A 72089-nucleotide genomic window follows, 5' to 3' on the forward strand; every position below is an offset into this window, starting at 1 on the left:
TTTTTTGGAATTTTTCAAATTTTTTTCAAAAAGAAGAAGGAGTTCGTTTTCAATTATAGCATATTATCGTGGCATCTACTCTATACCCCCAAACCTAAACTAAACATTGTCCTCAATGTTTCAAAACATGGAAAGAATTATAAAACAACATATGGAAAGGGACATGCTGAGTAGAGTAAAAGGAGAGAGAATACCCGATTTCGGCGAAAGCAGAATTAAAACTCCGTTATTCAAGGCAAACAATCCAACATATTTCAGCCGAGATCATATTGGATTAGCAAAGTATATACAAATGGAAAAAAAAAAAAGTTTTTTTAAGAGATTTTATCTACTGGATTATATACAAAAAATTCACCATACACCAAAAGTCTAAAGAGTTGGGGATCAACCCAAAAGACAAAGTGTAGAGGTTTCAACAGCTTCAAATAATAATAGGAAAGAAACGCAAGTGAAACTGTGAAACAAAATGAGCTACCCCCAAACCTGGATTTTACAGAAGATATAATTTTGAAAACAAAATCGCGCAGTTTCGGGGGTTCATCATGCAAAAGGTCTAGCTCGAAGTGAACTGTGCTAGGGACGGGCAAACATGCTAATTCCAACTGTGGTTCCTCAAATGTATTATACTTAGAAGCAAAATAGTCCAAGAGGACTTGGGAAGCACACAGTTCCAAACCTAGATTAGGCATTCTCAGAAAAATTGGTTTTACAATATTGGTACAAACCAAATCTAGGTTGGGTGGAAGGCCATCAGATTGTGACTCATGTAGGAGAATAGGCACGTCATTATCAATCAAATCAAAATCTCCTAAATCATCTACACATGTCACATCATGCTCACAATCATCAATCAAATTAGCAAGTCCACAATCAGAATCATCAACATCATCAACAGATTTGTCCTCATGCATCGGCAATTCAATGGAAACATCATATGGAATACTAGAAGAGATATCATTCATTAAGGTCTGGGCAGAGAAGCCTAATGTATTTGAACCCAAAGGTTCCATGACATCATCAGTATAGACATGTTCTTCTAATATAATATCATAATTATTATCATCCTCAACAAAACAAGAGTGTCCTTCCCTAAAAACTATAGTGTTTCTATTCCACTCATTTACCTCTAGATTAGGTTCATGTTCAATATGACTATCATGAGTAGGGTTAAAAACACTATTTTGATAATTAATTTCATTAGGGATAAAAATGCTGCTATGATCATTCAATGTATGCATTTCTAAACTAGCAGTGTTTTGTTTGAGGAGATTGATGTTTTCCATTATAGATTGCATACAAGGGCTCATGTGAAATTGTTCGTCCTCCCCTTGTGGTGATTGATACATGGGTGCATGGTCGTTAGGGTCTATAAATGGTTGATCGCAACCTTGAAAAGGTTGATTATGGTCCCAATAACCACCATCATAATAATCTGTAGGTTCTACAAACCTTGGAATTTCTCCAGTCCGCCTAAATTCATGGAAAATATAGCAATTCGCAATAGTGTGGTCTAAGCCATCACATGCGGGACATGCATAGATTTCAGGTTGTCTAAGAAAATTAGATGTGACAGATTCCTCATGTGATTGCATTTCTAAAGCTGCGATTCGAGTTTCTAATTGATCGATCAGAGATGATTGTGTGGGTGAGGCACTAGCAAAATGTTCATTTTCACGTTGTGGCAAACGATGCATGTGCGAATAGTCAGTAGGGTTCATGTATTGAAGCTCGGGACTTTGAAAATGTCCATAATAATTCCTATGACTATTGACATCATGGTCTATGGGAGGTTCATAACGTGAAGTATGTCCACGCGCAAGTTCTCTAAGGGATTCGTTGTATTCCCCAACTGTAGAAAAAGATCTATACATGATTGGGCTCAAAGGCTAAGTAAAGAGTTTACAAAGCTCAAAATTTGGTTTTTAAGGGATTTGGATTTTTGGGAAAAATTTGGTTTTTATGGGAATGAAAAACATTTGGTTTTTGATGGGAAACATTTGGTTTTTATGGGGATAAGCCCACTGTTTTGGTTGTGCTTTGGTGAGGCAATGGGTTTGGAGAACTGTTGTGAAACAGAGCCCAACTTTCGGCCTAGAGTTTGGATACACGGCCCACTAACGACTTTAGTAAGCCCAGAAACTAATGAAGCCCAGCTGAGTTGGTAGGTTCAGTTAACCTTGTTTAGGTTGTTTGTTGGGTTTTTGAAACCCAAAATTTTGATAGGGACAATCACACAGTTAAGCTCAAATACAAACCCAAAAGTTAACTTAAATTACAAGCCCAACAAAAAAAATGGAAAAAATTATTACAAGCCCACAAATTAAAAATGGAAGCCCACAGGTTGGGTTCTCTTAATGGGTTTAGGCTTACCTTTGAAGCACAGCCCAGCTGCTCAGTTTGGTTGCAAAAGCCCAGTTGGGCTTTAGATCATCCTAAGCTTTGGCTTCAACACTCAAGGCCCAGTTGGGCTTGGTTCAATTTCTTCTCCTTCTGCAGCTTACAGCCCAGTTGGGCTTGGTTCAATTTCTTCTCCTTCTGCAGCTTACAGCCCAGTTGGGATTTATCTTACACCAGCTTCAGCAGGCAGCAGCAGCAGGGAATAGCAACAGGAGCACAGCAGCAATAGCAGCAGCAGGATCAGGAGCAGCAGCAGGATCAGGAGAAGCAGCTCAGCTCTATTTGGGCTTCACAACAGCATATCAGCACCAGAGGTTTGTTCTCAGCCTCACAACTACCTGGTAATTTCAGATGAGAGAATTAGTTCTCACAACAACAAATTTCAGGCATTCAAGATGACACTGCTAACTCAGTACACAACTCAGGCATTCACAGCAGCAAATTTCAGAGTTCAGTTGGTACAAAACCAAGATGACAATGACCCAATGACCAATATGCAGTAGCAGTTAAGATGATGTAGTAGCAGATAAACAAAAGAAATATGCAGCTAACTACAGACAGACAACTGCAGCTAACACAGGGTGCTAAGTTGCAATTACAGAGGTGCAGAAAATTGAAAATATGCAGTGATGCAGGACAAGATGCAGAGATGCTAATGCAAGTTACACTAAAATGCAAGAATGCAATGCATGATGAATATGCTAGAATGAAACAATATGCAAAAGAGTATGCAGTGATGCAAATGAACTAACATGCAAAAACATCCAAGAAAAATTCAACACAACACAACCAAGTCCCCGGCAGCGGCGCCAAAAACTTGGTGTGGTTGGAAAACACACAAAAACTCTTGCAAGTATACAAGGCCAAGTTTTAGTATAGAAAGTAAGCAAGGGATCATTCCACAGAGACTTGGGGTGAATTGAAGTTTCCTAGATAGTCTGAGCTAGTGACAGGCGGTGAACTAAAGAACCAAAGAAAAATTCAGTGGCAGTGAGCCAAAGGCAGTGGCAAAGAAAAAGAAAAACTAAGAACAACTTAACCAAATCAGAACATGGAAAAGAAATTGTGGATGGGAAGTGTAAGGAGATGGATGAGAATTCCCTTCACCTAGCTAGTTCATCTAGGTTAAGTTTTTGTCATATGTCTAGTTAACTAACCTTACAGCCTTAGCTAACCCCTAGTATTGGCTGTCTGTTTAAGGCACAACCAATCACAGACTAACTAGGCAGTGGCTTACTAACTAATGTAGCTGATTAACTCCTTAGAGCCACCACTGACCCCTAGCATTATTGGTCTTCTTACAGCACCACTAATCACAAATCAGTTGGGCTTTTAGGAATCTAACTAGCCTAAGCTATTTTGAGTTTACAAAAACCATCCTAATAGCTAACCATCATGGTTCAGTTGTCTTCTCTGAGATTTAAACAGGAAATTACAGGATCATGTGAAGAGACATTACAAACATGCTAATTAACACAAACATAACATGACAGATGGATACAAAACATCACAGGAACAAACATCACACACAGAACACAACAGGATATTACACTAAACATGAACACAACATGAACAGCACAAAAATGATCATTAACAGAACTTGGTTCTAGACACACTGGCTAATCCAGGCATAAAGTTTTACAACAACACCCACAAGGCTATTTATACCCACAGACCCCATTTCCCCAAAATACAAAATTAGGGTTCTTCACCCAAATAATCCCCAAATTGAAAACATTAAAATAATTGGGATTTCTCACCTAATTCACCTAATTCGGCCATACCCATATCATCTCTGTTCTTCTCCATGCCTTTTCAATTGAAAATTGGGGGCAATTTCCCAAATACCTAATTTGGCAGAGAAATTAGGGTTTGAAATTAAACTCACCTAACATGTGATTTGACGAGTCTTCTTTCGACCCATTCTTCCCCTTGCTGTTCTGCTCCTCTCCATGCTTTCTAATTGAATTTCCAACTCGTCCTATTTTATTGATTTCTTCCCTAGGTTTTTAGAGAGAAATTAGGGGAGAAAACTATATAATAGGAGGCTAGAACAAGGGGTAATGATGGAGAAAGATAGGGGTGATGATGGTGGAGGTGTGGTGGTGGCAGTGGAGTTGAAGAAGGTGGTGGCGTACATGGTGGTTGCAGAGCTCTCTGCACATGGTAAGGTGGAGAGGAAGAAGTCGATGGTTTGGGAGAAGGGTGTGTTTGGGTAGCTGGTATAGGGTTTGGTGTTCCAGTGTGTGGCGGGTTCATCGATTTTTGATGTTCAGCAAGACTAAGCCGTGAGATGTGGAGCTGGTAGGTAGATCGGACGGTGATGCGGAGGCAAGCGAGGAGCGACCGTCGGATGAAGTGATACAACGAAACGAACGGTGCTAGATTAGGTTAGGTGCTGTAGTGTAAGGCGGAGATATCAAACTTTGATGAACAGCAAGGGAGCAACCGTTGGATTCAACTACCATCTAATCTGAAGGCTTGGAATTTCAGCGCTGTGGTGCTTGGCAGAGACTTCAGATTTTGATGCTCTATGAAGGAGCGACCATCGGATGCTTCTGAGAACTGATCTGATGGCTGAGAACGGAGGCGTTTTTGTGTGTAGAAAATGAGGTTGTGCGCACCATTCTTCGCGGCTTCCTTGCGTGATTTCTCCCGGCTTTTCACTACTTTTCTGCTCTTTTTGCTCCGCAAGTCATCCAGACTTTATTTATTACCTAAAAATGCAAAATTAAGTAAGAAAAATATTTATTCTTGAAAACAATGAAAATACAGAATATGGGATAAAATGTAGAATTAATGCACAAAAGATGAGTTAAATGCCAACAAAAAGGGATAAATATATACATTATTTGGCACTCATCAGGAGAGTTTTGGAGAAGACAAATGCGATAATCAGAACCACCAGAAATATTTTTATGCTGCTTCTCATCTGAAGAACACGAAGAACAGACCATCCAAGACAGTCGTTTTTCAACAGTGGAAACGACACACAGCCGTGGGTCGTAGAGCTACAGAACTAGCGACAGTACTGCTCTATCGTTCTTTTCAGTTTGTAACAAATAAAACTGTTACAAACCCGGTTTTATCATTTTTTCTCCCATTTCATCCTTGTAAACACCTTTTGAGCAATAAAAATGAATTTTGAGCGTGTTTCCATGATAATGAGCTAATTCTCGTGCAACCAAGGCAATGGATGAAGCTATATATGCATGAATGATTGGTAATAATTTTATTTTCTCTAATTTACAATTTATAATTCATTCAATCACCGCTTTTTCGGAGTTCTAAATGTTCACATAATTTTCTTAATTACTTGTGATTCAATTTGATAGATTATACTTTGTTTAATCGATTGATAGTATATTCCTAGGGAATACAATTAATATTTGGGAATATGTTTGATTATGTGTGAATTAAGAAATAAAGGACTTAAAGGATAGTTAGAGTTTTGAAACATATTTGGTATCGTTCATTCATGTGTAATAGTGGAATCCAGTGTCTTGGTTACTTTTAATATCTTGAAATCAACTTTGCAATAAATTTTCTATTTTTAAGTTTTATAAGTCTAAAATCTTTTGCTTTCACAAGTCTCAACGAACTTATTACTACAACTAAATTGAAAATCATATCAATTTTTGGCGCCGCCGACGCGGATTTGTCTTTCGGCTAGAGTTTTTAGATTTATTTTTTTGTTATACTTTACGTTTTTGGGTTTCTGTCTTTTTACTACAGATTCTGGAATTTGGAGCGAAAGAAAAATTTTCCAAAGCTTTTGGTGAATACTTAAAGATTTGGAGTTAAAGACAAAGCGAAAAGAGCGAAAGAAAAAAAAAGAGAGAGAGACATTTTTTATTTTTTTTAGAATTTTTTTTTTTAGATTATCTTTTTCTTTTGCACTATATTTTTGGACTGTGGACTGTGGATTTTGTGACTTTATTTTTTTAAAATCCTACAGAAGGGTAGTTTAAATATAAACTGTTTGCAGAGAAGGACGACGATTACGATATCGCCTCGGCCCCTCGGGTTCGTACACGACATAGGATTCGTGGCCCGAGTCGACTACAACGGTTCCTCCCCCGTATGGTACGGGAGGTAAGTTTGTCGAAACACTCGCGAATCCCCTGTCAGCGAGTTACTGTGTTCCTTCGTTTGCATATATGTTGAGGATTTGAAAACGGCTGCTTTAATTTCCTAGTAAAGGGAAAGGACTGTCCATACAAGATAAGGGTTCGGATTTCATCACCGTTCTCTTCTTGCCCGCCTTAGGAAAACGAAACCGAACGCGAACCTAATCCTAAAATTTGACTAGAACGAGACCTATATGGTAACGATCTTAATAGGAAAGTCATTCGAAAAATATTGGTTACTCTTTTAAGCATGCTTCAAAGTTCATGATGGTTTCTGTGAGTTGAATACGCCGCCTTGTAAAGCCGGTGAGGCCTTGGGTATCAAACCTCCACTGAGCTTCCCTCGTCTCGATTCAACTTACTTTAAATCAGATTGATTCCAGAGGGGTTTGCTTAAATTGTAATGAATTCCCTTTCGAAGGATTAGAAGTTGGTCTAGAAATAATCTAAGTGGAGCCATCATGCTTTTTGTTTGCTAGAAATCAGTAGGTTTGCTGTGGTGGAGTCATCCTTGTTTGTGTTTGCATAGAACTTCCCTTCCTTTTAGGATTTCTTTCTTTTTCTTTTGTTTTTCTAGTGTATGCCCGAGGTTATTAGAGAGCGGTCTTGGAAAAGAAATACTCTAGGTCGTTTGATTAGTGATAAACCTAGTAGTTCTTCTTGTGAAGGCGGGGAGCTCGAAGACTCTTCTTTTGAGAGCCCTGTCTTTGGAAATTTCAGCTTTGAAAACTTGACAATTAGTGAAGAAAGTACTCCTAGTCCTTTGGTAGTGCTAGAAATGGCAACTTTGAAAGCTTTATTACACCCAACTAGGACCTCACGTCCGTATTGTATCAAGTTAGCTGAAACCGAGGCAAATTATGAACTCAAACCTAGGACTTTACAAATGCTCCCAATCTTTTTAGGAAAAGATAATGAGAACCCCTATTTTCATGTTAGGGAATTCGAGGAAGTTTGTAGTACTCTGAAAACTAAAAACCTTAGTGATGATGCGTTGAAACTTAGGTTATTCCCCTTTTCCTTAAAAGATAAAGCCAAATCTTTGTTGTATAGTTTGGATTCTGAGTCAATTGAAACCTATGACCAACTTACATCTACCTTTATACAGAAGTTTTTACCAAGGCACAAAACAAGTCCATTAGGACACAAATCTGTACTTTTGCTCAACAAGAGGGAGAATCTTTATATAGGTATTTAGAAAGGTTCAATGACTTAATATCTCAATGTCCTCGTCATGGTTTAGAGATGGTTAGGTTAGTTCATATCCTTTACGAGGGTTTAGATTATTCAACAACAACCATGGTTGAGTCCTTATGCACAGGTGGGTTTGAGAATAAAACTGTTGATAAGGCGATGACATTTTTGAATGAAATCGCCGATAAGACCCAACAATGGGAAAATAGTAGGGAACCACAGAAAACAATTCTCCCAAGTAGAGGAAATGTCAATAGGGTAGAAGGATCTTATGAATCAGATGCTAAAATAGCAGCCATATCCAAAAGGTTAGAAGCCTTTGAATTAGGTCATTCTAGTGGTAATAGTGGTAGAATAGAGCCTTTTTGGGAAGGCCATATTGTTGAGGAGCAAGCCAATGCTCTCTATAACAACACTAGATTCGATAACCGTCAGAGGCTTGACCCATATTCAGAAACCTATAACCCTGGCTGGATAAACCATCCCAACCTTTCTTGGTCTAAGGGCCAGAATCAAGGTCAGTCTAGTAACTCTCATGTTCCCCCAGGTTTTGGATATACTAAGAATCCTTCAGCTCCGGCACAGTTTCAGAACCCTTCGGATAAGAAGATTATGAGTTTAGAAGAGTCTCTTGATTTGTTAACTTGTAACACCGTGCAGTTTTAGCAATCTGTTGCTCAAGGTTTAGAAGAAAATAAGAGAATAGGTCAGGCTAACTCTCAGGCTATTTCCGAGTTGAAAACCCAGGTTAGTCAGATAAACGAGTCTTTAAGAGAAAGAGGTAAGTTTCCTAGTCAAACTCAACCCAACCCTAGAGGAATTAATGAAATAGGTGAAAGACCATCCGATTATGTAAATGCTATTAAAACCCTTAGGAGTGGTAGAGTGATAGACAACAAGGTTTCCATGCCTGATAGTGAACATGTTGTAGTTCACCCTTCTGAACCAGAAACTGAGGAGACTGATAGAGTCTCTAAAGAGACCAATGAGGGTCATATTGAGCCCGTTTTTGTTCCTAGAGACCCATTCCCACAGCTGCTAGTTCCAACTAAGAGGGAGTCCACCTTTAATGATATATTGGAGGTTTTTAAGAAGGTAACCATTAACCTTCCATTATTAGATGCAATTAAGCAGATTCCCGCTTATGTCAAGTTCCTTAAGGATATGTGTACGCGAAAGATAAAGCTTAGTGTCCAGAAGAAAGCCTTTCTAGCTAGTCACGTGAGTTCCATTATTCAGAATACCACTACTCCTAAGTATAAAGACCCAGGTTCCCCTACCATTTCTTGCACAATAGGTAAGTACCGTGTTGAGAAAGCTTTGCTTGACTTAGGAGCCAGTGTGAACTTACTTCCATACCATGTGTACCTTAAGCTAGGACTTGGTGAGATGAAACCTACCCAGATGACACTTCAGTTAGCTGATAGGTCCGTTAAAATTCCTCGTGATGTGATCGAGGATGTTCTTTTTGAGGTCGACCAGTTTATTTATCCAGTGGATTTTGTTATCCTAGATACCCAACCTGTCCCCGACCCAGAGAACCAAATACCAGTGATTTTAGGTCGCCCATTTTTAGCTATATCCAATGCGATCATTAACTGTCGAAATGGTATTATGAATTTGTCTTTTGGTAATATGACTATTGGGATGAACATTTTTAATATTAGTAAGCTACCTTCTGAACTAGATGACTCGAACATAGAAGAGGTGAACATGATGAGAACACTAGTCCAGGAGTCATTACCAAACACTTTGTTAGAAGATCCATTAGAGAAATTCCTAGCTCACTTTGGGATTGATTTTGTTGATGATAACGTGATTGATGAGATGAATGCTTTGTTAGACTCAACCCCTTTGTTAGAAACTTATAATGGATGGAAACCTAAGTTCGAACCATTACCAGTTTCTAAGTCTACTATAGTTCCTTCGTTAGAAGAGCCTCCTAAGTTGTACCTAAAACCATTGCCAGATACCCTAAAGTATGTGTTTTTAGGCCCATCTGAAACTTTACCTGTGATTATGGCATCCGACTTGGATAGTGATAAGTAAAGTAGGCTAGTAACCGTCCTTTAGAACAACAAGGAAGTTTTAGGGTGGACCATAGCAGACATTAAGGGTATAAGTCCCACTGTTTGTATGCATCATATCTATTTAGAGAGTGATACCAAACTATCTAGGGAGATGCAACGTCGACTGAACCCTAATATGAAAGAAGTAGTTCGAACCGAGGTTCTTAAGCTGTTAGATGCATGCATTATCTACCCCATTTCAGACAGTAAGTGGGTCAACCCCGTTCAGGTTGTTCCCAAGAAATCCGGTATCACTGTAGTCCAGAATGAGAATAATGAGTTAATCCCAACCCGGGTGACCACGGGTTGGCGTGTCTGTATTGACTATAGAAAATTGAACAAGGTCACTAGGAAGGACCACTTTCCCCTTCCCTTCATCGACCAAATGCTAGAGAGATTAGCTGGACGTAGCCATTAGTGCTTTTTAGATGGATATTGCGGTTATAATCAGGTTTTTATTGCCCCAGAAGACCAAGAGAAAACCACTTTTACCTGTCCCTTTGATACCTTTGCGTATAGACGCATGCCTTTCGGGCTATGTAATGCCCCTGCGACCTTTCAGCGTTGTATGTTGAGCATATTTTCTGACATGGAAGAACGGTTCTTAGAGGTCTTTATGGATGATTTTTCAGTGTTTGGTTCGTCTTTCGATGATTGCTTGCATCATTTGTCATTAGTTTTGACTAGGTGTAAGGAAAATAATTTAGTGCTTAATTGGGAGAAATGTCACTTCATGGTTTGTTCAGGAATTGTTCTAGGGCATATCGTATCTTCGAAGGGTATAGAGTAGATAGAGCCAAAGTTGACCTCATTAAAACTTTACAGGTCCCAAAAACCGTAAGAGATATTAGGTCATTCTTAGGGCATGCAGGTCTTTATCGTCGATTCATTAAGGATTTTAGCTTGATTTCTAGACCTCTTTGCAATTTGCTTGCAAAAGACGTTAAGTTTGTCTTTGATGATGCTTGTTTAGAGACTTTGAGAAGCTTAAGAATTTACTCACTACCGCCCCTATAGTCCAGGCACCCAAATGGAACTTACCCTTTGAGATCATGTGTGATGCTTCAGATTATGCTATTGGTGTTGTGCTAGGTCAGCGAGAAAACAAATTACTTCATGTGATTTACTATGCTAGCAAAACTATGAATGATTCCCAGTTGAACTATACCACTACCGAGAAGGAACTGTTAGCCATTGTGTTTTCCTTAGACAAGTTTAGACCCTATCTCTTAGGTTCTAAGATCGTGATATATACTGATCATGCTGCTTTGAAATAACTTCTGTCTAAAAAGGATACGAAACCTAGATCGATTAGGTGGATCCTTTTGTTGCAAGAGTTTTCTCCAGACATTAGAGACAAAAAGGGTGCCGAAAATGTTGTAGCAGACCACTTGTCTAGGCTAGTTTTTAGTTCCCCTGATGATTCCCTTCCTATAAGGGATAACTTTTCTGATGAATAAATGTTTTTGTTACCCAATTACCTTGGTATGCAAATATAGTGAACTATCTTGTTAATGGTCGAATGCCCCAACATTGGGGTAAACAAGATCGTTCTAGGTTTTTAGCCGAGGTTAAGCACTTCTTCTGGGATGATCCTTATTTTTTTAAGTATTGTCCAGACCAGATTATTAGGAGATGTATACCTGAGAGTGACCAGTCTAGTATTATTTCCTTTTGTCATGATCATGCTTGTGGGGGTCACTTTAGTGCTAGGAAAACTGTTGCTAAGATATTGCAGTGTGGATTCTATTGGCCTTCGTTGTTTAAAGACTCCCACAGTTACTGTGTGACTTGTGAACGTTTCCAGAAATTAGGAACCATTTCCCTTAGTAATATGATGCCCTTGAACCCTATTTTAATTATTGAGGTCTTTGATGTGTGGGTATTGACTTTATGAGTCCGTTTCCTAATTATTTTGGTAAATTATACATCCTTGTCGGTGTAGACTATGTCTCTAAGTGGATTGAGGCGGTTGCGTGTAAGACTAACGACCATAGGGTTGTGATTGAGTTATTGAAAGATAATATACTTACACGTTTTGGTACACCGCAAGCTATAATTAGTGATGGAGGGTCGCACTTTTGTAATGGACCTTTTAGGCTTTTGATGAAGAAATATGGTATTACACATAAGGTAACTGCCCCATATCATCGGAAAGCGTATATTAGAGAAAACAGTTAATCCTAATCGGAAAGACTGGTCGTCTAGGCTTACTGATGCCTTATGGGCTTACCGTACTGCGTTTAAGACCCCCATTGGAATGTCACCTTATCGACTTGTGTATGGAAAGGCATTTCACTTACCTGTTGAGTTAGAACATAAAGTATATTGGGCTGTTAAGCAGCTAATTTTTTCACTAGACAAGGCAGGAGCCCATAGGAAACTCCATCTCAATGAGTTGGAAGAGATTCGTAGAGATGCATACGATAGTTCTAAGGAGTGTAAGAATAAAATGAAACTTGTGCATGATAAGAATATTTTAAGAAAGTCATTTTCTCCAGGTCAAAAAGTTCTTCTGTATGATACCCGCTTGCATCTTTTCCCTGGGAAGTTACGTTATCGGTGGACGGGTCCTTTTATTGTTCGCACTGTCTTTCCTCATGGAGCTGTTGAGATCGAGACACCGGATGGTAGTAGTTCTTCGAAGGTTAACGGTCAGAGATTGAAACCCTTTTTAGAGCCCTTTCCTACAGGTGATGTTGAGGAGGTCCCTCTGGAGGATCCTGTTTACCATTGATTGACCATCGAGGCGATTGTATGTTGTATATTAGTTTTTTATTTCTTTCTTCACCCAAGTATTATCTTTCCGACTTCTCTCTTTACTGATTCCTCATGTTACTTTACTTTTTGGTATTGCTCTTTCATTAGAAACATTGAGGACAATGTTAAATTTAAATTTGGGGGTGGGGAAGAAACTTTTTGTTAGCTTTTAGTTGCAATAAATAAACTCCAGAGCCTAGAAATTTATGCTTATTAAAGTTGGCACTAACCAATCTAAGTGGATGGGAACATCTTGGTTATAGGAGTTTAGGAACCAATCTGATTAGATGGAAACATCTAAAGAGTCTATTCATAAAAGAACAAAGCTCAGGTTTTAGAATAAAAAAAAAAAGAAATGGTAGTTTCGTCATTTCTCGTTGAATCCTAATCCTTCTATTTTTATTTTTTAAGTGACTTGGTGAGGCACACAATTCAAGTTGTTACCATTGCTAGGGTGAAATAGGGTGATTGAGATACCAAAAATAAAATAAAAATAAAATAAAAAAATAAATAAATTGAGAATTGAGATCAGACCATCAGACGAACCGAAATAAATTTAAATAAAGTCGACCACTGGTGCCCTTGTATATGCCAGTTGTGTTGACCTAGAGTTAGGTTTATCGACCACTGATCCTCTTGTATATGCCAGTTGTTTTGATATTAGTCAGACCGGTATCTCAGTCCATTAGAATAGGTTTATCTTGGCAGAGGCCTTCAGACAGATATGGGAAACACCGTTCACTTTAAACCATCTACTTTTCTCTTTATCCATCTTCTTAATCTTTCCATGTGATTGGTTGACTCGGGTTATGATAACCAGAAACTATCTGAGTAAAGCTCTGTCACTTATATATGAATTTTAGTATGTTGAGTGCAAACTCGTGTACAACAATTGGAATTTCGTATCAGGGTACTTCCTCCTATAGTCAATGTTTGTATACCAACCAAGGAGATTCTTTAGTGCCTTCCAAGGTTCTGCGTTGATAGCTAGGGTCTGGAGTAAAGGTTTTGTGGGTACACCTCCGGTAAACCCTCCGGAGACAACACTCCACCGCTAGGGCCACCTAGCGGTTTAACGGCTTGTTGCACGTGCTAAGTGTAGTCATTTTATTTTCTATATTAGATTTGCTCGAGGACTAGCAAATAATAAGTTTGGGGGTATTTGATAGACACATTTTTGTGTCTATGCTGTCCTCAATTTTCTGTATTGTTGGTACTCGATTTCGTACTTATTATGGTGTTTTTTGTATTTGTAGGTATTTTTGGGAAATAAACATTTTTGAAAAATTCGGCTCGAAAAGTTGCTCGGGGCACCCCGGAGGACATTTGCTATACGGACCCCAGATTTGGCTAAGGAGCACCCATGGCTGCCTACAACCTAAATTCATTCTCAGCACCCATGGCTATTCGCACCCCAGAACATGATATGGGGCACTCCATCTTCACCTTCGTTTGAAAATTTTTTTGGCGGGAAAGCATTGTATTCTTCTGGCAGAATTTCCAATCGAAACTTTGACGTGTTTGAAGTGGACTCAATGACTGAGTTTGTTTGAGATCACTATACTGGATGAAACAAGCCTGGTATGGGCCTTAGAATCGTACATATTTGGCCGGGTAATTGGTTAGAAGAAAACAGAGAAATATGATTTTTCACGGGCTTCTTTTTATCTTCCCTGTTTTATGTGTTTGCTCTTGGAAATTGGCGTGTGTATTCAGAGTGTAGGAGATCATCTAGCACGTTTAATCTTTGAGTTTGGAAAGTTTCAACACAATCGGCAGCGTGAAAAGAAATAAAAATGAAATATTCTCGTGAAATAATATTTTCTTTACTGTGAGAATTTGGAGGAGTTATTACGAGATATTTTGAAGCAGTTGTGTATATAAAGCGTGTTCTGGCATCTTAGTGAGAGGACGTAGAGTTTGGGAGAGTTTTTGAGAAGACAGAGGCGATAATCAGAACCACCAGAAATATTTTTCTGCTGCTGCTCATCTGAAGAACAAGAAGAACAGACTATCCAAGACAGTCGTTTTTGAACAGTGGAAAAGACACACATGCATGGGTCGTAAAGCTACAGAATCAGCGACAGTACTGTTCTATCGTTCTTTTCAGTTTGTAACAAATAAAACTGTTACAAACCCGATTTTATCATTGTTTCTCCCATTTTATCCTTGTAAACACCCTTTGAGCAATAAAAATGAATTTTGAGCGTGTTTCCATGATAATGAGCTAATTCTCGTGCAACCAAGGCAATGGATGTAGCTATCTATGCATGAATGATTCGTAACAATTTTATTTTCTCTAATTTACAATTTGTAATTCATTCAATCACCGCTTTTGCGGAGTTCTAAATGTTCACATAATTTTCTTAATCGCTTGTGATTCAATTTGATAGATTATACTTTGTTTAATCGATTGATAGTCTATTCACAGGGTATGCAATTAATATTTGGGAATATGTTTGATTATGTGTGAATTAAGAAATAAAGGACTTGAAGGATAGTTAGAGTTTTGAAACATATTTGGTATCGTTTATTCATGTGTAATAGTGGAATCTAGTGTCTTGGTTACTTTTAATATCTTGAAATCAACTTTGCAAAAAAATTTCTATTTTTAAGTTTTATAAGTCTAAAATCTTTTGCTTTCACAAGTCTCAACGAACTTATTACTACAACTAAATTGAAAATCATATCAACTTTGTCAATAGATCCATCATGATAATATCCCTCAAACAGATTAAGAAGTAATCTAGTGAGATTTCATACCTTTGAGCTTTGACCTCGTTTCCTCGAGCGATTTTTTTAGAAGGACTTTTATTTTTTCCTATAAATTGTTTTTCATCATCTAAGATTTCCAATGTTCTAGATAAAGAGAGATTATCTTGAGAGACGAGAGGTCTTCTAAACAATAAACTCTGAACAATCTTTAAGGACTTCTGGCGTGCGGTACAGATTCCCAGAATAAGTTCCCAAAGTAATTTCCCATAAGAAAAAACTTGAAGGATCAGTCAAACACAAACTTATTAGGTTTATCGCGTTTGCCTACTCTGATACCAATTAAAAAGTGGAGGTCTAACAGCTACACCCAATATTTCATTTCGGTAATATGTATGGACTAACTACAATATACTTTCAAGAGAATCAACTAGACAGTCAGACTCAATCTTTAGAAAAGTATATCAAAGAGTTATATCTCAGTTTCTTAATGAATCAACAAATCGAACATATTGAAATCCATGAGCCCTATTACTATAAGAGACAACTTGGACAGTATCAAAAACCACTATCCAAGTGTCAATAAATTCAATCAACAACTCAAAGGCCGGATTCAAGAACTGATTGAACTTATGCACAACATGTGATGTTTCAATTATATAGAAAATATAATGCGAAAAAGAAATAACACAGACACCAGAATTTTTTTAACGAGGAAACCGCAAATGCAGAAAAACCCCGGGACCTAGTCCATCTTTGAACACCACACTGTATTAATCCGCTACAGACACTATCCTACTACCAATGAACTTCAGACTGTAATGTAATTGATACCTAACCAATCACATACTGATCAAGGTACAATTGCACTCCTTACGTATTTGAATCCCACCAGGACACTACGCACTTGATTCCCTTAGCTGATCTCACCCACAACTAAGAGTTGCTACGACCTAAAGTCGAAGACTTGATAAACAAATCTGTCTCACACAGAAAAGTCTATTGAGATAGATAAATCTGTCTCCCACAAAAATCCCTATGAGTTTTGTTCCTTCTTTTGATAAATCAAGGTGCACATGAACCAATTGATATACCGGACTTATATTCTAGAAGAACAACCTAGAAATATCGATCATCTCACAATAACCTTAATTGTATGGAAGCGAAACAAGATATTGTGGAATCACAAATGATGAGACGAAGATGTTTGTGACTTATTTTTATCTTACCTATCGGGGATAAATGTCGAGCAAATCTTAAATAAGATAGTACTCAATACGATAGTATACAATAAAATCGGAACACGCAATTACAGAGAAAATAGTTGGGTCTGGATTCATAACCCCAATGAAGTCTTCAAGTCGTTAACCTATTAGGGTTTTAGGAAAAACCTAGGTTAAAGGAGAATCGACTCTAGTCACAACTAGTTTCACAGGAGGCGTGGGGATTAGGTTTCCCAGTTGCTAGTGTTCTCCCTTGTATAGTCTTCAAATCAGGGTTTGATAGCTTGCAAACAAAGTAATCAATATTCAACGTTAGATGAACTCCTGATTAGATTCAAGATAATATCTTTCAACCGTTAGATCGAACTTAACTTGTTACACACAAATGAAATGTACCTTCATTTAGATTTGGATAACCGTAACTAAACGTGTACACTTAGTTGGCTCAACAATAGTCAATCGAAGTTAGCCATATGAACACTTTCATATCAACCTTATTCATATAAATCACAACTTGTTCAAATGACTCAAATGAAACTAGCTATAGAGTTGTTCCATTATTTATATTATCATCGAAGTATACAAGATACAATTGAAGCAAAATCGGTTTGACTTCATCTAATCAATTCATGAATATTATAGCCATGGTTTGCAAAAGATTGCATTCCTTATTGTATAAAAGTATTAGTTCATGACATAACCGATTCTAGAACATAACCCACTCAAGTATGCAAACTGGTAGGCATACCTAAGTAGCCGGACTTGGACTGTTTTCGCCAGTTTGCAAACGGGTACGCATACTATTGTTCACATCCGAACTCAGTTGAATATAGTGCGCGTAATGGTACGCATCCTAAAGTTCCCCGGACTTCAACTGACTTCGCCAGTACGCATACGGGTACGCATACTATTGCTCCCGGACTTTAACTGACTAACCAGTATGCATACAGATATGCATACTAGATTCCCGGTCTTGCACTACACATATGCAAGTATGCATACTGTGCTTATAATCCAATCATGGTTAATCTTTGTAAACTCCTATTTCAATCATTGAGACATTCTTAGAAGACGGAAATAACCGTCTTACACAAACTATTAGCTTCGAAGCAATTTTCAAGTGATCGAGTGATCAATACGAAACATTCCGAGTCTACATCAAATGATTGTCTCACACAAATCATATAAGATGTTACCAGGCGATTTTCACATGATCATCTTTTGACTTTCGTCAAAATATAAGATGAACTTGGGTAAAGCGAAAGCTTACCAACACATATTTCGAGAAATATGTAAGCGAGTTAAACTCAGCTCAAAATATCAAATGTGTATTAATTAAAGTCTATATAGCTATACGACTTTTGTCTCAATAGGAGATAGAGTAGAAATAGACTTCTGAGTGATAGATGACTTGCAATCTCTATATACCTTTTGTTGATGATGTCCCACAAGCTCCTCTTAGTAGTTCCCCGTATTCAATCGATGAACTTCATAAAGTCTAAAGCTCAACTACACATTCTATGCTAGTCCGAAACATAACTAAGTAGACTAGAAATCAAAACTTATAGTTTTGATCACTTAACTTGACAAACAAGCTTGAGATAGCAACGATTGAAAGTTTGACCGAGCAGTTCTCTAACACTATCAATCAATGTTCCATTTAATGAAGTCTGACCCTGTCCCTAGATAGATTCCTTCAAGAATATAAATTAAAGCACATACCTCAGCAATTTCTGTCCATACCCAAATAACCAAATCCCATCTCCCTCCTTGTTGAAGTTTAAGAGCACAACTCTTGACACAGTCCAGTTGAGCCTACAACATACAATTCAGGGAAAGAAATGCAGAAATCCTCCCGATCAAGATTGCAACACCTAATGAGCCCTCAATGCGCTTAAATGTAATCTTATTTTCTCCTGAAGACATAGTTGACTATCATGGAAGCCATTGATGAACAATACGTCGCAAACATTCTTCTTCAATCCACCAGGTCGAGGGTGAAAAAAATTTATTCGATCACATAAAGATCTTGATTTTTGTTAAAGGAAACTGATCCGAGGAGAGCGAGAATCATAGTTGACTCACTAAACAGGACCTATCCAATATATTTTCCTAACTCCACCCAAACTACACCTATTAAACATTTACACATATTTTCCGCACAACCCCACCGTCAGCGTCTGTTCCAACAGCAGCACCGTTCTTTTTGTGTTAAAGAATTTTGAAGAAATACCAATTAGATCTCTTCTAGCATCTGAACCAAAAAATGAAGAGAGTTGTACATTAAGTGTAAACAATAAAAAGAAGAAAAAGTAAGTCTCCCATTTTCTAGTTCATATTTGACGTTTAAGAAGAAAAATCAATAGCAAAGATCGGGATTTACCATAGCTTCACAAGCTTGTGAATTCTCGTAATGGATATACTATTCAATTCAACCGAAAGTGTGTCATTTGTCCAAATATTTTTAAAACATGGTTCAAACGGACGAGTAAAAATTATTATGGGTGAAATGGACAAAAAAAATAACAAGAATGAAACTGGATTCATCCTGGCTTAAACTTAAAAAAGAGCGAGGATGAAACTGGATGCATCCTGATGTAAATTAAAAATAAGAAAAAGTATTTGAAAATGGGTAGGATGAAACTGTCTACATCCTGACTATTTTTACATTCTTGATCATTTAAACAATATCAAATTTTACATGTCTTTTTCACCCAAAAATTGTTGATTTTGATCTTTTTAACCAATTTTGTGTTCAATTTATTGGCTACTGCATCCAATTTGTATTTGATTGCTAAAAAATACATTTCTCGGCTACAAGAAACAAAAGATTAATTACAAAGTAGAAATTTAGAGGTGTTTCACAAGTTTCGTCTTATGTGGTTTTTTTGTTTTTTTTTCTCTTGATGGCGTTCGTAAGCTAACAGACGGACAAAGTGACGATGGTGGTGCTTACTAGGGTTCGGAACTTTGGAGGGGTAATGGGTGGGATTTGTTTATTTATTGGGTGGAAGTAGTAAGGGTAATTTTGGTCCGAGTTATATAATTTTTTTTGGATAGGTTCTGTTTACCGACTCAAGTACGATTTTTTCGCTCTTCGAATCACTTTTTGCTCTCCCTTTGAGAGAATAGTAGAACTCTAAATTGAGCAGATGTATGGAAATCAAAAATGAACTTATTTTTGAAATATCAGTTCAAAAAATAGTGTTGTATTACCACCATATCTTGCACTTGAATATTGGAGATGCAGATTCTACATCAAAATGATCAAAGTCCCCCGATAAGTGTAAGCATGGGAACATAAATTCCACCACCGGTCCACCACCACCAACTTCTCCTGCATTTCCATATGCTGCTCTTAAGACCCCTATAATAATTGAACCAACAACCGTCCACCAAATTCCATGCCATACAAAAAGAACCAAAACATAAAGAAATCTTAAGACCAAAAATAAAATTTAGCGAGAAAAAGAACAAATAGCGAAGCAATCGAAAAATGTCAGACAATTTAACATACTAAGTAACGGGATTTCAAGTAAACATGCCAAACATATTAAAAGCCGATCGATTCGATCTCCAAATTTAAGCAAACAACAGAGATTGTCAATAGTAGTGTATCGGTATTTTTAGTGCGAGACCTTACATCCTGGCTCCAAGAGAAGGAAACGAAACTTTATCACCTTAGATATTAGAAATACCCTTATAATCCATGAATGCAAAAGATTAGCTCGAAATTTTAACTTGAGTTGGAACGTTAGTGACGACAGATCGATTTTATGCACATAATGATTAAAACGTCGTGTGAGAGTATCAATGGAGCAGTGGTAGTGGTAGTATAGTAGCATAGCATAGCATTTTCGTCGATGCAATTTTCCTTAGCATGCATGCAACACACATGCACATAAGTAATAACGATAAACACAATGTCGTAACTTTTTTGTTTCTCCAGTAAAATTGACAATCATATTAAGAAATCAAATGTCGATTACAAGCTCAAATAATACTGGTAAATCTGATTGCTGTCTTAACTCAGTTCTTTATAGTTTATACCCTCTTCTTTTTGTTGCTAAGTTTCTTTTTCCTTTTTCTTCGATTTGTAGTTGTTTTTCTGACCTGAAAAATCGACAAGTCTGTGCTTCTGAAAGAGACTACCCCAATATGTGTTGCGAACCATTTCAACAAACAACGGTAATTGCAACCATGCAAACAGGGCCAAAGGACAACAACAAAACAATACTATTGGAATTGAAGCCTGCACAAACTTGTTTCCAACCACGATGAATAGTGATGCGCCAAAAGCTACTATTATAGCCACCATAGAGATAAATAAAGTTGCAAGACAATACAAGAAAAGGGGTGTATTGCAACATGTCCCAAATGTGGTAACAACTCATATTTAGTGTGGCTATATCTTTTTGCCACATAAAAATATTTTGCCACACCGGTGGTAACAGTTGGGTGGCAAGAAATAGTTGCCACCCCTCTAACGCACAGTGACAAAAGCTGGACTTCTTGTCACACCAAATAGTGAGGCAATAGCATGAAGCAATAGGGATTTATATTTTCCTTTTTTCTTTATTTTAAATTTTAATTATTTATTTTAAAGTTTTTGCCACATCAATTGGTGAGGCAATAACGTGAGGCAAAAACATTTATTATTATTTAATATAAAGTTATTTTGAATTACATTTTAAAATTATTTTGCCACACCATTAAAATTATTTTGCCACACCATTGTCGTGACTATGAGTGCGGCAAGGCAAACCCTGATGCCATAGCTCGTATGTAGCTAAAACTCATATACTAATTTACTTGGCATTTTTATATTATGTTTTAAATTATACAGGGTAACAAAAAACAGTAAAACATTAAAAAAAAGTGAATCCAAATAAAGAATTTAAGTTCCACTAAATAAAGGTAGTTGTCACAAGGCATAGAGAATCCCACTTACCCATAAGGAAACAAAAAAAATTATTACACAATCAAAACTAAAGAAACCTAATAATTCAAACTTGGCCTAGTCCATGTTAAATCAACTCTCAAACGGACTAGATATCCAATCCCAGACGTCTGTTCATGTTCCCTGCGAACCTGCTAAACAAACCAAAACAAAGACCACCGAGTAAAAAGAATATCAACAAATGTAATCATGTCTAATGGAACATCAACAAATACCTTTATTATCAAGGAAGAGAGACTTACAATCATTTTGAGGTCTGTTGAGATGGTCCCTGGATATGTAAAGCGGCTCAGCAGGTCCAAAGAGTAGCTCCTCAGTTCTGCCAGGCTACTCCCCAGGCCTTTGGCGCTGCTCCAATGGTATGAAAGTCGTCGCCCCGTGTCTGTTGGGATTCTCCCCAGGCATGTAAAGCGGCTCTGCATGTCCAAAAGGTTGCTCCTCTGGTCTGCCAGGATGCTCCACAGCTCTTTGGCGCTGCTCCAAAGGTATGAAATGCGTCGGCCCGTCTCTGCTGGGCTGCTCCCCAGACCTGTAACGCGGAGAAGGTCCAAAATGTTGCTCCTCTGGTATGCCAGGCTGCTCTCCAAGTCTTCGGCGCTTCTCCAATGGTATGAAAGGCGCCATCCCATGTATAGATAGTTGCTCCCAAGGTCTGTGATGATGCTCCCCAGTTCTGAAGAGGTGATCTGAAGGTCCTGAGAGTTGCCCCGATCTCGTAAATAGGTCTGGCCTGCACAATTTGACATACTCCATCATTTGGTTCTGACGCATGTTATACTGCTCATTTTGCGCTTCCATTCGCCTCTCCCATTCTGCATCTCATTCTTTCATTTTCCTACAAAAAAAATATTAAAAAACATATTAGAACATCGAAAACCCAAATTAAAGAAAACCCCTTTTTGAATTGAAATTCAGAGCGGATGTGTGAAAATGACCTGAATGAGCCTCTGGAGAGTGAAAAACCCAAATCAATCCGAAGAACTGTGTAGATCTGTTAATAAAAAAGAATAACTTATTATAATCGATTGGAAGTTATTTAACTATTGAAATAAGCATAAAAATGATATACCTTGATGTTTTTGATCTCGGAACTGATAATCCCCCAGAAAAGGAGTATCTCTTAACATCCCTGGACTGATTTTTGGGTTCAATTTATAGATACTCCAAAACACCAAGCGCGAATAATCTCGCCCAAAAGGATTTTCTTTTGATTTCATCCCTCCCAGAATGAAAATATTAGGGTTCAAATCGAAAAAGAATTGACCGAGATTATTCCCGCTAGATGTTCTTCTCAACATATTCTTGTTTTCATCAGATTTTCATCCTACGGCGATGCAAAAATATTTCCGAAATTCCAGACTAAATCTTCTATGAATAACCCCTAATTCCCCTTTTCCTCTAACAAAATTTCCCTAACTTGAAGCGAAAATACCTCACAAAATTTATCCTCGTTATCTCCGGTTCTCTCCGCAACTTTGTTTTGGGAAGGCAAAAGAAAAAGAAGAAAGAAAGAAAATTGAGACTCTGTATTAGTTAGTTCAGGCCAGGTGTAAACAAGGAACAAAAAAAAAAAGTGAACATTTTTAATCCTAATTTTTAATGACGGACCCTTCTATGCCTTTGTTACGTGTGGCTTCCACTTCTATAACTTTGTTAGTGGTTTCTTTGTTAGTACGTGGCTCATCAGATCATTGTCACTTGAGTGATTATTCTCTCTATGACTAATTAATTTATGTATCTATTTCCATTTAATTTAATCAAATTTATGTATCTATTTCCATTTAATTCAATCAAATATTTCTAATTAATTCAATCAAAATATCCCCAATTCTCTCGGAGGATTACTCTACCAAACCAGATATGACTGATTATCATCTAATTTAATCCAGTTGTGTCTAGTTTTACATAATTTAATAAAAAATCATTAAATCATAGTCATTATGAGTGATTATACTCGATGTGACTAATTTATGTATGTATTTTCATTTAACTAAATCAAAATATCCATAATTTTTCCAGAAGATTACTCGACCATATTTTCAATGACAGATGATCACATAATTTAATTCAACTGTGCTCAATCTTGCATAATTTTATTGAAATTACTGGATCATAGTCAGCATGAGTGATTATAATCACGATGACTTATGTTGACAGATTCTTTCAACGAAATTGAAAATTAATCGAAGAATTGAAAGCTAGCTAGTTACTCTTTTCCAAAAACTAAAAGTACATGTCCAATTGATATTGAGTGTGTCCTGAACCATAGTGAAAAAACCTCATCTGAACTATTTTCGAATGATCTCTCGGAGAATTTTAGGCTACTAATTCATTTGAATTTGGAAAATCGAAAGTAACTCTACTTATGAATCCGAATAATGAAATCTAAATCGTCTTCATCGGAAACTGAAAGTTAATCGAAGAATTGAAAGCTAGCTAGTTAACTTTCATCACACACAAAAAAATATATCCAATTGATATCGAATCCATAACCGTAGTGTATAAATCTCGTCTGAACTATTTTTGAATGATCTCTCGGAGAATTTTAGGCTACTAATTCATTTGAATTTGGAAAATCGAAAGTAACTCTACTTATGAATCCGAATAATGAAATCTAAATCGTCTTCATCGGAAACTAAAAGTTAATCGAAGAATTGCAAGCTAGCTAGTTAACTTTCATCACACAAAAAAAAATACATCCAATTGATATCGAATCCATAACCGTAGTGTATAAATCTCGTCTGAACTATTTTCGAATGATCTCTCGGAGAATTTTAGGCTACTAATTCATTTGAATTTGGAAAATCGAAAGTAACTCTACTTATGAATCCGAATAATGAAATCTAAATCATCTTCATCGGAAACTGAAAGTTAATCGAAGAATTGAAAGCTAGCTAGTTAACTTTCATTACAAAAATAAAAATACATCCAATTGATATCGAATCCATAACCGTAGTGTATAAATCTCGTCTGAACTATTTTCGAATGATCTCTCGGAGAATTTTAGGCTACTAATTCATTTGAATTTGGAAAATCGAAAGTAACTCTACTTATAAATCCGAAATTCAACTAACGATTATTATGAGTACTTTCTTATAATACATTCAGTTGTTACCAATCTGCCTAAGTTTTATGCATCCCAAAAATGGTTCAAATCGTCACAACCCACTATTAATAAAAATTAAAAAACTAAACTCAGGTTTCAAATTATCTCAATCTATCAGATTGACATCAAAAAATTACCAAACAAACATGGAGTTTTAAGAGTTGATAATACCTGATATTGGGAGCCCTCGAGATTCCCTTTCTCCTCAACTAAGAACACAAAACATGTCGAGATGATTTTATCTGTGGATATGGGAAAAAAAAAATCAAGTTCTAGGGTTAAGTTGCACAGGAAAAAAAAGATTGCACAGGGGAAGAAAGATGGGATATTGGCTATTCGACACTACCAAGAATACGTATCTAGGGATTTCCCAAAAACGAAAAAAAAAAGCACGTGAATCACGTGATTTCTTTTCTTTTCTAATTAACCGGATATTATTGTTATTATTTTAATAATTTAATCGATAAAATTATTTAAAAAAGAAAAAGAATATTTAATAAACGTCTTTATCCTACTATTTTACATTATTTAAACCTGTTGCCACGTCTATGTGGCTAGAAATTAAGGTATTGCGTCTTCAAAGAATAACATGAGGCAAAAACGTATTTTTTGCCTCATCTGTTTACATGCGTAGCAAAAACTCTTACTTAGTGCCACACCTGTTATGGCGTGAGGCAAAACCCCTCCCTATTGCCGCATTATTTATAGATGTATGGCAACATAGTGATGCAATAGACCCACTTTCTTGTAGTGAGACCGAATATTAGTTTTTGTGGTAAAGACTTTAGAAAATCAATTTCTGCATATCTGGAAGTGTATATAGCTAAGAACATCAGTACCGATGTGATTGACGAGAATAGAGCTAAGGCATCTGCTATCGCAAACAGCGTAAATGAGGAATTTCCCAAGAAAACTGGGGTGCCATTCAGAGCGCTATTACTGTCACTTATATTACCTCCTGGAACAGTAAAAGCAGCTGCAAATGCTACAGTAGCAATTAGAGCAGCGACAATCATGCACGATCCAGATGTATCCTTTAACCAATCTTCTCCTTCTTTGAGCAAGTCTTTGTGTTCTTCCGAAAATACAAATTGAGCTGGATCTCCATTTTTGTTCCTTATCAACCTATCGCTTTCCCGTAAAATACTTTGCACCCCCTGCATGAAATTAAAAGAAACTATGCGCACTAGTACGGTTGATAACAGTTGGCTGATCAGTAAGAAACAAACATAAATAAAAAGGATGCATGCAACACTTCGCTGTCATGAAAACTGTAGTGTTCTACTTTTTTTCTTTTCCAAAATTTTTGTACCAAAATAAAAGAAGACTACATATCTATCCACGTAGTTATTAAGCGAACATGTTGCGCTGTGTTAGATGTGGGATGAAACTGTGGCCCTTACCTTGAACCACTGCATTTCTCGTTGCATTTGAAGTGCTGCCCTAGAGATCAAATTGAGCTGAGCAGAAGACGCTCTCTTGGCAGCATAATGCAAAATGGTGTTGCCGTCATCAAGATCTACTCTAGAAAGTAAAGTGATTGTCTCATCAAATTTGTCACTAGTTTCCAATATATTCGCTATCATCTCTTTCCGTTCTATGATAGCCGTTTCTAACATTGTTTCTCCCGATATTCTAGGCCAAATGAGAGAATCAAACTTCTCGAGACACTCGGCCACAAACTCTGTGATTCCATTCTTTATAGCTGTCTTCATGATGTTGGGATTTTTGTCAAAAAACTTCATTAATGTTTGAGCGTTAGTTTCCTTTTTGAGATCCACGAACATTTGTTTAATCAATGCACTTGCTTGTTGGTTCATTAGGTTTTGGTTATACTGTCGTTCAATACCGATCACTGAAATAAGAATCGAACCAAGTAAACGTCAAAAAGTTCTCTTTGATGGTAAGAGAGTAATATCTTTGATCAATTAAGCACTTAATTATAAAGTTACAGTCGAGGTAATATCTCAAGAAATTACCTTTTGTTATGTAAGGCATTACATGTCGTTTATAAGTACTTGATGAGGTGGAGAATTTCGAGCTTTCTTCTGCTTTGGTGCAATTTAAGACTTCTGGAAGTGGGTTCTCTTCGTCCCTAATGGGGCATTCTGATTGACACTTATTTGGTTTAACTGGTTGGAAATATGTAGAATTCATGTCCACTTGAATCACTGCGCATTTGTACTTAGATTAATCTATGAAAAAACTGTATGTATTTTTATATACATTATAATAACAAAAGATTCTAAATTAAATATATATAAGTTAACAAACATACTAACATGAATAGATCAGGTTTTGCCCCCATGTCAGTTTAGTACCACTTTGAAATGCAAAGGGCCTCCGGACCATCATCTCCAACGCGCTCATACTTAATCTGCTAATGCCATAATTATGTGAAATCTCCAGAGCAAACTCTGGAATCTGTTTGATAAGGCAGAGTGCCATATCTACAAACCAAAACATAAAGAATCAGAATTATTATTGAAATAAATTTGGTGAATGATACGAATAGTCTGCTAGCCTACCGCAGAAATTGGCTTCAATCAAGCAGCGTAAGAAAAAAGAACCTCTACCATTCGTGAGCATAGCTGGGTCCACTGCTTTAGCTACATGGAAAAGATATTCAATCACCTCCTTTTGTCCATTTGTAATGTTAACAAGAGCTACTTGAATTGGTGTTAATCCATTCTTATCATGTATAAGGAGCAACCTCGGATTCCTATTTACCAATAATTTGACGGTTCCGAGGTTTCCATGCCTAGCAGCTAAATGAAGGGCTGTGGATTCATATTCACCAGCTTTATGTTCAAGTAATTTTGGTGCCATGAGTTTCACAATCTCCTCAATAAGCACCATCTCTCGCTTCCTGAATATAGCTACATGCAACACTGTGTATGAGTCATGTGTTACCCCTTGCTTAAGAGCTTCTGGGTTGTTTCTAAGAAACTTGATCGTTTTATCGCAGTCACCTTCATATAATAGGTCGTTTCTATCCGGATTATACTCCCCGACCGGAATTACCCCCTCTTCTTAACACGACATGCAGAAACCAATAAACTTTTTAACAATAATCTATTAGAGATTCAAATTTAATATATATCATTTGATAGAAGAAAGGTATATGTAAATTATGTATAGGTTACCATCTTTAGATGGCTGCTTTTCATCAGATGTCTTTGTGATCTCTTGTGAATCTACACTATTACTGTTAGCACTGTTATTGTTGTCAATATTATCTCCTGCGCGGTGTCGACAACATTGTTCCAATAAATTTAAAACTGAATTACGACTACACATTGAAATTATAATATCATATTCAGAGAATTAAACACCATGCATTATTCCAAATCATATGTACAACTGAAGTTCATTTATCATTTGGATCTCTAAATTTCAGATCAATATTTTGATAGTTTTCGAGTATGAAATCACAAAACGACTGTAAGATTTTATACCTTTGGGTTTATTACCAGCGCTGCTAATGCTTCTTAGGACCTCTAGCATTTGATTTTGAATATTTTCTTGCTTCGCTTGAGATTCAACTAGTAATTTAAGTAACTCTTAATCTCTGTGATTTCTTCGTGAGGTCGATTGTTATCATGACGATTACTTAATTCTTTAACAGACATTGCAATGGAGAAATTTTCTGAAGATAGAGTGATAGAGGGAAATTTTGATAGATGGAGCGATTATTGAGTACCCTTTCGATAGTGAGGGTTTTGAAATTCTGAAAGTCAATAACACTCTCCCAAGCAGCAAGAAGGAACTGTAGTTGTCAAATCCAGTGTATAGATCACAGTTCTTTTTTTTTTCCTCTTCTTGAAGCATGTATAGATCACAGTTGTATTGTTCTCTATTAATATATTTCAAATCTTTTTTTATTTGTTTGTTTCAGACAAAGAAGATAAGATCCTATAAGACAACCATGAATATGCCAATGGATTGGTGGTGGGTAGAAAAATAAAAATTATGAACTTAATTTATTCCTTATCGTTGATATTTGCGACTTAATCAAACACTGAGAGTACTGACTGGCGTCTGCTTTATCCAATAGGATAGGCGCTGGTCTCCGAAACCAGAGATTCTAGTTCGATCCCCAATGAAGTCGTGTTTTTCTCCTTTGATTTTTTTGGGTTAATTAGGATGTTCTTGTGAAAGGAACTGATTACGCAGAAACATCAGTGGTCTTCAATATTTTCAAGTGAATCTTCTCCAAAGAAACTCCCGTATCAATTTAGATGAACAAAGTCTCTTAGTTCTTCTTTTTCTTATTGTCATAATCTTCATCTCCATTAACTTTTTCTTTGTGGTCATTGTAACCTTCTTCAGCATCCATATATACTCTTTCCGACAAGGGTTTTAGTACTTTTTCACATTTCCTCTCAAGAGAGCTTGAGACAGACAGAGAGAACACGACGAGATAGAGATAGCGAGGTTTTGGAGGTTGGGCCCACCCAATTGGATTTCCTCAAGAGCAGGTCCAGCCCACAATACGTTGAACCTAAATAATTGGATTTACATGAGCAGACCCACTCCATTAGCCCATTATAGCAGAACACCTCTCCCGAGGGATGATCATGGTCCGGATTGTAAAGAAGGCCCGACTAACCTTTTTCGAGAGGTAAGGAGAGTTTGGTGATTCTCGTGTTCGGCGGCGGCCTTGCATAGATTCTACTTGTGGTGTAGACCATGAGGTGGTGAGATGAAGATCGTCGGCTTAGTCTGGTCATGCATCGTCTTGGCTGGGTTAGGGAACATTGAGACGCTGGCTTGGCGAGTTGTTGGTGTTGGTGTGGTTTGGAAGGGAGCTGTTAACGCAGACTTGGCGCGGATGTTGGCACGGCGTGACTTGGGCGTCGGCATGGCGTGGCTTGGGCGTTTGCGTGGCGTGTTAATACCGTGAAGCTTGTCATTGTGTGCCTGGTTGCCTCTTTCCACACGTAGTTCGAATAAGAAATCCTTTCCTTATTCAAATGCCAAAGTATCACACCCTCATGTCTCCATTGTTTGGCTTTCATTAGGGTTTTGGTGAGGGGTTTCGTTCGAGGCTGATTTCCCGGCCGTGATGCAATCACGTTATGTTTACTCAGCCTCTGTTTCTCTTTATTCCTTTAGGGTTTTCACGGTATTTATGCCGGAGAAGCGGCGTCGTCTTCCCCGTTTTACAACAGAGATTTCCTCTTGTTGAGTCTATATCTCTTCATCATGTCAATCAGAAGTGAATCATCCTCGAGACAGCTAGATCCTTTAGTCAAACGCGTGAGGTCTGACTCTTGCAACAATTACCCCATCCGGGTCACTCGAGTCAAGAAGATTATACCGGTATGTTTTCGTCGACCGACAGATGTTTCATTGTTTGCTGATGAATGACAAAAGTTTTTTCTTCTGTGTAGAGATATCTTGTCGGAGCATGCGTCACTATCATTGATGAGGATGATTTAGTTACCCCTTTTCCTTAGAGCCCGCTCCCACCAACCGCTGCAATCTGGAGAACGTCGACTTAGGGATTTCTTGTCATGAGTATCCCAATGCAGGTTTGTCGTTCGGAACCCGCATGAGGTGTCTCTCCTCTAATTACCGAAACGTCGGTGGGTTTCTGGTGCGGAAAGAATTCGTGACTCTTTACACAAAGATATGGAGGATATATGGTCACATCGCCACCAGGAGTGTGGTGCAATATTGTTCATCTGCTTTAGTTTCCACAGTGAATTGTCTCTTTCCAATGGTCACCGAAATGGAAAGTATGTCTATACGTGCCGTCGCGGAACCAACTATTCAAAAGTGGGAGAACATGGTGTCTACCTGTGAATCCCTGAAGTTCAATATTAGCTGCTTGCGGCATCGTCTTAATATTGTGAAGGTCGACAGAGCCGGTATTCTTGATGGCGTGGTTCCTGCTACGCAAGATATTCTGGAAGAGAAGAAAGCTCTGGCCATGGAGTCACAGAAGGTGGAAGAGTCAATCCGTAACTTGAAGAGTAGGACTGAAAGGTATCAAAACCTGTTAAAGATGATGCTTTGGAGGGATTACAATCTGTTGGATGGGCTTTTCTGTGTTATTTAGTTGCGAGATGTTTGGTTTCTTTCTAAGTATTGAGCATGTTTTTGCCCCCCTTTTTTTTTGCATCGGTTTTTTTTTTTTTAAAGAATAAGAGAATTTTATTGATTTGCTTCAATCAAACAATGGAAAATAACTTTATAATTGATATGTGGAAGAAAAGTGGAAAGATTCCTGGCTATCCGTGTTTGTGATATGGCGGGGCGCGAGGTAGTGGTCAGGCGTAGTATGCCTTAAGCCACTTTCCGTTGATGACTGCTTCCAATTTTCCTCCATCTTCTTTAATGACCTTGTAATACCCACTGTTGTACGCCTTCGTGACTATATAAGGCCCTTCCCACTTTGCGGAGAATTTTGGTGCGGACGCGTCTTGTTGGATGTGCTTGGCAGTCATTAGTTCAAATCTGCCACTTGAAAAACCCGAGGCTTCACTGTTTTGTTATATGCTCTGGAAACCCTATTTTTGTATACTCGTGCGTGCTCTTCTGCCTTGGATCTTCTTGAATATATAGTGTCTAATTCTGCTACTGTGGCGCTCAATGCTTCAGCTTCATCCCATCGAACTCCACTTGCTTCGGCAATCCTAGCTGATGGGATTTTAACTTCTGCTGGTAGGATAATGTATGCGCCGTAAACGAGGGAGTAGGGAGAGGCACCAATGGAACTTCTTGGTGATGTCCGATACTCCCAGAGTGCCATTGGAAGTTGCTCGTGCCATGTCCGAGGATTATCGTGCACTGTCCGACCGAGGATTCAGATCAGAATTTTGTCCGTTCCCTTGAGGGTAGTACACGATGGAGAATACTTGCCTAATTCCATGTTCTTCGAGTAATTCCCGTACTTGCTTGTTTGCGAAAGGAGTGCCGTTGCCGGTGATGATGTGTTTAGGCACGCCAAATCGGAAGATAATGTACTCCTTAATGAATGTCGCGATTGTAGATCCATTAGTACCTCGTAAAGTTATGGCTTCGACCCATTTGGTGAAATATTCGGTTTGCTGTTATTATGTACTCGTGATGCTTTGAGGACGGTGGCTTGATCTTTCCAATGATGTCGAGTACCCAGCTGAAAAGGGCCACGAACTGCTTATTGAATGGAGGGGAGTTGATGTACATGGATAAGGTTTCCGTGAATTTGGCATTTTTTGCACCTATGGACGAAAGAAGCTGCACCATCCTCCATAGTTGGCCAGTAGTATTTATCGTGTATATGAAGGAATAATTTCCGTTTTCCTTGATGTTCGCCTTCGTGCATCTCTTTCAGCATGATTGGGATTTCTGCTTCGTTCAAACATCGTAGAAAACTTCCTCCAAAGCTTTTACGATATAAGATTCCTTCGTGGAATATGAATCTCTCGGACCTTTGTTTTATCTTGACTGCCTCATTCTTATTGGTGGGGAGCATACCGTCACGAAGGTAACGGATGTATGGCTCCTGCCAGTCCCCAGCGTGACCAATATTGAAAACTTCTAATTGATGCGGCGGCGCTTGACAGTTAGAACAGGTTCTTTGAAGTAACCGATATTGAGCCTCCATTTCTGGACAGTAGTAGCCAAGGCGTTGCAAACGGCGATAGAGTGTTACCACTAATGTTTTCCCGCAGACTTCAACATGGACGCGGTTGAGTTGTTGTTGTGTTTCTCCCTCTCCGAGGCATCTTGACAAGGAACCGTCTGGGTTTCGATGGTACAACACCCCTCGGAGCATGAAGAAATTTTGTAAGGTTTTGAGACTGGCCTTTCCATGGGAAAGCGAGCTGTTAAGCTCTTGGATAATTGGTGTTCTCCAGTCGCCGGTTTCATCCTCTTCGGGTTGTGAAAGCCATGTTGAAGCCACGGTTCGTCTCTTCACTGTCAGGGTTTCCTCAAAACCTTCAAATTGAAGTTTCGATGCTAGCGTGGCTAGGAAATCAGCGTGTCGGTTGCCGTTGCACCCAATATGTGTTATGGTCGCGTTGGCGAAGTAGTTTAGTAGTTTTTGTGCCTCGGCTCTGTATGGGGACAAGGTTACTTCCTTCAGTGCGTATACTCCGTTCACATGGTTGACAAGTAATTTAGAATCCCCTCTTATTTTCAGACGTGTGGATCCAACTTGTTTAGCCAAGGAAAGCCCGATGAGAAAGGTTTCATATTCTACTGAATTGTTGGTGCAGGGGAAATCTAGCTTGAAGGAGTGTGAGGAGACTTTACCGGCTGGGGATACTAGAACCACACCTGCTCCTCCAGTGCCATTGTTAGGGGTAGCGGAGCCACCGAAGAATAGTAGCCACGTTTCTTCTTGGATGCAAGATATTTCCGGAAAGTCTTCAGGGAGGTCCTCGTGTAGTGTCATGGTTCTCTCTCCCGGAAACGCTGCTAGTAAATCCGCAACTGCTTGCCCTTTGATGGCTCTCGGGGAAGCGCATGTTATGTCGAACTCTGACATTTGGAGGAGCCATTTGGACGGCCTTCCTATCAGGGCCAGTTTTGAGAGGAGGAACTTCACAGGATCAAAATTAGATATCCGCACCACTTTATTAGAAAGTAAGTAATGCCTGAATTTCTGTATGGAGTGAATCAAATCTAAGCACGCTTTTTACGCTTTGGGATATCTGAGTTCTTCCTCTTTTAAAGTTCGACTGAAATAGTAAATGGGATGTTCAATCCCTTCGTCATCTTCTTGGGCGAGGTGAGCTCCGACAGCAGTGTCACTAAAAGCAGTGTAGAGGTGTAGCTGTCTTCCTTATATGGGAGATTTCATGATGGCTGGGAAAGATAACGTTTGTTAAATCTTCCGGTACGCCTCCTGTTGTAGTGTGGTCCAGACGAAGATTGCTCCTTTCCTCAACAAGGGAGTAAACGAAGCAACGAGTTGGGCCAATCCTGGTATGAAGCGGCGAATGTAGTTTATTTTACCCATGAAACTCTAGAGTTCTTTCACGGTTCGTGGTGGTGGCATCGTGAGGATAGCTTGTATTTTGACTGGGTCAACTTTAATTCCCTCGGCAGTCACCTGGAAACCTAGGAACTTTCCCGAAGAGACACCAAAAGCACACTTCAACGGGTTCATCTTCAGTTTGTATTCGCGACATCTTTGGAACACTTGCCGTAGAATCTCCGCATGGGCTGCCCGAGTTTTTGACTTGACCACTATGTCATCTATATAATTTTCGACTTTCTTGTACATCATGTCGTGAAAAGTGGTGGTCATGGCGCGTTGGTGTGTGGCACCAACGTTTTTCAAACCGAAAGGCATCACAGTGTAGTAAAAGTTTCCAAGAGGAGTTCGAAAAGACGTCTTACTTACGTCGTGTTCGTACATCTTACTTGGTTGTAGCCGCTGTATCCATCCATGAAAGAGAACATACCGTGTCCACTGGTGGCGTCTACCAGCATGTCGATGTTGGGGAGCGGAAAGTCATATTTAGGACAACATTTGTTCAAATCTCTAAAATCGACACATCACCTGATCTGTCCGTTCTTCTTTTTTACCGGGACTACGTTGGACAACCAAGTAGGGTGGTGAATTCGCTTGATGAATCCAGCCGCTAGTAGCTTTCTACCTTAATTTGTTCTTCCACATCATGCCGAAATTGTCTCGGGATTTGCTTGACCTATAATACCTGGCATTTTTGACCCCGGGCTTAAAGCCCGTTTCAACTCATAAGAGTTGACATGGTGATTTGTATATATGTGGGTGTACAAATCCTAGTTCATTTATCATAATTTTTGTGATGGTTTTTGGGGTGCATATAACTCAAATTAGTGGGCGGATAAAAGAAATGGTTAGCACATGGAATGATGGGGTCACTACCTAGTAGAGCACATGATTTTTATGGTTAGTAATACGTGTGGGAAAGAGAATAAGTCTTTCTCTCTTTTTGCATCTACTTTTAGGGTTATTATATATATATTGTTTTGTCATTTTCTCAAAATTCTAGAAAAGAAAAAGAAACCATCTCTCTTCCTTCCTCTTTTCATTTCTGCTACTTTACAAAAAATAAATAAATATCCGTTTTCTTACTTTACTGGCTTGGAATACTGATTGGCTTGAATTGACAAGGATTTCCGAATTTTTCTTGGATTGCGTCAGAGGTAGGGGTTTCTCGTAATAAATAAAAACTAAAACTATTTTTCATCCTCGCGTTTTTAGGGGCCACTCAAAAGGATTTAGGGCCATCAATTTATACCCATCCAAAGACTCTAGTTAAGGGATACCCTATATGATATTGAAGTTACATAAATGCCCTTCTGGTAAAACCGTATAAAAACCAAATCAAAAAAAAATTCTACTCATTTCAACTCTTCTTCTTCCAGTTTCATATCTTCCGATTGTGGAAGAAAAAAAACTTTCCTCGTTCAACCGAAACATCGCCGCGAATCGTAAAATCAAAACATCGTCGATTCGTTTATAAAACAATGGATAAGGGAAATGAAACCCACAGACCTAGAACCAAAAATGTTGCTCGGGTATCGATCCAAAGATTGGGATTTTAGCAAGAAATAAAGAAATTCTTGCTGCAAATGAAGAAGAACGCGAAGAACAAGTACCCGGCAATGTAGTCGGTGGTGGCGATTCCGATAGTCAAACACTTCGTCAACTTCAAATGGCTCCAATTAGGTAAGAATCTATCATTTTTGGTGTTTATTTCGCTTTAATTCGTCGAATCGTGAAAAAAAATTTCTAGGGTTTTCGGTTATTTATCCAGATTCGGACGATATTCATGCTCATTTACTTCCGAATGTAGTCGTGTTCTTCATTTCTCAAGAACATCGACAGTATTCGGGAGAAAGATTTGATGATTATCTGCCGAATATTGGTGGCCATATCTTCCTGGATACAAACTGCTAATAATCGGTAGTTTAATGAATTTTCTGGCTACCGATTATATTTAAGTAGACACAGAGTATTCAGAAGAACACTCACTACCGAATGTATATATTGAAAAAATCTCAAAATTTCTGATATAGGAAAAATCCCATTTTGGGGCCAGTATTTATTCGGAAGACAATATAATGTTTTATACCTCCGATTGTGTAGGATAAAATTTTAGAGTTTATGAACTCAAGTTGATGAATATTCGGTTGTAAACATGTTTAGTTATATTCCGATTGTTTTTCATTCGGAAAAAATATGTGTCTTCTTACTTCCGAATTTGTACATTCGGGTTATAGATGTGCACTTTGTCTTCCGATTGTGTAGGTTACGGAACTATAGGTTACTGAACTCCAAATGACGCATATTCGGTAGGAAATTATCCATCTCTATTTCCGAATGTTTGGTATTCGGTGGTTAGGTACTTACTTTGTTTTCCGATTATATAAAATCGGAAATATTCTTTTGATATTAGAACCGAATATACAGGCCAGAAAAACTATAGGTTACTGAACTCCAAATGACGCATATTCGTTTGGAAATGATCCACCTCTATTTCCGAATGTTTGGTATTCGGTGGATAGGTATTCAGTTTTAGTTCCGATTATATATAATCGGAAATAAAGTTTGGTAATTACTACCGAATATACACAATCTATTTACTAAAACTTGGTTTCTTATGTATATAGGCATGAATCTATGACCACTTCCCTATCCTGAAGTTGGCCGGAGAGAACCCGGGGTGGTGCAAAGGTACTCCTAGAGGAACAAAGTATATATTTGAAGACAACCGTTCTAGGACAAAAGAGCAGCAGTTGATTCGCATGAGGGAGATTTTGGACCAATTGAAGGCCTCAGACGTATGCTTTGATCCATACAAGGAAGATCGATCCAGTGGGCATATAAATGTTCGGTCGGACTTGTCTCTTTATTTTGGACCGTTGTGGCACCCCACAGGATATGTGATGTATAACCCCACTAGGGTGATGCGACAACACGGGTATATACAACAGCAACCTGTGGAGAAAATGGGGGATTACTACAAATTGGAGTTGGAGTTGTGCTCTTCTAGTGGTGATAATCTCACGATTGTTCACACAGGCCCACCTACTGTTCTTGATAACTGGGATAAGAGGAATGACTTCATTATCGACACTGGTAGACGAATCACCCGAGGTGATGAAAATTCTCCAGACTATATGAGTTGGTATAACAAGGTATCACATCCTTTGGTTATCCGTGAAATCAAATCCAACACTACTGCGGCGGGTTCAAGTAATAATTGTATCATCAAAGACAAACCAGCTGGTTATGATAGACTGGTGCGTGTTCTTATATTTTTTTTCATTTTATATTATTCCAATAAATCTTAGGTAATTACCGTTTGATGTTATGTCATTACGTATAAAAAACAGGTGAATAGGTTCAAGCGTGTTTCCAAAATGTTAACTGCATGCCTGAAGAGCGGAGATCCCATGCCAGCTGAGAAGATCAAAGAGGCTAGAGATCTAGTTGATAATATGGATAACGAAGATTATGCTGCCCAGTTTGGGGAGAAAGTCACGAAGAGGCATCAGCCCAAGGTGGCAGTATCAAAGACGGGTAAAAGAACTCGAGCTTCATCGAGCACTGAAGCTGCTCCAACTGAAGCTGCTCCAACTGAAGGTGCTCAAACCCGTGGTCGTGCAGGACTGGGAGGTAGTCACGGTCGTAAAGTAAAGAAGAGCAGATAAATGACAATGATTTTTGTTGTACATTCGGAAATTTGTTTGGGTAACAAGTTAGACAAGTTCAAATGACAATGATTTGTGTGGTATATTCGGAAGTTTTGGTAACTAATTTAACTTCCGATTATTTCAAAGACAAAATTTGAAAAGTATAAGTTTTTCCAAATTCTGATTTTTGGGCCATCGTACATTCGGAACTTTACAAAAAACCTATCCTCCGAATATCACAATTTCAAAACAAACCACGCCATGGCTCCAGGTGGTTCCAAGGGCCAATATTGAAGGTTAGACAGCCCATATTCGGAAGTTTTGGTAACTAATTTAACTTCCGATTATTTCAAAGACAAAATTTGAAAAGTATAAGTTTTTCCAAATTCTGATTTTTGGGCCATCGTACATTCGGAACTTTACAAAAAAACCTATCCTCCGAATATTACAAGTTCAAAACAAACCACGCCATGGCTCCAGGTGGTTCCAAGGGCCAATATTGAAGGTTAGACAGCCCATATTCGGATGTTTTGGTAACTAATTTAACTTCCGATTATTTCAAAGACAAAATTTGAAAAGTATAAGTTTTTCCAAATTCTGATTTTTGGGCCATCGTACATTCAGAACTTTACAAAAACATTATCCTCCGAATATTACAAGTTCAAAAAAAACTGTTTCCTGGAACCAAACAACACCATAATCGGAAAGAAAGTTGACTCATAACATAACCGAATATTACAATCGGTAGGTTGTTTAACAAAATAATCTACCGATTTCGTATAATCGACTAGTTTTTATATTAATAATACTCCGATTACATCCATTACATAAAGTTCAAACGGCCTTAACCTTACAATTTCGTCAAAAGCACCTAAATCCATACTCCTAATTGACCATAAAAGTATTAAAACAGATCATAACTTCCAGTGACCATAGAAATTGTCCCTCTTGATTTTGTAGCATCCTTCATGTTCAAATCGTTTCCCGTAGAGGTCCACATACCGGCGATCCGCAAGATTTCTCTGAAATTACGAATGAGTAACAAGTTAGTACTAACTTTTGTTAATGTGAGTTGGATTACAGAGATACTTACTCGTTTTTCATACGTCCACCAAGGAAAAGCGTTCCTAACAAACCGTTCCTCATCTTCAAGTTTGTCAATCTCCTTATCGAGCGCATTCTTTCTCATCTTAATGTCATTGGATGATCTTCGAATTCGATTACCATCTAAGGCCTCAAATACCATTAAGATACGGTTCCATATATGCTCTTCGGATTCCGATTTGTGGAGCTTGTGAACACGATCATGAGCAGTTACCACAACCCACGCTCTATAAATAGCACAATCTTCTTCTTCGGCAAAAGCAATATCCATGTTTTTTGTTATGAAAATTAAAACTGAAGAGAGGAAAGAGTTTGGTGCAATTGGGGTGATAGATATGAGTTTCTTCATATAGGTTTAGGGTCCAACGGCTCTTTTTGTTTTTCCCAAAAACTCCAACGGCTAATTTGACGAAAGTTGAATGTGGAGAAACCAATAATCGATAGGTATTGTATTTAGCATATCTACCGATTATGGTAGCTTTCAAAATTTGAATTTGGGGCAACTTATAATCGGTAGGTTTTGTAATATATTTAACTCCCGATTAACGCTGCATCCAAACACGAACCAAGTGGTTATGGCTGGCTGTGTACACTCCCGATTAATGAACACAAATCATTCTAATACTGCACCGACTACAATCAGAAGTCTGGGAAATATTTTGGCTTCCGATTGCAATCGGAGGATAACAATGTTATCATATCCTCCGAATATATAAGGGTAATTGCGCCATTACGAATTACGCGAGATAAGGGCTGGCTACATTTTCTCTTTGGGTGACCTTTTTTGTTTTATTGTTAGCCCCTAAATTCTTTTGAGTGGCCCCTAAAAACGGGAGGTTTTTCATGATCTAACTCTCTGATATGCTGAGTATAATATTTCTAAGTTATGTCTATGACTATACTTGTACATATATGTCAGTGATTCATTTGTTTTCCTGTAAATCTCTTTTTACATACAAAGATCCCTGTTTTATGCAACTCTGTCAGTATCTTGTTGTTTAAATCTGATTGCTAATGGTGGTGTTTCCTAGTTTTTGTCCTCATTATGCTATTTGACTCCCTGATCTTGTGAAAACAAAATTAAACATCAATTTTAAATATACTATAAACTCCCCTCACTCCTTCTGATACCTTTACCAAACAAATGAAAATCCAAGCTTTTGTTTGACTGTACTTTTCTGTTATGATTTGGGTTAAATAAAGAGAAAAAGTATTTTGTCCCCTAGCCTGTATACATCTGTGTGACTTCTCTGTTTCTAGTGTAACAAGAGTGAGCCTTTCCATCTTTTAAAACAAAGTTAAGAATTTATTAAGGCTTTGACTTATGGCTTTTGTTAACTTGTATACCAGAGCATCCGTTAAGGAACATTTAATGATCCCCTTTTATCTATATTTTCGGGATTATGCATTGTAATTAGAGTCATAAAATTAATTTTACAGATGAGGATCATATTTTCATTATTACCCTCGTAGTAAAATAAAAAGTCACGCTTTTTTCTCTCTGTTTCATCTCTTCGTCTTCGTCTTCGTCTTCATCTTCCCTGCTCTTCTCTTTCTTCTTCCATATGCAGAAAATAACAAAATGGAACATAAAGCTCAGTTATAGGGTATGTGCTATAACTTCATAGAAACACGATCATGTTCACTAAAACGTCAAAACAAAAAAAAAATCGTTATTGATGAATCACATCCGAAAACAAAAGAATGATGAAATCAAGCTAAAGGAAGAATTGGGTGTTCGTTAATTAAAATTAAACAAATTTCTCTGGAATGATCCAATCAAATTCACTGATTTAGATGAAACATGTATCGTTTATCGTCAAATCCCCCAATAGAATTGGGTGTTCATTGATTTTCAGATCTGTTTTTTTTAATGGGTTTGATCAAGATGAATTTTTATCTTCAATTGCATTGAAGAATCGGGTGTTTATTGATTTATCGTAATTATATTTATTGATTTGATTAAAATGGTTTTGAAAAAAATACTTTGCTATCTTAATCTGAAATATTTTTATGATGATATTCTGGAGTTTAATCTGGTGATGGGTGAATAAAGTGAGAAGAATTTAACCCAGATTTTCTTTTCCTTTTTCGGTTTATTTCTTTAAAACAGAAACAAAGTCAAACAGTATACCAAAACTAATTAATTTGATCTAAACAGACGTCCAAAAAAAATCAATCATCTAAATCAATGTTTCAGTTTCATTAAAACTGATTAAGAAATAGAATTATTTTGATGGCTTAAAGTATCTCATGGAAACTGAAGAACACAGTAAACTTGGCTAGGGGGTATCAAATGGAATTTTATCTCTTATTAGTAAAGGAAATCAAACGTCAAAGCTTCAGATAGCAACATATGATGTTGATTGCTAAAAAGGTCTGAATTTATTCGAGCCGGATGCTAATGTAATAGTTATTTGCTGTAATGGTTAGAATCTGAAGTTGAAACTTCAAAAACTTCGATTTGATCGTTTGAGATTTCTAATATTTTTTCACTTGTCCACGGAAATAAAAATTAAGGGCAAAAACGGAAATGAACACTCATAAATATGATCAGTACATATTTCCAAGAAAATTTAGTTACTCCAGTAGATTTGTGAAGAGCAAGGTAAAAATATACTCCCTCCGTCCCACTCCTAAGTGACCTATTTGAAATTTGCACAATTTTTAAGGCAAGCAAGGAAAATAGTATTTTTAATTATTTTTTATAATTATACCCTTATGAATAATAAATAGTGAAATTTAAAAATGGTTTATCTCTAAAAATACTCCACGGATGTTCGTAAATTTCATACAATTGAAAAGCATTTTAAAACACCTACGTAACGAATATAAACATGCCTATCAAATTATACATATTTCATATATTATTTATAATTAACTAAAAGGATAATTCCGGAATATCTTATTGTTTAGTGATATAGGTCACTTATCATTGAGACAAAATCTAAAATCAAATAGGTCACTTAGGAATGGGACGGAGGGAGTATTTTTTTAATCAACCTTAACGTATGTCCCGATATACAAGTTAACATGACCCTTGTCTTATATCCCATTTGATATTACTGTCCCCACTCACAATCACTATTACTTGTTTAGATTTTGCTGTAAACCTCTTACATTTCTATTCCATTAATCTTCTAATGGTTCTATTGTATAAAATGAAAAGTCTAATTCCTTCATTTTCTTGCCAATCATTTGGCTACGTCTGTATTCGTAGGAAGTTGTTGCAATGTAATCAAAATGGTTTTAATTCTTTTCCGGCTTAAGTCAGTGATTTGACGTGGATTTTTCTTTATTTATTTTCACTAGTAGAGTCAGTCTGGAGTTAGTTTGGTTTGTGAACTAGGTGTCCTATGCATATAAAATAAAATTCTGGTTTTGAACATGGATGCATTTCGTCTGTTACCTGTAAGTACTACACAGAGGCAGTGATTAATTTTTCGGGTTTTGAAAACATTTATTTTTGGTACTTTTGTGTACGTGGATATATAGAAGGTGCTGTTAGAAATGAAACATATTTGTATAACCTTTCTGCTGTTGAAATGAAACATATCAGGCCTTTATGGCATCCCATCACTGGTGACTATCTTGGGAAGATTGTTCGGGGAACAATATGGTTTGTTTATCGGAACAACTCTGACACTAGGTTAGGAACCTACAATTATAGGTTGGTTATGTGAGTAAAGATGTAAGTAATTTCTGATGATTTTGGCTGGTATGGATTTTATTATTTTATCCGCTGCATGGTTTAATTTTCGATGCACTATATTATTTTTTGAAATTCCTACTGTGCTGTGGTTTGCTCACCCCAAATTTCTTTCCCTCTCCCCACAGAGTTTGAGGAGCAGTTAGCGCAGTAAGCGGACTTGGAAGCTTACGGCATAGTACTCAGATGTCAGTATTCTCGCAAGACACTACTATATGATATCACAGGGATATTGGGTATTTTTATTGATTATCATTTTATCATTTTCTTGGATTTTGATTCAATTATTTTATTAAGAGACATCATTTCAGTTTGATTCAATTATTTTATTAAGAGACATCATTTCAGTTTAACAGTTTTTAAATAATTTCTCTTACTTTATGAGTTTTGGAATATTTTTGATGATTATTATTTGAAACCTCTTTTATTAGAATTTAATTTGGAAAGACATTAAGTTATGCTGTCTTTATTCATTTTGTAGTTGTATTCTGTTTTATTATTATTCTTAAAAGAAAAGCCTGTTCCATAGTCATGTCTCAAGAATCCGGTCTTGCTAGCTGGGTTGGGATTGATCCATTGGGTCAAATCTGGATCAATAGAAGCTCGAATTTTTTGCGGACGGGACAGTTTGGTATCAGAGCATGGTTTCGATTTACTCGGACTATGCGTGTGTATTCACTAGTTTTGAAAGTTTTGTTTTTTTAAAAAAAAAAAAAAAACTTGCACTCTGATTTATTTTTGCGACTTTTGATTCAAAATGATTTTTTTGAAAAGTGTGTTATGTTTTTTATTTTATTTGGAAAATTAAATTATTTAGTTTTCATCGGATTTTTGGACGTTTGATTTACGTTTGGGGTTGGGGTAGATAACTAAAAGCTTTATAAAATAAAATGTCGTGTGTATTAGTTAAATTAGGTTTTCGACTTAGATATTAACATTAGTGCGCGTTTCTCTTTATTTAGAAGATGCTGCCTCGCCGTGATGTCAACGGTCCTCAACCAAATGGAGAAGAGGGAGAGGATAGAAGGGAACGCATGGAAGCTACCCTTAACCGAGTTGTTGGGACACTGGTACAAGTTGTTGAGACCCAACGCTAGGGTAGAGTGGACTTAGAGAAGTTCTTAAAAGTAGTTGGAAGGAAAGAATTTAAGGGGACTGAAGAACCTCTTGAAGCTGAAAGGTGGTTAATGGGGATACAAAATGAGTTCCTAGCCTTAAGAGTGGAAGAGAATGACAAGATCCGCTTTGCTACGTACCTTTTCACTGGAGCTGCTGATTATTGGTGGGATTCGATAAAACGAGTCCGAAATGTTACAATTTGGGCAGAGTTTGAAACTTTGTTCTTTGACAAGTATTTTCCTGAGACTGTCAAAGCCCATATGTGAGCTGAATTTGCAACCTTAGCTCAGGAAGACATGACGGTTTCTCAACTAGACAAGAAGTTCAGTGAATTGGAACGTTTTGGGGATAACTTGGTGGTAGGCATTTAAAGATGTGAAAATAGGACAATAAATGGATGCCTACAGTGATACCTGCAAGTGCACAGGGTCAGTTGTAGCTTGTGTGCAAGAACAGGGTCATTCCACAGGGACTTGGGTGTTATGAAGTTTTCCTAGCTAAGCTATATGCAAGGCAGTGACAATGAGGGATAGGCCAAGGCAGTGAGCAAGGCAAAGCAATAAGGCAGAACAGTTAAGAACCAAGGCTGTAAGCCAAGGGCAGGGGGGAGTTTGTGCACTGATTTCAGTGCACAGCAAGCTGTAAATTGCACAAAAACTAAAGAAAGCAGCAAGGAAAATTTAACTAAGCAATAAGAAAAACAGATTCGGAGCTGCAAGTGACTGTGAAAACAAATTGTGGGTTAAGCTAAGGCTTTGAATCCACCCTTGTGACCTATCCAGATAATGTAATTCTAGGTTGAATTCCTAATGGAACTAAGTGACAGCTAAGGTCAACTTATGATCCTAAGCATACAAATGGAATGGAAAGAAAATTAGCTTGCTCAACTAATGTGCTCCTAGCATTGACTGTCTTTTGACAGTACAATCAATCACAAGCACACAGATGAGCACTAATTTCTCCCATTGCTCAATCAAAACAATGCACTAAGGCTCTAACCTAGCATTCCACTATCAGACAGTGCACTGAGGTTTCATATAAACCTCAGCTGCAACAATTTAGCTCATGCTCAACATATAAACAACATTAACATTCATCACATATGATAATAAGAGCAAATTCAAACAAAACATGACTGAAAATTTACAAAACAAATGAACCAACAGTTGAGGAACTGGCTAGTCCAGTCCTCTTGGGTGAAGCTCTGGCTAATCCAGGCATAAGTTTTGCAACACACAACACCCAGCTCTATTTATAGCTTACAGACAATCCCCAAATTCCCCAAAAATTAGGGTTTTCCAAAATCACACAAATTCCCAAATTAAACAGTAATTGGGTTTAATTACCTACCCTATTTCACCCACTCTATCTTCTCTATACTCTTCTCAACAATAATCAGGGTTTTTATGATTTTCCCCAAATTGACTGTGAACTAGGGTTTAGGATTTTTACCTCACCAACTGTGATGAGACAATTCCATCTTCGACCCATACTTCTTCTGCTTCCCTTGCGTAATTCCCATGCTTCAATTTCATCTCTAGGTCACCTACTTCATCAACCTCTCACGCTTAGGGTTTCAGGGAAGAAACGTGAGAGATTGAGGGAATAGGGGGCTAGATAGTTAGGGGGTGATGATGGGTTGGTAGTTTAGGGATGATGTGAGACAGGTAGAGGTGGTGATGGAGTCAGAGCAGGTGGGAAGGTGGTGGTGGTTCTGCAACTGTCGGGGTAGGGGAGAAAGAGGGAGAAGAAGAAAGAGAAGAGAACAGAAGAATGGTCGATGTTTTTAGGTTAATAGGTATAGGTTGCTAGTGTGTGAGGCGGGATATCAAAGTTCGATGTTGGCGAATCTGAGTCACTGGATGCGAAGCTGGTAGGTGAATAGGATGGCTACCCCTGAAGAGGCTGGTAGCGACCGTCGGATGTCTTGATACAACAAAGTTAACGGCGAAGATCGAGGTTAGGTGCTGTAGTGTTTAGCGGAAGTATCGATATTTGATGCACATGCATAGGAGCGACCGTAGGATTCAAATGCAATCTAATCTGAAGGCTTGGAATTTAAGCACTATGGTGTTTGACAAGAACCTCGGATTTTGATACACTCTACTGAAGCGACCATTGGATTTCGATGTAATCCCATCTAACGGCTGAGAATGGAAGCGGGTATGGATATAGAAAATGGGTTTGGGTAAGGGTTTTGGGCCTTGGGTATGCCAAGCCCGTATCTTCTTTAAGAACAATTCTTCCTTCTTGAGCCCATTCCTAGCTTTTTGGTCTTGTGCGCACCATTCTTTGCGGCTTCCTTGCGTAATTTCTTCCGGCTTTTCACCACTCTTCAGCTCTTTTCCGCTCCGCAAGTCATCCAGACTTTATTTATTACCTAAAAATGCAAAATTAAGTAAGAAAAATATTTATTCTTGAAAACAATGAAAATACAGAATATGGGATAAAATGTAGAATTACTGCACAAAAGATGAGTTAAATGCCAACAAAAAGGGATAAAATTATACAATATTTGGCACTCATCACTTGGTCAATACGCCGTTACGAAGAGCAAGAAAACTTCAGGATGCACTGAAACCTTCCATCAATGCTAGGTTAGTACCATGTCGCTTCACTACTTATGATGATGTTCTTGATACTGCATTAGATATAGAAGCGGATTGGATCAAGAACCAAAAGGAAAGGGAGCCAAGAGATCCCAAGAGGAACCAGAAGACTGACCCATCGACTCATCGAAAGCGTCCGCGTACAGATAACCTTGGGAAAGTTGTTGCACCAAAATCTTGTGTTTCACCATGGAGTTGTGGGTCACTACGCGAGGGATTGTCCTAAATCAAAGCCACCTGGATAACTAAATGCAGTCTCGGGGTGTTATCGTTGTGGGAAGGAGGATCACTTTGTAAGGGAATGTCCTTTATCTGCACCACCTAGGCCTCCAACTCAGAATCAGTTTCAGAATGCTCCAAGGCCGAATTTCCAAGCACGACAGCCATACCAGCAGCGAAACAATGCACCACCCTTCCAGCCAAGGCGTCAGCCAAATGTTCCTGGGCAGCTGAACCATATTGTTACTGTTGAGAAGAGGACAGAAAATACCGCGATTGAGGGTAACTTCCTGATCTTTAGTTCTCGTGCTAAAGTTTTGTTTGAATCTGGAGCTACTCATTCGTTCATATCATTACATTTAGCTGCTTATCTTGGTTTGAAACCTGTACCCATGGGGTTCACTTTGAATGTCTCTTCACCGCTAGGAAATGTATTTTCCCTTAGTAAATTTTACAAGGATTGTGAAATAACTTTTGGTGACTATAGAGTGAAAATAGACTTGATACCGATGAGGCTCCAAGATTATGATGTCATTATTGGTATGAATTGGTTGTCACAAAACCAAGATATCCTGGAATGTTTTGTGAAGAAGGTATCTTTCCAATCATCTGACGGAAGTCGAGTGTCTGTCCAAGGAGAAATGTGGAAAGTTATAAATCCATCCTTACCAACGAAGAACACATAGCGTATCTTGATCACATGAGTGAAGAGGGGGATACCATTGTGGTAGATGAAGAGTTACCGACAGTTCGATATTTTCCTGATGTTTTTCCAGAGGAGTTACCTGGATTACCACCAAATAGAGATATTTATTTTGAGATCGAAGTGCAACCAGGAACCATGCCAATATCGATTCACCCATATCGTATGGCACCCAAAGAGATGAAGGAGTTAAGGAAACAACTTGATGAGTTGCAAGAACTAGGATTTATTCGACCAAGTACGTCACCATGGAGAGCTCCTGTTCTCTTTATGCTCAAAAAGGATGGATCAATGAGGATGTGAATCGATTATCGACGACTGAACCAAGTTACAATCAAGAATAAGTACCCCTTGCCGAGAATTGATGACCTTTTTGACCAATTGAAGGGAGCATGTTATTTAGAAAAGATTGACATTCGATCTGGGTACCATCATATGCGGGTCAGAGAGGAGGACATTCGTAAAACCGCATTTGGAACTTATTACGGTCATTATGAATTTCTCCTGATGTCGTTTGGGTTAACAAATGCACCTGCAGTGTTCATGGATCTGATGAACCGAGTTCTTCGACCTTTTGTGAACAAGTTTGTAGTAGTGTTCATTGACGACATCCTCATTTATTCCAATACTAAGGAAGACCACGAGGAACATCTGAGGATGGTTTTACAAACTCTAAGAGAGCACAAGTTGTATGCAAAGAGGAGTAAGTGTTAATTCTGGATGACGAAAGTATTATTCCTCGGACATGTTATTTTTAAGGATGGCATATCTGTTGATCCCGAAAAAGTATCGGCCGTAACAAAATGGGAACCCCCAAAAAGTGTTTTTGAGATTCGCAGCTTCTTGGGTTTGGCAGGCTATTATCGAAGATTTGTTGAGAATTTCTCGAAGATAGCAGTTCCTCTTACTCGTTTGACTAAAAAGGGGGTGAAGTTTGAGTGGACTACTGAGTGTGATAAAGCATTTGAGGATCTGAAGCGACGATTAACTACAACACCCGTCTTAGTTACTCCGGAACCAGGATTAGGTTATGATGTTTATTGTGATGCTTCAGAAAGTGGTTTGGGTGGAGTTCTTATGCATAAAGGGAGAGTGGTAGCTTATGCTTCTCGACAGTTAAGGAATCATGAAAAGAATTACCCAACTCATGATCTGGAATTAGCAGCCGTGGTGTTTGTGCTAAATCTTTGGAGATATTATCTTTATGGAGAAAACTTTATGGTATTTTCCAACCACAAAAGTCTAAAGTACATCTTCACTCAGAAGGATTTGAACATGAGACAGAGGAGATGGCTCGAGCTTCTTACGGATTATGAGTTTAAATTGGAGTACCATCCTGGGAAGGCGAATGTTGTAGCGGATGCACTCAGTAGAAAGGAATTTGGATCCATAGAATTATTGAGAATGGTGAAGGTTGTGAAAAAATATGATTTCATTATTGAGTGGAACGATGAAAGAGCATACTTGGTGCATGTTGTTGCAGTACCTGAGATTGTGGAGAAGGTCATTCAGGCGCAGGCGTTAGACGGCGGTTTGCAAGAAGTCAAAGAGAAGATGGGTACCATGGATCAACAAGAAGGATGGACATTGGGAGTCAATGGAGCTATTCGTTATAAAGGTCGGTTATGTGTACCAGATGTTGCGACAGGAAATTTTGACCATGGCTCATAAGTCTATATTGACACTTCATCCGGGAAGCACAAAGATGTATCAAGATTTGAAGCGCCAGTTCTGGTAGAAGGGTATGAAAGAGATGTCGCACTGTTTGTTACAAGGTGTCTTACTTGTCATCAAGTGAAGGCTGAACACCAGCGACCAGCGGGACCTCTTCAACCTTTATCAATAGCTGAGTGAAAATGGGATTTCATTGCCATGGATTTTGTCAGAGGATTACCTAAGACCTAGCATGGAAAGGATGGTGTATGGGTGATCATCGACCGTCTCACCAAATTGGCACATTTTCTTCCAGTTAAGCAGACGGATATTGTTCCCATTTTATGTAACTTGTACATCAAGGAGATAGTTAGAATGCATGGAATTCCACTATCGGTCGTTTTCAACAGAGATCCTCTTTTCACGTCCAAGTTTTGGGGGAGTTTTCAAAAATCAATGGGATCAGGATTGAATATGAGTACTGCTTACCATCCTCAGACTGATGGTCAGTCCGAGCGAACGATTCAAATTTTAGAGGGCATGTGCGATCGACTTCAAAGGTAATTGGAGTGATCACTTACCCCTTATCGAGTTCGCATACAACAACAGTTATCAGTCCAGCATCGATATGGCACCTTATGAGGCGTTTTACGGAAGACCATGTTGTACACCGTTGTGTTGGGCTGAGTGATGAGTGCTAAAAAGTGCATATTTCTATATATTTTTCTTGGCATTTAACTCATCTTTTGTGCACTAATTCTACATTTTATCCCATATTCTGTATTTTCATTGTTTTCAAGAATAAATATTTTTCTTAATTAATTTTGCATTTTTAGGTACTAAATAAAGCCTGGTTATCTCACGGAGCGAAAAGAGCAAAGGAACGGCAAAGACTCTCGCTAGGAGGAAGCGAAGAATGATGTTTGCAAGAGCCGGATCAACTAGAAGTGGGCTTGAAGAGGAAGAATTGTTCTTAAAGAATATATGGGCTTGGCATACCCAAGGCCCAAAACCCTTACCCAAATCCATTTCCATTATCCATACCCATTCCCATGAGAGCCGTCAGATTGGATCCATCTTGTCATCCAACGGTCGCCTCATCATTGTGCATCAAAATCCAAAGCTCCGGTCAAACACCATAGTACCTAACTCCATCTGAAGCCGTCAGCTTCGTTGTATCACTTAATCCAACGGTCGCTCAGAGCCTTCTTCTATCTTGCCGTTAGATTCAATCTGAAGTTGATGATCCAACGCCTTCCACTCGTTGTTCATCAAACTCCGCTGCACCTGACCAACACCTAAACATCAAACCCATCGACCCAAAACAAACACCCACCTTCTTCTTCCCCAAAATTCCATTCTCCCAAAAACCTCTTCCTCCCCCGACAGTTGCAGTCATCACCTCACCCATCGCCACCATCACCTCCCCAGCCGACCATCATCAGAACAACCATACCCTAGTTACTCTCCTTCTTGTTCTTAGCACCCACCACTCTTAGGTGCTACATCCAAGACAGAGATGGAACTAGGGTTTCACAGTGGAGAGAAGAAGGAAATTGGAGCAGCGTTCGAGTAGCAGAAGCAAGTTGAAGCATGAGTCAGCGCTCAATTGCAGAGGGGACAGCAAATTCAGAGGGTATGGTGAGTTTTTCCCAAATTCCTATAAACCCTAATTTTGTTAAATTTGGGGGTTTGGTGTAAAAACCCTAATTGGGTGTTCTGATTATAAATAGAAAGTGAGGGTGTAATGTTTTGGATATGCTGGAATAGCCAGTGTCATTTGGTTTGATTTTGGGAGAACTGGATTAGCCAGTCTCTCCAATTTTTGTGCTGTTCATATTTTGCTCTTGTTTTATCCACTGTTAACTGTTACTGTGAGGTTATTGTTGTTGTTTTCTTTAATTTCAGTTTTACCATGTTTTAGTTTGTCACCTTGCTGAGGAAAAAGATGTAGCTTCATGTGAATGCTAGTTAACTGATATGTAGAGAAGAGTTTTGTGGTCTGAAATTGTGCAGGATAATCATAATTTAAGCACTTAGTTAGGCTAGCCTTGTGACTAATGGTGCTGCAGCTCATGCACAGTTGTTGCTAAGCCCTTTGACTAGTTGTACTTTAATCAGACAATTAGTACTTTGGTAAGTATTTTAGCTGTAATTAGGATATCCCATAGGAAGAACAAGAGGCAGAAATTTGAGTCACATTGAAGATTGATTAGCATAAGTTTGAGGTGAAATCAAAAACCTCAGTGCCACTGCCCTATTACCATTTTGTCTCACTGTTTCTACTTCACTATTAACTTAATTTCTCATCTCCACTGCCCTTGGCTTAGGCCTTGGTTTATCTCTTTGTCATTCTTTGTGTCACTGTCACTTTTCCAGTCACTGTCATCACCTAGTAGTTTCTTTGCTGTTTTAGTTTACTTGTTCATTGTTTCACATTTTATCACTTTCACTGTCACCTTCTCACTTTCATTTTGTTCCATTTTGTTTTGCTTTTGTTCTTTGTTTAGTTTCATTGTTCTGTCACCTTCTCATAATACTTTTGTGCTGTTTGCTTTTGCCATTGTAAATATCCATGTTTTACCTTGGCCTAGTGCTCTGCTGCCTTGTTTAGCTCCAGCTGCACTAGGTCTTTTTGGCTTTTCTGCCCTTTTCCTTCACTGGCCTTGCTGCCAGTTCTCCCCCAGCTGCTACTACTTGCTGTTGCTGTTGCTGCTGCTGTGCACTGCTTCTGCTGCTGCTGCAGCCACCACTGCTGCTGCTCCAGGTCCAGTTCAATTCTGGGCTACAAGTCCAGTCATTACAAAAACCCACTGTCTCTGTTTAGAAACCTAAGGCCCAACGGCCCAGTTCACATCAAAAGACATTGAGCCCAATTCACAGTCACTGTTAGCCCAAGGCCCAGTGCAATTCAAAAGACCAAAAGCCCATAAGTTCACAGTCAATTCAAAAACCCACTAAGCCCAAAGCACAATTAGAAGCCCAATAGCAATTTAGAGCCCAAATAGCTAGAAACTCCAAACACCCCCAGTCTCTGTGGATCGACCCGTACTTGCACGAGCTACAACCGACGACCGTGCACTTGCGGTATTACTGTAGGCCCGTTTTTATCGCTTAATTTTCACACACCTTCGGGCCCACCACTGAGGTTAGTGAAAGAAGTGTCATAGGACCTCAGATGGTTCAAGAGACGACAGAGAAGATAAGGATTATCCAAGACCGTTTGAGGACGACACAAAGTCGCCAGAAGAGTTATGCAGATGTAAGATTTAGACCATTGGAATTCCAGGTTGGGGAGAATGTGTTTCTAAGAGTTAGTCCGAGACCAGGCATTAACGGTTTGGGAAGAAAAGTAAATTGGCGCCACGCTATATTGGGCCGTTTGAAATTCTTCAACGAATTGGAGAAGTAGCATATCGACTAGCTCTACCAAAACAATTTGCAGACATACACAATGTGTTCCATGTATCCATGCTTCGTAAATACAATGCTGATCCGTCCCACATCATCGAATGGCGAGACTTGCAACTGAACGACAATGTTTCTTATTAAGAAAAACCGTTGCGCGTAGTCGACTCAAAGGAACAATTTCTTCGGGGGAAAACCATCAAAACTGTGAAGGTGCTCTGGCAACATCATGGTTCTGAAGAGGCAACTTGGGAGCTGGAGTCTGAGATACGAGACAACTATCCAGAATTACTGAGAAGTAATTCTTAAACTTAGCTACGCCTCGAATTTCCGGAGAAATTCTTTTTTTTAGTGGTTAATAGTATAATACCTGGCATTTTTGTACCCGGTCTTAAATCCCATTTCAACTCATAAGAGTTGACATAGTGATTTGTATACATGTGGGTGTACAAATCCTAGTTCATTTATCATAATTTTTGTGATGGTTTTTGGGGTGCATATAGCTCAAATTAGTGGGTGGCTAAAAGAAATGGTTATCACATGGAATAATGGGGTCACTACCTAGTAGAGCACATAATTTTTATGGTTAGTAATACGTGTGGAAAAGAGAATAAGTCTTTCTCTCTTTTTGCATCTACTTTTAGGATTATTATATATATATATATATATTGTTTTGTCATTTTCCCAAAATCCTAGAAAAGAAAAAGAAACCATCTTTATTCTTTCCTCTTCTCATTTCTGCTACTTTAAAAAAAAAATGAAAAATCTGTTCGGTTACTTTACTGGCTTGGAATATCGATTGACTTGGATTGACAAGAATTTCAGAATTTTTTTTGAATTGCGTAAGAGGTAGGGGTTTCTCGGAATAAGTAAAAACTAAAACTATTTTTCATGATTTAACTCTCTGATTTGCCGAGTATAATATTTCTAAGTTATGTTTATGCCTATACTTTGTGCATATATGTCAGTGATTCATTTGTTTTCCTGTAAATCTCGTTTTACATACAAAGATCCCTGTTTTATGCAACTCTGTCAGTATCTTGTTGTTTAAATCTGATTGCTAATGGTGGTGTTCCCTAATTATTGTCCTCATTATGCTATTTGACTCCCCGGATCTTGTGAAAACAAAAGTAAACATCAATTTTAAATATACTATAAACTCTCCTCGTTCCTTCTAATGCCTTTACCAAACGAATGAAAAAAAAAGAAATCCAAGCTTTTGTTTGACTGTACGTTTCTGTTAAAAGAAAACATTTAAAAATATCTTGCATGTATACATCTACAACTGTTTGACTTCTCTGTTTTTGGTGTAACAAGAGTAAGCCTTTTCATTTTTGAAAACAAAGTTAAGAATTTATTAAGGCTTTGTCTCACTGTTTCTACTTCCCTATTAACTTAATTTCTCATCTCCACTGCCCTTGGCTTAGGCCTTGGTTTATCTCTTTGTCATTCTTTGTGTCACTGTCACTTTTCCAGTCACTGTCATCACCTAGTAGTTTCTTTGCTGTTTTAGTTTACTTGTTCATTGTTTCACATTTTATCACTTTCACTGTCACCTTCTCACTTTCATTTTGTTCCATTTTGTTTTGCTTTTGTTCTTTGTTTAGTTTCATTGTTCTGTCACCTTCTCATAATACTTTTGTGCTGTTTGCTTTTGCCATTGTAAATATCCATGTTTTACCTTGGCCTAGTGCTCTGCTGCCTTGTTTAGCTCCAGCTGCACTAGGTCTTTTTGGCTTTTCTGCCCTTTTCCTTCACTGGCCTTGCTGCCAGTTCTCCCCCAGCTGCTACTACTTGCTGTTGTTGTTGCTGCTGCTGTGCACTGCTTCTGCTCCAGGTCCAGTTCAATTTTGGGCTACAAGTCCAGTCATTACAAAAGCCCACTGTATCTGTTTAGAAACCTAAGGCCCAACGGCCCAGTTCACATCAAAAGACATTGAGCCCAATTCACAGTCACTGTTAGCCCAAGGCCCAGTGCAATTCAAAAGACCAAAAGCCCATAAGTTCACAGTCAATTCAAAAACCCACTAAGCCCAAAGCACAATTAGAAGCCCAATAGCAATTTAGAGCCCAAATAGCTAGAAACTCCAAACACCCCCAGTCTCTGTGGATCGACCCGTACTTGCACGAGCTACAACCGACGACCGTGCACTTGCGGTATTACTGTAGGCCCGTTTTTATCGCTTAATTTTCACACACCTTCGGGCCCACCAAGTTTTTGGCGCCGCTGCCGGGGACTCGGTTTGTTTCTCTAGTAGTTTTATTAGCTATTTTTGCATTTCACTGCATAGCATTTGCATCTGCATCTGCTTCACTTCATTTGTGTTGGACCTGCTGTTCTGAACCAGTTTTTCCTCTGCTGGGACGCCACCAAGGAAAAGAACCAAAGCCCAACTGGGTTTTTGCAACAATATCAGAGCAGCTGGGCTGTGCTAAAAAGGTAAACCCATTCAGAGAACCCGAATTGTGGGCTTCCAATTTTTAATTGTGGGCTTGTAATATTAAAGCCAATTTTTGGGCTTTTTATTTTCTGTTGGGTTTGTAATTAATTTTTGTGGGCTTGTTTGTTTAATTTGTGGGCTTGTATTTAATTTTTGTGAGCTTGTTTAATTTGGACTTGTATTTTGTATTCTGGGTTTTTAAACCCAGCTGAGCTTGTAACCGATCACGCTAGGTTAACTCGTTAGTGGGCCGAGTACCCAAATTCTAGGCCGAGATTTTGGACTCAGTTTCACCAAACGTTTTCAAACCAGCTGAGCCAAAGCAAACACAAAATCAACAGTGGGCTTGCTCCCAATTTCAAAAAACCAAAACTTTTCTCCCATTCAAAAACCAAATTTTACTTGCTCCCACATTAACAACCAAATTTTTTTTCTTTTATCCCACCAAAACCAAATTTTTCCCAAAAATCCAAACCCATTAAAAACCAAATTTCTTTTCAAACCCGACAAAACCAAATGTTACCTATAAAAACCAAATTTTTCCCAAAAATCCAAACCCTTTAAAAACCAAATTCTGAGCTTTGTACATTCTTTACTTAGCTTTTGAGCCAATCATGAATAGATCTTTTTCTACAGTTGGGGAGTACAACAAATCCCTTAGAGAACTTGCATATGGACAAACTTCACGTTATGAACCTTCCACGGACCATGATGTCAATAGTCATAGGAATTATTATGGACATTTTCAAAGTCCCGAGCCGCAATACATGAACCCTAATGACTATTCATACATGCATCATTCATCGCAACGTGAAAATGAACATTCTGCTAGAGCCTCACTCACACAATCATCACTTATGGATCAATTAGAAGCTCGAATCACAGCTTTAGAAATGCAATCACATGAGGAATCTGTCACATCTAATTTTCTTAGGCAACCTGAAATCTATGCATGTCCCGCATGTGGTAGTCTAGACCACCCTGTTGAGAATTGCTATATTTTCCATGAATTTAGGCGGACTAGAGAAATTCCAAGGTTTGAAGAACCTACAGATTATTATGCTGGTAGTTATTGGGACCATAATCAACCTTTTGTAGGTTGCGATCAATCATTTATAAACCCTAACGACCATCCACCCATGTATCAATCAACACCATGGGAAGACGAACAATTTCAAACTCCCATGAGTTTTAGTGAGCAACTTCTGATGGAAGCTAAAAATCTCCTCAAACGAACCACTGCTAGTTTAGAAATGCAAACATTGAATGATCATAGCAGCATTTTTCTCCCTAATGAAGTTAATTATGAAAAGTATTTTTAACCCTACTCATGCTAGTAACATTGAACATGAACCTAATCTAGAGGTAAATGAGTGGAATAGAAACACTATGGTTTTTAGGGAAGCACACTCTTGTTTTGTTGAGGATGATAATAATTGTGATGTTATATTAGAAGAACATGTCTATGCTGATGATGTTATGGAACCCTTGGGTTCAAATACATTAGGCTTCTCTGCCCCGACCTTAATGAATGATATTTCTTCTAGTATTCCATGTTATGTTTCCACTGATTTGCCGATGCATGAGGATAAATCTGTTGATGATGTTGATGATTCTGATTGTGAACTTGCTAATTTGATTGATGATTGTGAGCATGATGTGACATGTGTAGATGATTTAGGAGATTTTGATTTGATTGATAATGATGTGCCTATTCCTCTACATAAGTCACAATCTGATGGCCTTCCACCCAACCTAGATTTGGTTTGTACCAATATTGTAAAACCAATTTTTCTGAGAATGCCTAATCTAGGTTTGGAACTGTGTGCTTCCCAAGTCCTCTTGGACCATTTTGCATCTAAATATAATATCTTTGAGGAGCCACAGTTGGAAGCATGTTTGCCCGTCCCTAGCAAAGTATTTGAGCTAGACTTGTGCATGAGAACCCCCAAAACTGCGAGATTTTGTTTCCAAAATTTATCTTCTGAAAATCCAGGTTTGGGGGTAGCTCATTTGTTTCACAGTTTCACTTGCGTTTCTTTCTTTCATGTGTGAAGTGTTGAAACCTCTACATTTGTCTTTTGGGTTGATCCTCAACTCTTTAGATTGTTAGTGTATGGTGAATTTTTGTATATAATCCAGTAGATAAAATTTCTTAAAACCTTTTGTTCCTTTTGTATATATTTTGCTAATCCAATATGATCTCGGCTGACATATGTTGGATTCTTGCCTTGAATAACGGAGTTCTAATATTGCTTTCGCCAAAATCGGGTATTCTCTTTCCTTTTTCTCTACTCAACATGATCCTCTTCATATGTTGTATTATAATTTTGTTCATATTTTGAAACATTGAGGACAATGTTTAGTTTAGGTTTGGGGTGAAAAGTAGATACTTTGATAATATGCCATAATTGAAAACAAGAACTCCTTCTTTTTGAAAAAAATGAAAAAAAAAATAAAAAATTAAAAATTGAAAAAAACATAAAAATGGAGCTCATTTACCTTGAAATGTTGACTTTGTGCAAATATGTAATTATTAGGAGTCTTAGTCTAGATATTTAGGCACCCTGATTCTAGCATAATTCACATAGTGATAAGAAATTTGCACGCGCACGATCTACCAATACATGTATATCCTCGATCTTCAAGGTGTTTGATAGGAAGTCACGATTGCCAATCACTTTAGAATACTGAACGAAACTTGACTAGCTTGTTCTTTGGTTGGTTGGGATAGAAGGTGGAGGTTACATTAAGAAAGACAACCATCGAATTTAACTGGGTGCATCAAAAAGGGCTACCTCTTGCAAAGTGTCATGTAATCTTTTGTTTCCTTTTGTATATGTATCAAAAGTGTTTCCTTTTCAAAAAAAAAAAAAAAAAATAAAAAAAAGAAAAAAAAAAAAAAAAAAAAAAAAAAAAAAGAAAAAAAATCAGAAAAATAAAAAATCAATCAAGTATTTATCAATTCCATCCTCTCTTGTTCCAAAAATAAAAGAGAGTAGTCAATGTAAATAAGAGTCATGTAAAGAGTCATTTTGTTGTTTCATTGTAATAAGCAAGGAGGGTGTATGCCATTGATGTACAACGCGAGTAATTGTGAAAGACCTCCAACTCATTCACAATTCTCGTAAAGTCCGGACAGCTAGCTAGATTTCGACCTTGGTTCTTAGCCTGAGAAACTATCTCTTGGTGATTAGTAGTCATAACATCCGATCTTTCTTTACACATGTGTAGATACACTTTACACTCTTATCACATGTCTTTATTTGTTATCAGTGATAGGATTGTGCCTTTGATAGCTAGATTGACATCTCCATTTTGCTGTGAGCTTAAACTGACTTGCACATGTCACATTTGATGGAATCTGAGCTTATATTTTGACCTAGAACTTTGTAGGTACGTTCTAAGCAAACCTTCACGAGACTTCAACTCGTCCACTAGGGACACTTAGTGGTTTAAAAGGCTTAGTGCATACGCTAAATGCATTCGAGAGACCAGCGACAATGGTATAGGTAGGATTTCCTTAGTTTTGTTTTACTTGAGGACAAGTAAAATTCAGGTTTGGGGGTATTTGATGAGTGCTAAAAAGTGCATATTTCTATATATTTTTCTTGGCATTTAACTCATCTTTTGTGCATTAATTCTACATTTTATCCCATATTCTGTATTTTCATTGTTTTCAAGAATACATATTTTTCTTAATTAATTTTGCATTTTTAGGTACTAAATAAAGCCTGGTTATCTCACGGAGCGAAAAGAGCAAAGGAACGGCAAAGACTCTCGCTAGGAGGAAGCGAAGAATGATGTTTGCAAGAGCCGGATCAACTAGAAGTGGGCTTGAAGAGGAAGAATTGTTCTTAAAGAATATATGGGCTTGGCATACCCAAGGCCCAAAACCCTTACCCAAATCCATTTCCATTATCCATACCCATTCCCATGAGAGCCGTCAGATTGGATCCATCTTGTCATCCAACGGTCGCCTCATCATTGTGCATCAAAATCCAAAGCTCCGGTCAAACACCATAGTACCTAACTCCATCTGAAGCCGTCAGCTTCGTTGTATCACTTAATCCAACGGTCGCTCAGAGCCTTCTTCTATCTTGCCGTTAGATTCAATCTGAAGTTGATGATCCAACGCCTTCCACTCGTTGTTCATCAAACTCCGCTGCACCTGACCAACACCTAAACATCAAACCCATCGACCCAAAACAAACACCCACCTTCTTCTTCCCCAAAATTCCATTCTCCCAAAAACCTCTTCCTCCCCCGACAGTTGCAGTCATCACCTCACCCATCGCCACCATCACCTCCCCAGCCGACCATCATCAGAACAACCATACCCTAGTTACTCTCCTTCTTGTTCTTAGCACCCACCACTCTTAGGTGCTACATCCAAGACAGAGATGGAACTAGGGTTTCACAGTGGAGAGAAGAAGGAAATTGGAGCAGCGTTCGAGTAGCAGAAGCAAGTTGAAGCATGGATCAGCGCTCAATTGCAGAGGGGACAGCAAATTCAGAGGGTATGGTGAGTTTTTCCCAAATTCCTATAAACCCTAATTTTGTTAAATTTGGGGGTTTGGTGTAAAAACCCTAATTGGGTGTTCTGATTATAAATAGAAAGTGAGGGTGTAATGTTTTGGGTATGCTGGAATAGCCAGTGTCATTTGGTCTGATTTTGGGAGAGCTGGATTAGCCAGTCTCTCCAATCTGTGTGCTGTTCATATTTTGCTCTTGTTTTATCCACTGTTAACTGTTACTGTGAGGTTATTGTTGTTGTTTTCTTTTAATTTCAGTTTTACCATGTTTTAGTTTGTCACCTTGCTGAGGAAAAAGATGTAGCTTCATGTGAATGCTAGTTAACTGATATGTAGAGAAGAGTTTTGTGGTCTGAAATTGTGCAGGATAATCATAATTTAAGCACTTAGTTAGGCTAGCCTTGTGACTAATGGTGCTGCAGCTCATGCACAGTTGTTGCTAAGCCCTTTGACTAGTTGTACTTTAATCAGACAATTAGTACTTTGGTAAGTATTTTAGCTGTAATTAGGATATCCCATAGGAAGAACAAGAGGCAGAAATTTGAGTCACATTGAAGATTGATTAGCATAAGTTTGAGGTGAAATCAAAAACCTCAGTGCCACTGCCCTATTACCATTTTGTCTCACTGTTTCTACTTCACTATTAACTTAATTTCTCATCTCCACTGCCCTTGGCTTAGGCCTTGGTTTATCTCTTTGTCATTCTTTGTGTCACTGTCACTTTTCCAGTCACTGTCATCACCTAGTAGTTTCTTTGCTGTTTTAGTTTACTTGTTCATTGTTTCACATTTTATCACTTTCACTGTCACCTTCTCACTTTCATTTTGTTCCATTTTGTTTTGCTTTTGTTCTTTGTTTAGTTTCATTGTTCTGTCACCTTCTCATAATACTTTTGTGCTGTTTGCTTTTGCCATTGTAAATATCCATGTTTTACCTTGGCCTAGTGCTCTGCTGCCTTGTTTAGCTCCAGCTGCACTAGGTCTTTATGGCTTTTCTGCCCTTTTCCTTCACTGGCCTTGCTGCCAGTTCTCCCCCAGCTGCTACTACTTGCTGTTGCTGTTGCTGCTGTTGTGCACTGCTTCTGCTGCTGCTGAAGCCACCACTGCTGCTGCTCCAGATCCAGTTCAATTCTAGGCTACAAGTCAAGGCATTACAAAAGCCCACTGTATCTGTTTAGAAACCTAAGGCCCAACGGCCCAGTTCACATCAAAAGACATTGAGCCCAATTCACAGTCACTGTTAGCCCAAGGCCCAGTGCAATTCAAAAGACCAAAAGCCCATAAGTTCACAGTCAATCCAAAAACCCACTAAGCCCAAAGCACAATTAGAAGCCCAATAGCAATTTAGAGCCCAAATAGCTAGAAACTCCAAACACCCCCAGTCTCTGTGGATCGACCCGTACTTGCACGAGCTACAACCGACGACCGTGCACTTGCGGTATTACTGTAGGCCCGTTTTTATCGCTTAATTTTCACACACCTTCGGGCCCACCACTGAGGTTAGTGAAAGAAGTGTCATAGGACCTCAGATGGTTCAAGAGACGACAGAGAAGATAAGGATTATCCAAGACCGTTTGAGGACGACACAAAGTCGCCAGAAGAGTTATGCAGATGTAAGATTTAGACCATTGGAATTCCAGGTTGGGGAGAATGTGTTTCTAAGAGTTAGTCCGAGACCAGGCATTAACGGTTTGGGAAGAAAAGTAAATTGGCGCCACGCTATATTGGGCCGTTTGAAATTCTTCAACGAATTGGAGAAGTAGCATATCGACTAGCTCTACCAAAACAATTTGCAGACATACACAATGTGTTCCATGTATCCATGCTTCGTAAATACAATGCTGATCCGTCCCACATCATCGAATGGCGAGACTTGCAACTGAACGACAATGTTTCTTATTAAGAAAAACCGTTGCGCGTAGTCGACTCAAAGGAACAATTTCTTCGGGGGAAAACCATCAAAACTGTGAAGGTGCTCTGGCAACATCATGGTTCTGAAGAGGCAACTTGGGAGCTGGAGTCTGAGATACGAGACAACTATCCAGAATTACTGAGAAGTAATTCTTAAACTTAGCTACGCCTCGAATTTCCGGAGAAATTCTTTTTTTTAGTGGTTAATAGTATAATACCTGGCATTTTTGTACCCGGTCTTAAATCCCATTTCAACTCATAAGAGTTGACATAGTGATTTGTATACATGTGGGTGTACAAATCCTAGTTCATTTATCATAATTTTTGTGATGGTTTTTGGGGTGCATATAGCTCAAATTAGTGGGTGGCTAAAAGAAATGGTTATCACATGGAATAATGGGGTCACTACCTAGTAGAGCACATGATTTTTATGGTTAGTAATACGTGTGGAAAAGAGAATAAGTCTTTCTCTCTTTTTGCATCTACTTTTAGGATTATTATATATATATATATATTGTTTTGTCATTTTCCCAAAATCCTAGAAAAGAAAAAGAAACCATCTTTATTCTTTCCTCTTCTCATTTCTGCTACTTTAAAAAAAAAAATGAAAAATCTGTTCGGTTACTTTACTGGCTTGGAATACCGATTGACTTGGATTGACAAGAATTTCAGAATTTTTTTTGGATTGCGTCAGAGGTAGGGGTTTCTCGGAATAAGTAAAAACTAAAACTATTTTTCATGATTTAACTCTCTGATTTGCCGAGTATAATATTTCTAAGTTATGTTTATGCCTATACTTTGTGCATATATGTCAGTGATTCATTTGTTTTCCTGTAAATCTCGTTTTACATACAAAGATCCCTGTTTTATGCAACTCTGTCAGTATCTTGTTGTTTAAATCTGATTGCTAATGGTGGTGTTCCCTAATTATTGTCCTCATTATGCTATTTGACTCCCCGGATCTTGTGAAAACAAAAGTAAACATCAATTTTAAATATACTATAAACTCTCCTCGTTCCTTCTAATGCCTTTACCAAACGAATGAAAAAAAAAGAAATCCAAGCTTTTGTTTGACTGTACGTTTCTGTTAAAAGAAAACATTTAAAAATATCTTGCATGTATACATCTACAACTGTTTGACTTCTCTGTTTTTGGTGTAACAAGAGTAAGCCTTTTCATTTTTGAAAACAAAGTTAAGAATTTATTAAGGCTTTGTCTTCTATCCCATTTGATACTACTGTCCCCACTCACAATCACTATTACTTGTTTAGATTTTGCTGTAAACCTCTTACATTTCTATTCCATTAATCTCCTAATGGTTCTATTGTATAAAATGAAAAGTCTAATTCCTTTAATTTCTTGCCAATCATTTGGCTACATCTATATTCGTAGGAAGTTGTTGTTATTTAACAGGGAGTCAAAACAACCTCTTGTTTGATGTGCAAATATAATCAAAATGGTTTTAATTCTTTTCCTTTTTAAGTCAGTGATTTGACGTGGGTTTTTATTTATTGATTTTCATTAGTAGAGTCAGTCTGGAGTCAGTCTGGTTTGTGAACTAGGTGTCCTATGCATATAAAATAAAATTCTGGTTTTGAACATGGATGCATTTCGTTTGTTACCTGTAGTTACTACACAGAGGCAATGATAGATTTTTCGGGTTTCGAAAATATTTTATTTCGGTACTTGTGTGTACGTGGATATTTTGAAGGTGTTGTTAGAAATGAAACATAGTTGTATAACCTTTGTGCTGCTGCATTACCAGGCCTTTATGGCATTCCACCACTGGTCACTATCCTGGGAAGACTGTTCGGGGAACAATATGGTTTGTTTACCGGAATAATTCTGACACTAGGTTAGGAACCTACAATTATAAGTTGGTTATGTGAGTAAAAGGTGTAAATAATTTTTGATGATTTTGGATGGTATGAATTTTATTATTTTATCCGCTGCATGGTTTAATTTTCGATGCAATATATTATTTTTTTGAAATTCCTACTGAGTTGTGGTTTTCTCACCCCAAATTCCTTTCCCTCTCCCCACAGAGTTTGACGAGTAGTTAGCGCAGTAAGCGGTCTTGGAAGCTTACGGCATAGTACTCAGATGTTAGTATTCTCGCAAGACACTACTATATGATATCACAGGGATATTGAGTATTTTTATTGATTATCATTTTCTTGGATTTTGATTCAATTATTTTATTAAGAAACATCATTTCAGTTTGATTGAATTATTTTATTAAGAGACATCATTTCAGTTTAACAGTTTTTAAATAATTTCTCTTACTTTATGAGTTTTGGAATATTTTTGGTGATTATTATTTGGAACCTCTTTTATTGGAATTTACTTTGGAAAGACATTAAGTTATGCTGTCTTTATTCATTTTGTAGTTGTATTCTATTTTATTATTATTCTTAAAAAAAACTTGTTCCATAGTCATGTCTCAAGAATCCGGTCTTGCTAGTTGGGTTGGAATTGATCCATTGTGTCAAATCTGGCTCAATAGAAGCCCGAATGTTTTGCGGACGTGACATGACCGGTTTGGATCCGGGTATCACGTGTAAATGATGAGTGACCAGCTTCTCATCCAAGCCAGGTATTTCCTCGTATGTCCATGCGAATACGTCTTGATATTCCTTGAGAAGGTTTACCAGCTTTACGCGTTCGTCTGCGCACAGAGTCGAGCTGATCGAGATGGGTCGCGGGGATTCTTCACTCCCGATATTAACAACCTCAAGTTCGTCTGTGGTAGAGTTGGTCCCGTCTTGTAGCTGTCGTGGTGCATCAGGTACTTCCTCCTGCGGTGCATTACTGCGTTTGCATTCCATTGGGCGGAGAGACTATGTGGTAGTCTCTCCTGTTAATTGCTAACAACGACGATGATATACGGTTTCCCTTTTTCATCATGGACCATGATAAAAGCTCGTTCTCGCTTGGTATCGGTTCGAGCCAAATTCTGGCTTGGCAGGTGGGGGCCGGCGTGTCTCTCTTCGAAGGGGTGATGTGAGATCGGGTTTCTCCGTGAAGCGGTGCAAGACCATCGGTTCTTTCAATGGTCGTCCACTTTGGTAGTGGGGTGTGGTGAGTCTTGTTGGCTGTGGCCTAGGGGCCCTTCCTTGGATCAAAAATCTCCATGCCGCAGATCGGCGCATATAGAGATAACGACGCAGCTACGCGGACGACTTCTCCGTTCAGCATGGTTTTCAAGCATTGGTGATACGTCGCTGGAATAATTTTGTTTCCGTGGAGCCATGGTCTTCCCAGTATCATGTGGTAATCTGGTTCCTTTTCGATTACCTCGAACCTCACTTTTGACTGGACATGTCCTAATGATAGATTCAGGTTGATGTACCCATATGTGCTGGTTTGGTTGCCTTCGAAATCGGTCATTGTAGTGGACTGTCGCATGACTTCGTTAGGTCGTACCCTGGTTGTTCTGAGTATCCTAAGGGTAACAACTTTGGAGGATGCTCCCGTGTCGATGAGAGCCCATTTGAATTCCACGTCCTTGATACGTGCCGTGACGTGTAGGGCCCGGTTATGTCCTTTCTCAGCCATCATGTCATCGTCGGTAAACGTGACATTATTGGTGGACATATCTGGCGTTCTTGATGTTTCCAAGCGTGAAGGAACCAGGGACGCATTTAGCATTGTTCGATTGATGGCGGTGAACGTCTCCCATTGATCTCTTGAAAGATGTAAGAGTTCACATAAACTTTCCACCAGTGAGGCCGCTTCCTGGCCTACTGGTTTCTTATTGGTAGTGAAGTTGTTAACTTGGGAGTGATAGTCTGGGATGTTAGTCCCCAGTGCTGGAGTTTCCGGGGAAAGTGGATCGTTCAACTCCGCCGTTAAATTGATGAGGAAGTCCAGCATGATGTTAATCGCTTCTTTCTTCAGATCCATGTTCTTGGTGTGGATCTCCTGAATCCCTTAAGTCGGCTATCCTCGGAATTCCTTTGTCGATTGCGTTGTTGGATGTTGTGTTGGGATAAGGAACATTGCCATTCGCCCGAATGGAACTTGAGGACAAGGATTCATCCCTAAAACCGACCATCTTCCTGAGTTAGAGAAACATATTCTGAAATTGGTATTGGAACCGAGAGATTGACCTCCCACTGTGCTCGCCAATTGTTTGAGGGTGAAAACGGTTTATGCTGATTTTGGTAATTTCGGGTGTGTGGGTGAGAAATGAGTTTAAACCCTAAACAATGTACTGCAAGGGAACACTTTAGATTCGAGAGATCAATCTGTACAAATCCGGCCTAAACCAAGAATGGTCGTTCCATACTTGCTTCGGTCACAAAGTGAATGAGAAAGGTTGGTTTTGGGGAGGGAAGCGAAGAGAGCATTGAGACCAGAATAGTTGATTCTGGAAGAGTAGTTGTTTTACGACTTGTATTAGAAAGTGGGAGGCTAACAGATGGAAAGCTAGAAAATATTTTCTGAGTGTTGTATGCTCCTGACCTGAACTTGTTGTTCGGTGGAAATATGTAAGACCTATTTATACAAGTCGAAGTGAAACGTAGTCTGGTCTCGTAAGAAATGGAAAACGGATAAGTAAATGGGAGGAGGTGGTAACTGGTAACGCCTGGAATTGATGTTCCATAAAAGAAAGCGTTTTACCATTACTCTCTGTATTTACTAGCCGCCTTATCCTTATGACACTGTCTTGTAACGGGCGTAGTGTACGCCGCACGCTGTAAACCGCCAAACCAATACCCAATGAGCATCCCCTAGTTTGTGAAATGTGTTGATGTCTCGAGTGTTTTCATGGAAAACATGTAGAATGTTGTTTTTTTCTGGCAAGTTGAGCTTGGGAGACTTGTCGGCTCGGTGGTGACTTTCGACGTTAGAGATTTTGCATCTAAGATGGAAGGGTAGCCGTTGATTGTCGCATGCCTTCGTTTTGGAAGTCATGAAGAGAAGGCCGGAATGGCATGGCTTAGGCGCGACATTCCATTGGAACATGTGGCATGGTCGGCATGCCTTGGCATGTTTTAGGCGCGGCCAAACTAGGGTTTTGGCGTTGGGCCAAAGGTTACCATGCGTTGGTTGGTAACCTTGGACGACTAAGATTTGCATCTAAGATGGAAGGGTGGTCGTCGATTGTCGCACACCTTCGTTTTGGCAGCCGAGAAGGGAAGGCCGTCATGGCATGGCTTAGGCGCGGCATGCCATTCGCATGGTCGGCATGTTTTAGGCGCGACCAAACTAGGGTTTTGGCGTTGGGACAAAGGTTACCGTGCGTTGGTTGGTGACCTTGGACGGCTGAGATTTTCATCTAAGATGGAAGGGTGGTCGTTGATTGTCGCACGTCTTCGTTTTGGAAGCCGTGAAGGGAAGGCTGGCATGGCATGGCTTAGGGGCGACAAGGTGGCTGGCGCGGCATGCCATTGGCACATGTGGCATGGTCGGCATGCCTTGGCATGTTTTAGGCGCGGCCAAACTAGGGTTTTGGCGTTGGGACAAAGGTTACCATGCGTTGGTTGGTGACCTTGGACGACTGAGATTTGCATCTAAGATGGAAGCGTGGCCGTTGATTATCGCACGCCTTCGTTTTGGCATCCATGAAGGGAAGGCCGGCATGGCATGGCTTAGGCGTGGCAAGGTGGCTGGTGCGGCATGCCATTGGCACATGTGGCATGGTCGGCATGCCTTGGCATGTTTTAGGCGCGGCCAAACTAGGGTTTTGGCGTTGGGCCAAAGGTTACCCTGCGTTGGTTGGTCACCTTGGACGGCTGAGATTTGCATCTAAGGTGGAAGGGTGACCGTTGATTGTTGCACGCCTTCGTTTTTGCAGCCGTGAAGGGAAGGCCGGCATGGCATGGCTTAGGAGCGGCATGCCATTGGCACATGTGGCATGGTCGGCATGCCTTGGCATGTTTTAGGCACGGCCAAAATAGGGTTTTAGCGTTGAGCCAAAGGTTACCATGCGTTGGTTGGTGACCTTGGACGTCTGAGATTTGCATCTAAGATGGAAGGGTGGCCGTTGATTTTCGCACGCCTTCGTTTTGGCAGCCGTGAAGGGATGGCATGGCTTAGGCGCGGCAAGGTGGCTGGCGCGGCATGCCATTGGCACATGTGGTGCGGTTGGCATGGTTGGCATGCCTTGGCGCGGAGACGTGGCTGGCATGGCTTGCCATTGGCATGGTGGTGCGGCTGACATGCCTTGGCGCGGAGACGTGGCTGTCAAGGTTTGCCATTGGCACGGTGGTGCGGCTGGCATGGTTGGCATGCCTTGGCACGAAGACATGGCTGGCAAGGTTTGCCATTGGAACGGTGATGCGGCTGGCATGCCTTGGCGCAGAGACGTGGCTGGCGTGGTTTGTCATTGGCACGGTAGCATGGGAATTAGGATTTGGCATAGATTATGTCGGTTAATGTTAAGGGTTCTGCCGTGGAACATGACACATAAAAAAAGGTACCATGGTAATTCTTACGTAGGCATGCTGATTGGTCTAACAAATGCGCTAATGGTCATAATGGCGTCATGTCAGATGTGAGGTTTTACGATTTTAACCCTAAGCTGGAAACCACCATCAACAATAGCGTTAAAAGAGAATCGTACATGGGATTTGGCACAAAATGATCCAAATTATAATGTGTTGGGAAATAAGTAAGTATATTAAATAAAGTTGAATGCTAATGGTTCAATAGAGAGATACAAAGTCAAACTTGAAGCTAAAGGATATAATCAGTTGGATGGTGTAGATTTTTTTGAGACATTTAGTCATGCAGTGAAAGCCACAACAATAAGAGTTGTTTTATCACTTGAAATTTCAAGAAATTGGTCTATCAAACACATTAGTAATACATTACTACACGGATGTTTTGAAGAAGATGTTTATATAGTACAACCAAAAGGTTTTGAATATGTTAATCATCAAGAATATGTATGTAAACCGAAGAGAAGCTTATATGGGATCAAACATGCATCAAGGGCCTGATTTGAGAGATTCTGTGGATCTTTACTTGATTTTGGATTCTTCAAATCATCATGTGATAATTCATTGTTCATCTATCAGTATGGTGATACAATGGTTATGCTCCTATTATATGTTGATGACATCATTTTGGCATGTTCTTCTACTGCTCCCAGTGAGAACATAATTTCATATCTTATGCATATTTTTTCAGTCAAGGATCTTGGAACTATACATTATTTTTTTGGGCATAAAATCAGCGTTTAAAAATAATTCTAAAAAACTCTTACTAACTCAGAAGAAATATACTCTTGAAATGCTACAGAAGTATGATCTTCTTAACAGCAAACCCTCTAAACCACCAGTTACAAAGGGTCAAAAATTATCTAGCACTACTGGTGTACCTTTGGAGGATGCAACATTAAATAAAAGTTTAGTGGGTGGATTACAATACATTACAATGACAAGACCAGATATTTGCTTTAGTGTGAACTATGTCTCAGAGTTCATGCAATCCCCTTTTGATGAACACCTTATATTTACAAAAAGAATCTTAAAATACTGGAAAGGTACACTTGGATCTGGAGTTTTACTTTCCGTAGGTGATGTTACTTCAATTACTGCATACTATGATTCTGACTGGGTAGGATGACCTGACACTAGAAGATCTACTTCAGGCATGTGTGTGTTTTTAGGATCTTGTTTGGTGTTGTGGCATTCAAAGAAGCAACCTACAATAGAAAAATAATCAGAATAAAAAGAGTATAAATCCTTAGCAGTTGTTGCAGCAAAGGTGGTATGGATATCTTTCGTATTAGCAGAGTTGGATGTTTCTTTTAAAACTTCTTTCAAGCTTATGTGTGATAATATTTCTGCTAACAGTAAAGATACAAATCCAGTCTTTCATGCTAGAACTAAGCATGTAAATATTAACTACAATTTTATAAGAGAATTGGTAATTTTTGGATTCTGGAAGATGAGCTATGTAACTTCTTTAGACCAGCTAGATGAGTTTTTTCCAAAAGGCTTGGTTCATTATGTTTTTCTCTTATTAGCTGGGGAACTTCTCTTCTTACACCAATATCATCTTGAAGGGGACTGTGAGAATTCATCTTTAGTCTGTATGTGTGTCTAATACATGTATATAACACACGAGTCAAAGAACTGTCTTTTTACAACTGTTATAACAGAATGGGTTGATTCTATTATGTCTGAAACATCTCTGCATATATACAGAGTTTGAAACTATTCTTTTCTTTTGATGTGAAAATGTTAATAAAATTCTTTCATTAAAATCTCTCACAATCAACAAATAAAATAAGAAACTCATAATAACAAAGATCAAATTGAGAGCAAAAAGTTTACAAGTTTTTCCTTTGTGTTGATTATGATCTTTCCATTTTCTATTTATTCTGCAGCTCAGTAGACATGTCTCAGTTTAGGGGAAGAATTTTTTGATTCAAACCCTTACTGTGGCAACCAGTTTTGCGGTCCAGATCCATGGGAATTTAGAACCGCAACTAGAAGAATACGTTGTACATGTTACCAGAAAGGTGACGGCTGCGGAGCTCTTCACCATTGGTATCATGGGGTCTATGTCTGCGATGGTGTGTACTTTGGAACCTGTAAATCTTAGTTACTTAAATCGTACAAAATTATTGTTGATGGAGTTGGGGCTGAATTTCTTTAGTATTTCATCTGTAGCTCTTAGATCTTTTTTTCTTTAACAATAAGATTATTGAGATGTGATTTGTTGGTTGGATAGCTAGAACTATAAAGGGTATAGTAAAACCAGACCGATCAATGTTCATAATCATTTTCTTGATTTTTTATGTATGTTCTGCTGTGAAAGATAAACTTTTTTTATTATAAAACAAAGAAGCTGTCAAAAAAAAAAACAGTTAACTCAAGGTTACATGATGGTGTTCTGCTGGGCGCCTACGATTAATACCAATCCGAACAACCTCATTGTGATACATAACAATTCAGTTTTGAATAATATCTGAAATGTCAAAAAACTGAAAAGTAATGAATAATTGCTGGAGGTTTGGCCCTTTCGAGTTAAAGTTTTCTAGATAATTAGACCGAATAGAAAGTTTAGCTAATCTAACTGCCGATAAATTTTGATGTTGTTCCACTTTGGTTAAGTTGCCTATGACAAAATCAATGGATTTAAAATTTCCTCTCTGCATCTAGTGGAATTCTAGGTGAAATCTTCCTTGAACCTCTCTTTGATAACCTTCATTTATTTCATGTAGATTTACATCATCTTGTTTTTTGAAATCTATGTTGGTTTTGCGCAGCTCCTTCCCCCATTCCAGTGTTATATTTTCTCCTCTTGTTTCATTGTTAAGTCCAGAGATAATATCTTTCTAGTTCCTTGTTCCCATGCAGTTCCCTAAGGAGGACATGTCAATTAAATAAAAGGTAATATATAGGAAGATATCACTATTAGCATTATGAGAAAAGACTTCCATAGTACTGATGCTAATAGTGATCCCAAACTAATCTTTATGGGTTCTTATAAGACTGTCAGATCTGTCGTCATAATTTTTTTGATAGTAAAGGTTATTTAGAATGTTCCCTGGATTTTACACTAATATGTTGAAAGAGAAGAGGTGTTGAGTGATCATATTTGCAGTTGTACTAGCAATATGTGTGATGTTTCTGAAAACAAAATCACATCTCGCTTTCCAGATAAACCAACAGATAATGGAAAAGGTGGCATTCCAGCTTGCCAGAAAAGCATTTTGCTTCAATAATTTACTAAGCCAATCATGAAAGGAAGAGGAGATTCCAAACATATGATGTTGAATGCCTAAGAGATTTGTACAGACTGCTGAGGCAGCATAACAAGACATCAACACATGAGTAATGTCCACTTGAGCACACTTGCATATATGATCAATGTAGTGTAAAATGCTGGCAGTTTTGGCATTGGTTGGAAAAATTCCATGAGCACATTTTCATATAAAGAGATGGATAGCTAGAAAGGTATCCAGTTTCCATATGTCCCCCCAAGGGGTATTGAACGTACCATTAACATACTTTTCAGATATCTGATTGTCCTATAGGGACTTGACAGTGAAATCACCTATGTTAGATAGGCTCCATATTATCCTATCATCAACATCACTATTATGATTAGTGAGTTCAATGGCATTCTGGATGTCCTGAGAGAACCAATAGCTAAAAGACTTAAGTTTCATTTTCCATATCATTGAGAAGTTGATTAACATTTATAAGATCAGTGGGTATTGGGTTGGTTTTGTTAGGATATTCTCTTGCCCATAAATCCATCTATCTTCCCAAATGTGGATTTGAGTTCCATTTCCAACTTTCCAGATATAGTATTTTTGGATGTTAGCAATACCTTCAAGAATGCCTTTCCAAATCTAACAATCAATATACTTAGGTTTTATTTACATTCTTATTAATTCCTGGTTTGGAAAATAAGAAGACTTCATAGAGAAGGACCACGAGGGTTCATTTATAAGTCTCCAGACAATTTTTGTGATCATAGCAATGTTGAAGAATTCCATATTCTTGAAGCCCATACCACCTAGATCTTTAGGTTTGTTGACATCATCTCAGGCGATGTAATATAGTCCTTTTGGTTTGTCTTGCTCTTTGTTCTAGAAGAAGTCCCTTTGAATAGAGTTTATCTCCTTGCAGGTAGCTTTTGGAAGCTTGAAGAAACTTATTTGATAAATAGTACTTGATGTAGAGCTAACAATTTGGATCATGGTCACTTTCTCAGTTATATACATAATAGATTTCCAACCAGCTAGTCTGAACTTTAACTTTTCAATACAAGGTTTAAAGGCTTCCACTTTTTCTTTTTAGTGAAAATAGGAGAACCCAAGTATTTATCCTTCACATCAACATCGATCTTGGACCTTCATAATCAGATATGTTTGGGAAAACATTTTTGCTGAAGAATATACCTGATTTTGAGAAGTTAATCATCTAACCAGAGGTGAGGCTAAAATCCTGGAACACTTTGACTAAATTTTAACATTCATCCATGTTGGCCTGATGGAAGATCATACAGTCATCAACAAATAAAAGGTGGGTGATGGCAGGGCATTGACACATATTTTGATTCCATGGATAAGGTTATGATTCTATGTATTAATAACTCTTCTTGAAAGCTATACAAAAGAGGAACATGTATGGAGATATGGGATCCCCTTGTATGAGACCTATGGAGGGTTTGAAGAATATTCCAGAGGTACCATTAACCAAACAACCAAGTTGGTTGTGGAGATGCATTGGCATATGAGATTGCACCACTTGGTACTGAAGCCCATTTGGATCATAATACTCATGAGAAACTCTCAGTTGACTCTGCCAAAAGCTTTAATCATGTCAATTTTTATACCTATAATGCCTTTAGAACCTTTCTTGTCATTCTTAGTGTTCATATGATGAATGAGCTCGTGCGAAATAACATATTGTCAGAGATTTGTCTACCATGAATGAAAGCAAATTGAAATGGATAAATGAGCTTAGGTAGGAGAGGTTTGAGTCTTTGAGAAAGAATTTTGGAGATGATCTTGTAGGTAGTGG

At 38.5% G+C, this 72089-nt stretch overlaps 2 protein-coding genes across 4 annotated transcripts; one reads left to right on the top strand and one right to left on the bottom strand.

Annotated features, from left to right (window-relative positions):
- Positions 1–21422: 21422 nt before the first annotated feature.
- On the bottom strand, positions 21423–28374 carry LOC113353441 (ankyrin repeat-containing protein ITN1-like). Of its 3 annotated transcripts, XM_026597042.1 has the most exons (10): positions 28010–28374; positions 27080–27160; positions 26834–27001; positions 26531–26722; positions 25955–26406; positions 25507–25708; positions 24723–24793; positions 22381–22436; positions 21688–22280; positions 21423–21579 (listed from the first exon to the last, which is right to left on the bottom strand). In XM_026597042.1, exons 1-9 carry the CDS (start codon positions 28056–28058, stop codon positions 22265–22267), a joined length of 1287 nt encoding a protein of 428 aa, XP_026452827.1. In that variant the 5' UTR covers positions 28059–28374; the 3' UTR covers positions 21423–21579; positions 21688–22264. The 3 variants fall into 3 exon arrangements, with proteins under 3 accessions (XP_026452827.1, XP_026452824.1, XP_026452826.1); XM_026597039.1 differs by lacking the exons at positions 21423–21579; positions 21688–22280; positions 22381–22436; positions 24723–24793 and having other exon boundaries at positions 25129–25708; XM_026597041.1 differs by lacking the exons at positions 21423–21579; positions 21688–22280; positions 22381–22436; positions 24723–24793; positions 27080–27160 and having other exon boundaries at positions 25129–25708.
- A 14807-nt stretch (positions 28375–43181) lies between these two features.
- On the top strand, positions 43182–46627 carry LOC113351262. Its single transcript, XM_026595280.1, has 3 exons — positions 43182–43375; positions 45711–45862; positions 45978–46627. Exons 1-3 carry the CDS (start codon positions 43182–43184, stop codon positions 46625–46627), a joined length of 996 nt encoding a protein of 331 aa, XP_026451065.1.
- The last annotated feature ends 25462 nt before the right edge of the window (positions 46628–72089 follow it).

Source organism: Papaver somniferum, chromosome 2, assembly GCF_003573695.1.
Source record: "Papaver somniferum cultivar HN1 chromosome 2, ASM357369v1, whole genome shotgun sequence".
Lineage (NCBI taxonomy): Eukaryota > Viridiplantae > Streptophyta > Magnoliopsida > Ranunculales > Papaveraceae > Papaver > Papaver somniferum.

What these genes read in the sequence shown, in the direction of transcription:
- LOC113351262 (XM_026595280.1), top strand. Translation starts at nt 43,182, where the DNA reads ATGGGGATACAAAATGAGTTCCTAGCCTTAAGAGTGGAAGAGAATGAC. An exon ending in GAGACTGTCAAAGCCCATAT is followed by an intron (nt 43,376 to 45,710) that starts GTGAGCTGAATT and finishes CATCAATGCTAG; the next exon opens with GTTAGTACCATGTCGCTTCA. An exon ending in GACTCATCGAAAGCGTCCGC is followed by an intron (nt 45,863 to 45,977) that starts GTACAGATAACC and finishes AACTAAATGCAG; the next exon opens with TCTCGGGGTGTTATCGTTGT.
- LOC113353441 (XM_026597039.1), bottom strand. Translation starts at nt 28,058, where the DNA reads ATGCTAGAGGTCCTAAGAAGCATTAGCAGCGCTGGTAATAAACCCAAA. An exon ending in GCAAAACCTGATCTATTCAT is followed by an intron (nt 26,723 to 26,833) that starts GTTAGTATGTTT and finishes ACAAATGCGCAG; the next exon opens with TGATTCAAGTGGACATGAAT. An exon ending in GAGAAATGCAGTGGTTCAAG is followed by an intron (nt 25,709 to 25,954) that starts GTAAGGGCCACA and finishes AATTTCATGCAG; the next exon opens with GGGGTGCAAAGTATTTTACG.